This window comes from Paramormyrops kingsleyae, chromosome 5, assembly GCF_048594095.1.
Source record: "Paramormyrops kingsleyae isolate MSU_618 chromosome 5, PKINGS_0.4, whole genome shotgun sequence".
NCBI classification, from domain to species: Eukaryota; Metazoa; Chordata; class Actinopteri; order Osteoglossiformes; family Mormyridae; genus Paramormyrops; species Paramormyrops kingsleyae.
In genome coordinates, this window is record NC_132801.1 from 2422025 (window position 1) to 2494113 (window position 72089).

Here is a 72089-nt window from a genome sequence, read left to right on the forward strand (position 1 = left end):
TGGTATTGAAAAAAGTATTGTTCAGGAACCGGTATCGAAATCAAGGTATCTGGTACTGGTATTGAAAAATGCCCAGCCCTAATCACAAGTGTGCGTGTGAGAGTGCGAGAGGTTCGAGGAATGCCCCCTCCCCCCACTGCTGCCAGCCCTCCATTCTCCACTTAAGCCCTTGGCTCAGAGACCCATTTTTCGGGTCTGAATCAGAGAAACATGCGACTGGGGCAACATTTGACAGTGATGCCAGGAGCTCAGGATGGAACCGTAGAAGTCAGGTTGCCCTTATATACTCAAACTGTCACTGAAAATACATCTTTTGGCAGCTGAATCCTGCTCACAGGCAGCATGATGCATCATCAGAAGGCCACGGTTTCAAGGCCAGCTGGTTTGCATATAGAATTTGTTCGTAAGCAGCTTAATTCACAACATGGTGAATGTTACAGACACCTCATCCTGGGAATTTGAAAAGGTCTCTGCTTGACCCATAGTGTGTGGGAATGTTTGTCCTGCCATGGATCTGGATCCTAGTCATAGTCTCCCCTTACTGTGATAGGCTCCTGGATGGATGGATGGATGGATGGATAGTTGGATGAATGGATGAAGAAGTCTAATTCCCCACATGGGTATTCATCAATCCCAAGGCCCTGGATTGTAACAGACTGACAAAGGCTTGTAGCTTTTTATGATAAGTACCTAGAACCAGAACAATGAGCCAGAATCAAATGGAGGACACAGACCCATGTTAACCCTAACTCACAGAGACAGTGAGCATGCGTGTATGTTGATCTGTCACACACCCCGGAAGGTCCTCACAGAAATCGATGGTACACAACAACAAGACTGTAGGCAGTATCACAGTTTATGGATCAATGCCTGTCTCTGGATGGTCGTGGGTTTGAATCCTGTGGCCAGAAAGGTAATCACCTCACCACTGGGCCCTCGAGTAAAGCCCTTAACCTTAATTGCTACAAGACTGCTGGATGCTGGCTAACCATGTGAATTGATCCCCAGCTTTGACCGAAAGTCAGAAATTAGCTATCGATAGATAGATAGATAGATAACTTTATTGATCCTGAAGGAAGTTTAGGCATCCAGTACCTCAAACACGCAAATTACACATTACTAAAATAAACCAATGCACATTCACAGCTTTGCACATCATAGCGTTAATGAACTTGTGCTCCCAGCATCCTGTGGGCCATGACTGGAGAGCACACACTGAAGATGTGGCACACAAACAATTAAAGTCACAGGATTGCTTCTGGGTCAAGAATGCCTTACTGGAGACCTGTCAACTGGACTGTCAGTCCAAACCAGTCTCCTCCAGAGCACTGTGGCAAGAAACTCTCAATAGCTGTCCCGTCAAGGTAAATACACTAGAGCTGCAATCAATCATTTATCTTCCATTTGAGTGATTATTAATCTGTGATTTACTCTTTAACATCACCAGCTGCTTTCACACAATAAAGAACTGGGACAAGGCTCCCTTCGATCAACCTCCCTGCAATTCAAGATAGTAATTCAGAAAACTATTCCAGTTTTCTCGAAAAGATGTTAAAAGACGCTAGACGGCCACCACGTTTGCAGTGAGAGGCTTCAGAAGAGGCCGGGCACGGAGCGCGGCCCCGCTGCCCCTCTTCCCCATTAGCTCGCGTCACGTTACGGTAGTAACTCATTATTTAACGCTCCGTCTGCGCTGAATCAATCCTACCGTATGATCAAGGAAGTAAAAACTCAGCTGCCGGAAAAATGGTGTCCTTTATAGTTCTATCTGCAAGGATTTAGTTATGATGACCTGGCGTCTCTGAATAAAAAAAAAATCACCGAAATGTGTGTGGTTGTGGCGTTTGTACTTACAGACACGTTAAATCTAATTAAGAGTTATGCCTGTTAGACACACACGTCACTTAAAACAATGATGCACTTAGGGACAGTTCTTAGTAATCTTTGTTATTTGTTAAAATTAAACGTTCTTAAAGAAAAAAGTCAACTCAAACCCAGACGAAATGAAGGCATCAAAAGAACCAAGTTATGTTTGTCAAAAGGATTCGGGAGAGTGAAACTAGATGAAGATCGGCTTATTGTAAAGAAACGGTCCCATCACCATGTTTTTAATGAGCACTTTATATAATGAAACGGGAGCGGGGCCGGGCCGGTGGCACCGCGGCGGGGACACGGCGGCGGGTAGGCAGCTCGGCCCCGGCTCCGCTTTCTCACTCTTTGGGGAGATAATTAGACAGGACGGCCTCAAATAAAAAAGTGGGACTTAAAGACTTTTTTATAATAAAAAAAATCATTATGGCAATAAATTCTATTCATTGTATCGCCGTGCGTAATTATTATTATTTGTTCTATTTTCTAAATAATCTATAAATAAGTAAAACAGCGATTTATTCTTCTGATTATTATTATTGTTATTGATCGTCATGTTATTATTATGTACTCTTCTTGCGCAGTTTATCTGTGATTTGGTTACAAAGACACCAGTTTTCTATTGAATGTATCTTTTATCTCTTTAGTAACAGTTCAGGTGAAAAGTGGTACCGTTACAAGTAATAGCGGCCGCCTCCATCTTTCGGACGGCGCTGATCACTTTCACCAGAGTAACGGCTTTATGGGGACAAATTGGGCACGAGACGTCCGGTTCCAGCCCTTTTACAATGTCAGACTGGGAAGACGTTTTAAAGCAGACGAGAGAGACTTTTTTTCGCCCGACTCGGGCTGCCGATCTCAGGTACTTACAGGGTTTTTGTCCCAGGCGGGAGGTCCGCTGCTTCGGGTACCCGGTCCAGTCCGATGCTGGAACAATTAACCAGGCAGGAGTCCGGGGGTCCGAGGAGCGGACATGTACAGTTGGTGGGACAGGGGCTGCAGCTCGGGCCACCGCCGGAGAGCCCCGCGGCTCCGATGCTGCACAGCGCACACAGCAGGCTGCAGGCGAGTCCAAACTGGGAGAAACAGACGCCATGTTCTCGCTTGGATACAGTCTGTCCATTTCCACAAGGCATAGCTCACTCGCATCGCATCGCCCTTGCTTTTGTAATTCGTCTCGGACCGGGGGGAAAAAGCTGCCTCTCCTCTGAAAGGTTTGCATAAAATTAGGAAAAGGTGGCGAAGAAAATAAAGTCTCGATATTAGTTCTCCCGTTTTTTTTGTTTTTGCGTTTAACGGAACTAGCTGAAGTTCTTGGGAAAAAAAGTTGCAGGCTCCACAGCTTAAAGGTTGCGAATAACTTCCTTCCCCCCTTGCCTTCCCCCGGTGCAATGCCCCGCGTCTACACTAGGGCCGCCAGGAGCGCTTTCCTACGCCTGACGTCCGCCGGCTTCTTTCGGAGATGCTGTGCAGGACAGCAGGCACAATGCGCCCGGCTACTCGGCACCTCACACCTGGGCAAAACAGGGTCGCTTTAGTATGGTCAGGGACCCAGATTTCAGACAGACCCTTTAGCGTAACGCATATAGTACTTGATAATTAGGTGAGAGTCCAGGATGACTTGAAACTAATGTAGGTCATCTGAGTATTGGAAACTGCAGCTTGAGTTAAAAATTTAAGAAGAAAAAAAATTATATATGCACAAAAATACACACATAGATAGATAGATAGATAGATAGATAGATAGATATAGGGCAGTAGTATTCAGGTTATGTCCTGAACGAAATGAAGATTATGAAATTATGCTTGATTTGCAACTGGTAAAAATTTGGTATTCCAATTACATTAATTTTCAGTACATTATTCAGTAAATTACATGAGATATGCAACACTTCATTATAAAACAGGCTTCGTGATGATGATTTTGCTCAATTGTAGGTGAATGTATGTGTTCTAGGCTAGGCCACGCTGTGATATTAGATTAGGTGTACTGTATCAGAATGCATTTTTGCCTTACGATATTTTCGCCTTATGATAGGTTTATCGGAACGTAACCCCATTGTGACCTGGGGAGCGTCTGTATTTTGATTCTGAGGTACATTGCTGTTTATGTGTTAATGTGGCTATTCCGGCAAGCGCGGGATTCGGGAGGTTAGGGCCCGACGGAAATGTGGCTATTCCGCCAAGCGCGGGATTCGAGTCCCTCTGCACACCTCCCAGGTCACACGAGTGCACCAGCAAAGTACCTCAATCAAACATCAGTTTATAATGTTACTTTAGCATCAGTGTAATTTTACCAAGTAAACTGCCAGCTGCAGTGGTCTTCCAAACGTCCAGTTTAGCTTCTAATTCCCACAGATGGCTTCAGCAACAGCCACAGAATCACACTGCTCTCTCTGGACATGCGATGTGTGAACCAGAAAAACACTAAGAGCAGAATGCAGGACATTTCCTGTCACCCACCACACAGGGGACATGTTAATGAGGATGGAATGGAAGTACCCTGTACAGTCCACATTCATGCCAGTAGGAGCTGTTGAGAAATATGCACATATGCTTATTTGACACTAGAGGGAGCACCAATCTTGGCATGCATACAACGGGAGCCTGTGCCTGCAGTAGCTGGTCCTGGGGCTTTTAAAATCAGTTCGCGGTTGCTATAGTCACACATGGATGTCATTATACTGGAAAATCACCATATTTGAGAAGCTGCATTTCGTTGTTTTTAACGCCACCTCTTCCTGTCACATGAATCCATTCTTCCTCCAGGCTTTCATTTTCCTCTTTAAGCATTGTTTGCACATCCACCGCTACGTGTTGTGTTCTGCTGGCCCCAGGCGGCCCTCCTTACGACGCCCCTGAACCCCCCCCCCCCCCCGCCCAATTCTGCGTCACAAACCCAAAGTCCCTTTCTGTTTCTGTTTCCTGTTCTCCAGCTGGGCCACGCGAGAGAGCCACTCCTACTGTGCTTGTGTTGGCGCCGGTCCACTCCGCAGACTCGCGGGCTGCCTTGGCTGTTCGGCTGACTTCCACGGCTTCTGGGCCTCGGAGCGGGATCGCTCTGCTCTGTACCGAGGCAGGCGCGCTGCCGCGTTTCTGTTCGTTTGGCTGTTTGTTTGTCCTTTGGCTTGTTTGTTTATTGTTTTTAATGAAATAACTATGCCGAACTGGTCCATCATTGGAAGCTCTGTGGCCGTAATGCGTCCCTCCTGTTTGACATTATTGCATGTACCCCCCCCCCCATCAGAGTGGATAACGAGGAATGTGCACCAAGCTAATTGTGCTGTTGCACATCACAGGATCACTGTACAGTTTAAGCTCATGCTGGCAGTGTGCCCCCACTCCCCCGACACACACCTTTCGATATATGTGACGGTCTGCAAGATGACCTCAGTCTCCAAGCATCCGTCAGCAGGTGGTTACCCTGGTCAGCAGGTGGTTACCCTGGTCAGCAGGTGGTTACCCTGGTCAGCAGGTGGTTACCCTGGTCAGCAGGTGGTTACCCTGGTCAGCAGGTGGTTACCCTGGCCAGCTGATGCACACTGTCTGTGTCCGCCATCTCCCTCCATAAAAGCGCGTTCTTCATCTTTGGATTCTGAAGGCAGAGGCATCCCTCCGGTGCGGACCTGCTGCATCCGTGCACCGTGTCACTTGAGAATTTTTGCATTGTGTTGTTACTTCATGAAAGCATTGGTTAAATTATCTCGAAATGGGGACCACAACACACATGTGATGACTTGCTGGGAATCTGCTGCCATCAGCAGCCTGAAGACATGCCAGTGGGACATGGCTGCTGACTGATGATTGGCTCAACCTCTTCAAGGTAATCATCAACAATCACCTTGATTAAAGAGATCACCCACCAGCAAGTGAATACTGGAGGATAGGATGACTGCCCTACAGGGACCACCTACTTACGAGGGAAAACTGGATGATGACTGCCTACAGGGACCACCTACCAGCAAGTGAATACTGGAGGATGCCTGTCTCAGCCTGAATCTCTCATGACTTCCACGGCTGCAAAGTGCTGCAATGTGTTTCTTTATGAAAGAGTGGACATGTCTCGCAGATGCTGAGATGTTCTTGCAATCCTTGCATTTTGAAATATCTATCCACCCAACTTGTGGAAGCAACCGGACTGTGGTCAGCGTGTCCGGCTCCATTTGGGGGAAATGGAATTCTGGGTAATGAAGAAGAAGCCGTCAGACAAAGGTGAAATGCTTGAAGTGCTCCTCAACGAGAGCTGGGATATCACGAAACACGAGAGCATTATCACGGCTGACAGTACTGGTAACGGACAAGATGTGCAAAAATCAATAGCAGGCCTCAGTGATAACTTATAAACTAATTATCATTTTGCAGGAGCGATGACAGAGGCTAAAGTGTAGCCATGTCCTTGGGGCAGCACCAGGCTCTGGAGACTCATTTTTATGAACATTTCCCTCCCCTCTGTCATGTGTCCCTCCTTCCGGGTCGCCCATGCGCACGTGTCACACGAGCACAGCTGTAAACGCAGGGTCCTGCTCCAGGAGACAAGGAAGCCTGGCAGCCCTGGGGGTGGGGGGTTCCCCTTTCATATGGGCTTATAAACAGGCAAATCAGGGAGCCAGCAATGAGAGCAGGGCGGGACAGTGAAGAGAAGCGGAGCAGTGATTGGTTGGTGTAGGAGGACGGTAGTTTCACGGTTGAGGTAATCATTAACTGCCCTGTAGCAGGTTCAGATTGATCAAGTTGCCCTGACGGCCCCCAGGAAGCACTACAAAACAGCAGTTGCCCAGGCAACGAGGAATGCCACCCCTGCAGCAGCCTGGAAGGCATTTATCATGTGACATTATGTTTTCCACGAGGGAGGTCTCTCCATAATGGTGCCCACATAATCCCCCCACCCCTCCCCACCCCCAGTCTCATTCATATTTGCACCTACAAAATGCTTTCAGGGGCAGCATGCTGGTGCAGTGGTTAGTACTGTTGCCTCACACCTCTGGGACCAGGGTTCGAGTCTCTGCCTGGGTTCCATGTGTGTGGAGTTTGCATGTTCTCCCCGTGTCGTTGTATGGCTTCCTCTGGGTACTCCAGTTTCCCCCCCATAGCCCAAAGACATGCTGAGGCTAATTGGAGTTGCTAAATTGCCCATAGGTGTGTGTGTGTGTGAGTGACTGGTGTGTGAATGTGCCCTGCGATGGGCTGGCCCCCCATCCTGGGTTGTTCCCCGCCTCGTTCCCATAGCTTCCAGGATAGGCTCTGGGCCCCCCGCAACCCAGAAGGATAAGCGGTTTGGAAAATGGATGGATGGAAAACACTTTCAAAACTGATTCCCACAATGCCCCTCCCCCAGGTGCTGCCATCATTGAGATGATGGGATGGAGCTTGAAGCCTGTGCTGCTTGTGGTTGTAGCCTTGGGCTATGCTGTGGCAGGTCATGATTCAGCGACTGGTACAAGCACTTTACCGCTGACATTCCCCTCTGTAAAATCTATGACCTCAGGCGACACACTATGCTAGTTTATATCTGATCAATGGTTTGATTAGCTGTGCCCTGACATGATGGACAAGAATCTGGGTGGTCTGTCATCCCTCGCTGCCTGGCTCTAAGTCAGACCAGCAGACACGGAATCAGTCGATCCGTGTCGTTACCAGAGTCTGATGCAAATCATGGCAGGGCTGGGGGGGGGGCGCCCCTGAGAGACCCTCAAGGTGAGACACACGTTTGGCTGCTGAGTGGCAGGACCAAGGGCATACCTAGGAATTCTGGGCTGTCTGGAAGGTCAGGAGGAGTGATCGTGTATTTTCAGAAAATCAGAAGATGGTGAATTCAAGCGCCTCTGTAAAGTGCTGGGCCCCCTTCAATCTGCCAAGGTCTTCATGCCCCTGCCGTACCCCAAGGCAGCACCACGCGAAGTGGAAAGGAAGGCAAGGAGCAGCTTCCAGAACCTTCTTGTCTGGCCGGCTCTGTGTGCTCAGTGCATTTGCCTTTTTGGGTCTTACGGTCCTTAATCACGGTTGGCAGAAGAGGAGGATTAAACCTCTGCTGATATGAGGAGTCCCTTCCATAAAGTGGCTGTTACTTCCTTCAGTTTCCGGGGGCTGCGGTTCCTCGCTTCCCGTGCAAGCCAATGAAATGTAGATCATTTAAAATCTAAGATGGACTGTAATACTGTCACTATTGCTACTAATTCTACTACTACTACTACTAACAACAACAATTAATAACAATTATTATTAATAATAATAATAATAATAATATAAATGAATGAATGTTTACATTTGTATATTAGGTGTGCTTTGTCGTGTCTTTGGGCAGGACCCCTGTGTGGAACACTCACCTGTGCGGTGGCCATTTGGAGTCCCACACACTCGCTGATGTCAGCTCTGTGGATGATGAAGTACAGACTCGTTTTGCCTGTTTGCTCAGGATGATGACATAGCCTCAGTTTTTCCACAAGGTCTGAGTCAGATTTTGGCTGGTAGACCACGGCTCGCACTCCTACTCAAACAATGCCCCGTATGGGTGACCTCTGTCCTCTTAGAAGACGAGCACCCTCTACAGTACACTGCCCCATTCCCAACATTACATTATCAGCACTCTTCACTTTCACAGAGAATGGTGCCCCCTACTGGCAAGTATTATTATAGTGTTACACCTTGTCTCACTTTGTCACACCTTGGTGTGCTTTATTTAAAGAGAGTATATACAGAGAGTTTGTATGTGTGAGAAATGGAGGTGTGGCCAATTCCCGAGGAGGTGGGGTCAGGTGATCAGGTGACCTGTGTCCTGTTTGATTGCATTGTTAATGACTGGTTTCTTTTTTCTCATGCCCAGTCATGAATTATATTTACAAATGTACTATGAGTCAAGCCAAAAGGTTTATTGGGAAAGGATAATTAAATCATAACAATGAAAAGGACTCAATGATGATGTGGCGGCTCTCTGCTGTTCACTCCGCTTTGTGATATTTATGGGCATGACATCAAGGCACTGGAGAGGTGTCCACTAGGGGGCACTAGAGGTAACATATCCTGCTACTGACAGATACTCCCCTCTTGGCCTTTTCTGACCTTATCTTGAGAGGCTGGGTTGTGATGCGTGGGGTGGGGTGGGGGGGGGGGGCAGCCAGCATCTCCAAAATTGGTGCCCATGGTGTTCTCTGGGGAAGAGAGCGGGGGGTGGGGGGGGGGGTCAGAGTCTGCTGTCAGGGTTTAGGAACCTGGAGTCTCGCTTATGCTTGGAGGGGTGGGACGGCTCAGCAGCCCAGGTCCGTGGTGGGAAGCAGTGTTCAGTGTCATTTGTAAAAAGTGACATGAATAAAGAATCACCTTTCCTTTGGATCTGGAGGAGCCAGTGAGGGTGGTCAGGGCATTTCATAAGGGATCCACCTGGCTGGCTCCCAAGGAAGACATTCTGGGCAGGTTCCACAGGGGCGGAGGCCATGGAACCTGAACGTACTTCAACAGTGGTACCTCAGTTCTCAAACTCATTAGAACTCAAATTTCTTAAAAGTCGAACCAACCAGTTTGAAATAAAATAACCTAGAACTCGATCTGAATCTCAGAGTTGAACCGAGAACGCCGACCTAAGATAACTTGTATGCGGGGGTAAATGAGTCACGCGGCACATCTCTCAGCGGAAACAAAGGGTAACGCTTCAGTCTCAGCCTCGCATTCGCTGTGATAGCATCGTGCATGTTTACACTAGCTGAATACATATATTTAAACAGTAAAAATACATTTAAACGATGATAGACAGTACCAGTAACTATTATTATATAATAAAATACATTTCAAAATAAAGATTCCTTATTAATTCATTTAATATTAATAATGAACCATTAATACATTTAATTATAATAATATTGTTGTGCCTAGCGGGGACGGAACGGAGACAAAGGCGCAGACGTCAGGGTATCGGGGAATACGGGGTTTAATTACAGGTAAGGCAGGCAAAACGCAGACGGACAATACAATGATTGGACTGGGGAAACAAACTGAAACGCGGACGAAATACAGAGGACTAATGACAACAACCAGAAACAGCTGATCACACGGGGATTCCACACGGGGTTAACGAGGGGCCGGGGCACACGGAAGGAGCGGACGATCGGGGCAGGACACGTTGGTTTTTTTTTAACTTTACACATTTATTTTCTCACTTTAGAAATTACTGTTTTGATAAATGTGCTTAGATGTGTTTAGTACAGTATATGCTCTTCTTGTTTTATCCTATTCATTTTGTGTTTTAATGCTAAAAAAAAACAAAACATATTTAGGTGTAATTTTTTGGGGCCGGGAACCAATTAATTGGTTTTCCATTATTTCTTATGGGGAAAATTGTTGGTGTTCTTAACGGATTAAGTTCGAGTTCTGAGGTACCACTGTATTCTCTTAGAGCTCTCCCAGGCAAACCTTGAATTTAATTAATCTAATTAAATAAATTCAGTGGGAGATTTTAAAAACCTAGCCACTCTTAATCTTCCATTTGCCTATGATGAATGGATTACCCTGATGCCAGGTCTAACCAATCACAGGCAGTGTCCTATCTGCCTCTCAGTGGGAACTGCAGAGTTTTAGAAGTGAAGGAAAATTCCACACAAGAGAAGAACAGGAAAATGTCTAACAACAAACAACAGGAGTTTTAATGCTGGGGTGATGCAAGGTTGCCTTTTAGTGGGGGAACGACTCAGAACAGTCAAAAACTGCACAGTAGTGCATTGATAAAAATAAAAAAAAAATAAAAAGTCCTTTAGTGGTCCAGGGGAAGTCCTGGCAGAAACTATATAGATAATCTGTGGAAAAATCTCATGACTGCTCTCTACAACCAACTCCTTATCTGCCAAGAAAAACTGGCAAAAATTACCATGAGCTGGTGTGGAAAGTTGGTGTGGAAAGTTGGTGTGGGCCTGTCCAGCTGGACTGCTCTGGCTGTAATTGCTACCAGAGTGCCTTCCCAGAGTGCTGAGCATGTGTGCCACTGGTATGTATCTGGGAAGAGTAAAAATTTCTAAAGCGTGCTGTGTGATTTCACAGATCACATGACTGCTGCCACCAGCTTCTAAAGTCATGTGACTTGAAGTCCGGCTTGCTGCAGCTAGCATTAACCGCTAACCTTTCTTTTGCAGCTCTTCCTGATGGTGGCCTTTGAAATGGCTGCTCACAGCATCCTTTTTTTGAGTATAGTAGCACCACACGCATCCTCTTATCGTACATGTCCTCGCATGACATGTGTCCCTGCACATGTCCCTGCACTGCATGCAGCCCTACACTGCACATGTTCTAGCACCACACATGTCCCTGTACCACACATGTCCACGCACCGCATGCATCCCTGCACGGCACACATCCCTGTACTGCACGCATAATCACACAGCACACGTCCTCACATTGCATATATCCCTGCACTGCATGCATCCCCACTGCACACATGTCCCTGCACCAAACACGTTCCTGCACTGTACACATCCTGCACAGCACATGTCCTTGCAATGAAAATGTCCCTGCACGGCACACATCCCTGCACCGCACATCTTCCCGCACCGCACACATTCTTGCGTCGTACATATCCTTGAACCGTACATGTCCCTGCACTGCACTAGCCTGGTGTAGGTGGCCCAGCTGGGACTGTGAGATCAGGCCACATTTCTGCATCTCTCTCCCTGCGCCCCCCAGCGCTCCTCCCTTGGACTGCCCTTATTTACGACCTGCTGGCCCTTCTCTGGTGACAGTGCCCTTCTGCTGTCCCCCAGTTGGTTTCCATGGGTGACCAATCTTAAATGCAGTGTGCCCAAGGCTCTCGCAGGCTCCCTCTTAATCTACGCTCCTGTGTGTCTCGAACAGCGCTTGAGGCTCCACTCAGAACTCATTTTTTTCTCATTAGCTCTTTCTTAAACACTCATCCATCTGCTCCTGGGCTGATCTTCCACCTTCATTTGTACCGTATTCGGCTTTTTCCACATTATCTCATATCTGTTATTCTGCTTTATTATATTCAGTGCCCTGAAGTGTCTTGAAGGGTGAACATAAATAAATAAGGTTCATTACATAAATATAAATATGCCTCTTTGTGAGCATAGAGCCTTCACACAGGCAGGACAGCACACTGCCACAGAGCCTTCGCACAGGGAGGACAGCACATGCCACAGAGCCTTCGCACAGGGAGGACAGCACATGCCACAGAGCCTTCGCACAGGGAGGACAGCACACTTCCACAGAGCCTTCGCACAGGGAAGACAGCACACTGCCACAGAGCCTTCGCACAGGGAGGACAGCACATGCCACAGAGCCTTCGCACAGGGAGGACAGCACATGCCACAGAGCCTTCGCACAGGGAGGACAGCACATGCCACAGAGTCTTCGCACAGGGAGGACAGCACACTGTCACAGAGCCTTCTCACAGGCAGGACAGCACACTGCCACAGAGCCTTCGCACAGGGAGGACAGCACACTGCCACAGAGCCTTCACACAGGCAGGACAGCACACTGCCACAGAGCCTTCGCACAGGGAGGACAGCACACTACCACAGAGCCTTCACACAGGGAGGACAGCACATGCCACAGAGCCTTCGCACAGGGAGGACAGCACACTGCCACAGAGCCTTCACACAGGGAGGACAGCACACTGCCACAGAGCCTTCGCACAGGGAGGACAGCACACTGCCACAGAGCCTTCGCACAGGCAGGACAGCACACTGCCACAGAGCCTTCGCACAGGGAGGACAGCACACTGCCACAGAGCCTTCGCACAGGGAGGACAGCACACTGCCACAGAGCCTTCGCACAGGGAGGACAGCACACTGCCACGGAGCCTTTGCACAGGCAGGACAGCACATGCCACAGAGCCTTTGCACAGGCAGGACAGCACATGCCACAGAGCCTTCGCACAGGGAGGACAGCACATGCCACAGAGCCTTCGCACAGGGAGGACAGCACACTGCCACAGAGCCTTCGCACAGGGAGGACAGCACGCTGCCACAGAGCCTTCGCACAGGGAGGACAGCACACTGCCACAGAGCCTTCGCACAGGGAGGACAGCACATGCCACAGAGCCTTCGCACAGGGAGGACAGCACATGCCACAGAGCCTTCGCACAGGGAGGACAGCACGCTGCCACAGAGCCTTCGCACAGGGAGGACAGCACACTGGCAGAGAGCCTTCGCACAGGGAGGACAGCACACTGCCACAGAGCCTTCACACAGGGAGGACAGCACACTGCCACAGAGCCTTCGCACAGGGAAGACAGCACACTGCCACAGAGCCTTCGCACAGGGAGGACAGCACACTGCCACAGAGCCTTCGCACAGGGAGGACAGCACACTGCCACAGAGCCTTCGCACAGGGAGGACAGCACACTTCCACAGAGCCTTCGCACAGGGAAGACAGCACACTGCCACAGAGCCTTCGCACAGGGAGGACAGCACACTGGCAGAGAGCCTTCGCACAGGGAGGACAGCACACTGGCAGAGAGCCTTCACACACAGAGGACAACACACTTCCACAAAATGCCTATGTTCACACATGGATAGATGCTATCACTACTGAGTGATTCCATCGAGGAGTCAAACATTCCCTCCATCCTTGGCTTCCCATGGAGCACTGAGGCTGAGAGGCCACCATGCGGGAAATGGCTTGGGCAGAAGGAAATGGACATCAGCAGCAAGTTCGGGGCACTAAATATATCAGAATGACCAGAGTAAGATCTGTAGGGAAAAACCTTCAGGCTTCTGTCACTATAAAGGAGCATCTGGCTAGTAGGGGCTGGCTGATTTGAAACTGAAACCCTTAAGAGTATAGAAAAGTGAGGCATCAGCTGCTCTTACCTTTGGCTGTATCAGCTAGGGAAAGCATTTATGAGGCCCGTAAGTGTGCTGCATTCAGGCGTGCAGTGAATGCTCCAATGGACTGGCATCCGGTCCAGCTGCATTCAGGCGTGCAGTGAATGCTCCAATGGACTGGCATCCGGTCCAGCTGCATTCAGGCGTGCAGTGAATGCTCCAATGGACTGGCATCCGGTCCAGCTGGATTCTGACGTGCAGTGAATGCTCCAATGGACTGGCATCCGGTCCAGCTGCATTCAGGCGTGCAGTGAATGCTCCAATGGACTGGCATCCGGTCCAGCTGGATTCTGACGTGCAGTGAATGCTCCAATGGACTGGCATCCGGTCCAGCTGCATTCAGGCGTGCAGTGAATGCTCCAATGGACTGGCATCCCGCCCAGCTGCATTCAGGCTTGCATTATGTGGCAGTGAATACTCCAATGGACTGGCATCCCATCCAGCTGCATTCAGGTATGCAGTCAATGCTCCAATGGACTGGCAAGCTCCATTCAGGCGTGCAGTGAATGCTACAATGGACTGGCATCCCACCCAGCTACATTCAGGCGTGCAATGAATGCTCCAATGGACTGGCATCCGGTCCAGCTGCATTCAGGCTTGCAGTGAATGCTCCAATGGACTGGCATCCCATCCAGCTGCATTCAGGTATGCAGTCAATGCTCCAATGGACTGGCAAGCTCCATTCAGGCGTGCAGTGAATGCTACAATGGACTGGCATCCCACCCAGCTACATTCAGGCATGCAATGAATGCTCCAATGGACTGGCATCCGGTCCAGCTGAATTCAGGCATGCAGTGAATGCTCCAATGGACTGGCATCCTGCCCAGCTGCATTCAGGTATGCAGTCAATGCTCCAATGGACTGGCAAGCTCCATTCAGGCGTGCAGTGAATGCTACAATGGACTGGCATCCCACCCAGCTACATTCAGGCATGCAATGAATGCTCCAATGGACTGGCATCCGGTCCAGCTGCATTCAGGCATGCAGTGAATGCTCCAATGGACTGGCATCCTGCCCAGCTGCATTCAGGCATGCAGTGAATGCTCCAATGTACTGGCATCCAGTCCAAATTCCTCCTTCTCATTCAGATTTAGTCTTTGATACATTATTTCAGATGTAAAATTTTGAATTACATTGGACACTCAAGAAAATTACACCTCAGCAAAAATCTCATTAATACTAAAATGAAAAAAGCAGTGAAGGTCCTTAATTTAAAATTCCATTTTAATGTAGTCCTTTTCTTGTGCCTATATTTAGGTCCATCCCTGACTGGCCCTTACATGTGACTGTTTGGGGCCTTAATGCTGACTGTCAGGGACCGCAGTGCCCTTTGGGAGTCTCATATTGTGCCCCCTGCTGGACCCTTACAGTCACAGATCCCTGTTAGCCAGCATCTCACTAAGTGACTCATGGCTCCTGCGGTATTGGGTGTTTCAGTGGGTTAGGATGCTGTGCCTATGATCGGAAGATCACCGGTTCAATTTCCCTGGTTGGTTATTTTACTGTTGGGCCCTGAGCGAGGCCCTTAACCCCAACAGCTCTGCTTTTTCAAAAATGTATGTCACTTTAGAGAAAAGTTAAACAAATAAAATGCAAATGTAAATGGACCATGTTCAGACAGAGTTTGTGTTCACTTCAGTTTTCTTGGATTCTCTGGCCATGACTCCTTGGCAACAAGAGAGCACAGGGACGCGACCCGCAGCTGAGCTGGATCCCCCAGACTGGGGGTTGCATGTTCAGAGCTCTCCAAGGTCACATCCCATAAGCCATGATGGAGCGCAACACTGACACTCTCCCAACTGCCTGCTGGCTGCTATTAGCTTATGCGCCTGGTCACACAGGTCACCTGACTGGTCTCAGTTCATTGCGTGTGTGATGGCGGCGATTATGCACCCGCCCTCTTGTCTCGCATGTGCTCAGTCCTGTCGATGATGTCAGTCCATGCTGGTGCATTCTGTCTCTCGCTCCATTGTGATATACTCTTACATTACTGAATGAATCACCATATATCTGTAAAAATCCTGTAGTGTCCAGCAGTTTCCACTGAAACCCTTAAATGACAGTGAAGTGCCCCAAAAAAGCATTGATTGGGAGACAAAAGTCCAAAGGAGTGACCATAATGCAGCCTGATCTTCAGGCACAGTCACAGCCTGGATATGGAATGGAGACATCTCCTAATTGTATTAGTGCCAGCATGAAATTGTACCTGGATCTATTTGTGGTATGAATGTTATTTAGATAAAATGGAGTGGAAGCAGACGCAGGATACACAATCTCATCTGTTCCCAAGACCCAGCTCTAAATCATCCGATCCTGCCCAGTTGATGAAGAGGATAATGGAAGATGGGTTTCCATACAGCAAGCGGACACACACACACACACACACAACAGTCAGAAGATCGTAGCTAGCTGATTTTAGTGGAACGTGATGCTTCAGCATCTTCTACATAAGGAACTCTCTGATTTCTCCTCCGGACACCAGCCGTAACCTTGGGGTATTCATCGACAGTCACCTCTCCTTTTCCTCTCACATTGCTAATCTTTCCCGCTCATGTCGATTTCTCCTCTTCAACATCAGAAGTGTTTGTCCATTTCTTTCCACACAGATCACTCAGGTACTTGTTCAGTCTCTCATCATCCTGAGACTAGACTGCTGTAACTCACTCCTAGCAGGTCTGCCTCTGAGCGCCAATTGTCCTCTGCAACTCGTCTGGAATGCAGCTGTCACCTCGTTTTCAACCTTCCCCAATTCTCCCGCACCACACCATTGCTACGGTCCCTCAACTGGCTTCCTGTAGCTGCCCGCACCAGATTCAAAACACTGATGTTTGCCTGCATAGCCGAAATTGGACCAGCACGCTCCTACCCAAAAGAACTTCCAGGATTATACTCTTAAAAAAACTGGGTTTTTAGAGTGATAATATTTTTTAGTTGGGTTCTATTGAACGAGTATCAGAATGTATTCACTGAGACTTCCAAGCACTTATTAAGTTGCTCTGGCTAAGGGCGTCTTCCAAATTCTGTAAATGTAAACTAAATTATCTCATATTGAGTGCAGTAACTTCTGTGGCCAGCAGGGGGCCACACATAAATGCACGTGTTTCAGATAGCAGGATATGCCTGTTAATATGATTATCGCTTCTCCCGGAACGAGACCTGATCCCATTGTTCAATTAAAGTAAATTTAATTAACTTTATTTTTATATCTTTCCCAGCATAGTAGCCCCAAAAGCAAATTTACAAGAAAAACTGCATACAAGCAGCTAAAATTAGACATGATTAAAAGTCTAATGGGAAACGATTATGGAAATAACAAAGAGAAACAAAACGTCTGCAGTGTTTATAGGGGGAGAGCAGCTCGGGAGACGCTCAGCCCTGGGGGAGAGCAGCTCGGTCGACGCTCAGCCCTGGGGGAGAGCAGCTCGGGAGACGCTCAGCCCTGGGGGAGAGCAGCTCGGGAGACGCTCAGCCCTGGGGGAGAGCAGCTTGGGAGACGCTCAGGAGACGCTCAGCCCTGGGGGAGAGCAGCTCGGGAGACGCTCAGCCCTGGGGGAGAGCAGCTCGGGAGACGCTCAGGAGACGCTCAGCCCTGGGGGAGAGCAGCTCAGGAGACGCTCAGCCCTGGGGAGAGCAGCTTGGGAGACGCTCAGCCCTGGGGGAGAGCAGCTCGGGAGACGCTCAGCCCTGGGGGAGAGCAGCTCGGGAGACGCTCAGCCCTGGGGGAGAGCAGCTCGGGAGACGCTCGGGAGACGCTCAGCCCTGGGGGAGAGCAGCTCGGGAGACGTTCAGCCCTGGGGGAGAGCAGCTCGGGAGACGCTCAGCCCTGGGGGAGAGCAGCTCGGGAGACACTCAGCACTGGGGGAGAGTAGCTCGGGAGACGCTCAGCCCTGGGGGAGAGCAGCTCGGGAGACGCTCAGCCCTGGGGGAGAGCAGCTCGGGAGACGCTCAGCCCTGGGGGAGAGCAGCTCGGGAGACGCTCAGCCCTGGGGGAGAGCAGCTCGGGAGACGCTCAGCCCTGGAAAACAGGCCTTGCACTGGTACTTCACATCTATTTACCAGATACATTTCTCTGAAATTATGTAACATTGGGTGAGGTGCAGTAGTGCAGTAGTGCAGTGGTTAGTACTATTGCCTCTCAGCTGATCCTGGCCCCCTGCTCCTGATAACGTTGTGCTCCTGCTCTCCTGCTGTGAGGCCCTGGCCCCCTGCTCCTGGTGACATTGTGCTCCTGCTCTCCTGCTGTGAGGCCTCGCTCCCTTCTGGGCTCCCTGGCAGTTGGGCTTCTCTCTTCTTATAGGCCACACCACTTCCTCAGAATTCTACTACTGTCTTACGTCTTTGCGGAATTCCGCTATATTTATTTTGTGATTTTCCACTACCTGTTGAATGCCTGTCGTTCATCGGCCCTCAGAGCTGCTTATCTTCTCTTATCCTATCACCTGTCCGCAGAACCACTCTCTTCATCTCCTGCACTATCTCTCATTTCCAGGCCCATCAGATCTCACGCTTTTTTAAAAGTCCTCTCAGGGATACTGCCCTAATCTGACATAGGCTCTTTAATGGCTATTATAGACAGGGCAAATCTGACAAGCAGGCCCAAGATATTCATGGGGGGGCACCGGTGCTTGAACTTTGTGTTTTGATGGGTAAGGGTTGGGGGTTGCCAAAGGTAAAAGTTGTTGACTGAGGGGGGGGGGGGGGGAAGTCAATCATTGGCTGATCAGACACGGGTTTGAGGGGGCCCACTTAACTGAAGGGGACCACCTGACTCCCATGATACTGATACTGTCCCAGTCCCACTCTAACCCACTGGGTAACTTGGGCACTGCTGCCTTTCAGTCTGGCTGACTCTCTGCTGCCTTTCAGTCTGGCTGACTCTCTGCTGCCTTTCAGTCTGGCTGACTCTCTGCTGCCTTTCAGTCTGGCTGACTCTCTGCCTCCTTTCAGTCTGGCTGACTCTCTGCCGCCTTTCAGTCTGTCTGTCTCTCTGCTGCCTTTCAGTCTGGCTGACTCTCTGCCTCCTTTCAGTCTGGCTGACTCTCTGCTGCCTTTCAGTCTGGCTGACTCTCTGCTGCCTTTCAGTCTGGCTGTCTCTCTGTTGCCTTTCAGTCTGGCTGACTCTCTGCCTCCTTTCAGTCTGGCTGACTCTCTGCCGCCTTTCAGTCTGTCTGTCTCTCTGCTGCCTTTCAGTCTGGCTGACTCTCTGCCTCCTTTCAGTCTGGCTGACTCTCTGCTGCCTTTCAGTCTGGCTGACTCTCTGCTGCCTTTCAGTCTGGCTGTCTCTCTGCTGCCTTTCAGTCTGGCTGACTCTCTGCCGCCTTTCAGTCTGGCTGTCTCTCTGCTGCCTTTCAGTCTGGCTGACTCTCTGCCGCCTTTCAGTCTGTCTGTCTCTCTGCTGCCTTTCAGTCTGGCTGTCTCTCTGCTGCCTTTCAGTCTGGCTGACTCTCTGCTGCCTTTCAGTCTGGCTGTCTCTCTGCTGCCTTTCAGTCTGGCTGTCTCTCTGCGGCCTTTCAGTCTGGGTGACTCTCTGCTGCCTTTCAGTCTGGCTGTCTCTCTGCTGCCTTTCAGTCTGGCTGACTCTCTGCTGCCTTTCAGTCTGGCTGTCTCTCTGCTGCCTTTCAGTCTGGCTGTCTCTCTGCGGCCTTTCAGTCTGGCTGACTCTCTGCTGCCTTTCAGTCTGGCTGACTCTCTGCTGCCTTTCAGTCTGGCTGTCTCTCTGCTGCCTTTCAGTCTGGCTGACTCTCTGCTGCCTTTCAGTCTGGCTGTCTCTCTGCTGCCTTTCAGTCTGGCTGACTCTCTGCTGCCTTTCAGTCTGGCTGACTCTCTGCTGCCTTTCAGTCTGGCTGTCTCTCTGCTGCCTTTCAGTCTGGCTGTCTCTCTGCTGCCTTTCAGTCTGGCTGTCTCTCTGCTGCCTTTCAGTCTGGCTGACTCTGCTGCCTTTCAGTCTGGCTGACTCTCTGCTGCCTTTCAGTCTGGCTGACTCTCTGCTGCCTTTCAGTCTGGCTGTCTCTCTGCTGCCTTTCAGTCTGGCTGACTCTCTGCTGCCTTTCAGTCTGGCTGTCTCTGTCCCATCTTCACTCTGTGAGCCTGTGTGCCTGTGTGAAACTGCACCACTGCTCGGTGACCAGTATCCGCGCCGTTCGCTGTGGAGGATAAAAAGGGGGGAAGCTGGGGTGGCCCGACCTTCTGCAGAATAACTACGTCATCCCAGCTTTTTTCTGCAACAATATATAGCCCAACCTTTTCCCACCAACATGCTAACGCAGTTACTAAACCAGACCCGGGCTTCTGTCTGTGTCTGTGGATCAGAATGCCCAGCCTTTGTCATCACAGGGCTTCAGCTAAACGAGTTACCGCAATATTAATCTAATCTGTTTTTGACTGGTGCACACGGGATCACATAAACAGAAAGGGTAATATTCCTCCTCAACGTAGTTTATATGCTTGAAACAACTTAATGAAAAAGACGAAAAAGGCAAAGGCACGTGATAAAAACGGAGCCATATACCATTTTCACCGCCAGGGGGGAGTAACAGAATAGCTCGGCACGGCGTTCTGGTACCTATGAAAGTTTTCCCCTGGTGGATGGGTTTTTATTTAATTGCTCCCTCGTCATTTTAAAAACCATTTTAGCTCAGTACCCACCGAACATACTCAAATGCTTCAACGAAATTAGACTCTCAAAAGCACATAACAGATAATTTGCGGATGAATCTAGGCCTACAGTACATAGGTAACACAATAATAAAACAAATATTGCATATAAAGGTGTTAGGTGCAGAATCTATATGCAAAATAGATTTTATTTTTACCTACGTTGCTGAGAAATGAAATGATCATCAGTATTTTTGTTAGGGTGGCTTCCCAAATAATGCTCTGCCTACGTCCCCAGAAAAGGTAGAAGCCGCCATTAATAGGAAACCAGGGCAGTATTCATCTGCTATTTACACACAATTTAGTACTGTAATCTGTAATTTGCACATCTGTTTTCGTTGGAAGATCGCGGTCGTCAGGTGACTTCAGCATAGTTCGAGACCATTTTAAGTTAAATTATGAAATAAGACAGTTTTCGGGCGACGATGTCGCGTCAGTTGAACGGAAAGGTCCAAAGCACCGCCAGACACCTGAGATCCAGACCGCTACCTAGCGCCTCCTGTGGAGCGGTGTCATCTCAGCCTCCACGCCGCCTTTTCTTGGAACCTCGAGAAGCGCTGATCCCTCTTTACGGAACGGGGAAAGGTGCGGGGGTCCCTCCGCTCGTTAATGCGACCTGACCGTCGTGTCAAGGTGAATCAAATCACATGCACCCCGTCCACCTCGGAGGCGCACACCTCGGGGCAGTGTCGGGGACTAGTCTGAACTAGACTCGGGACACTGGTCTGCATGGCGAAACTTCGGCTGAAAAGTCGGGTTACTGACAGCTGCATTTTCCGGAGAGCGCGGGCGGATCTTTCGGCTACGGCTCCAAGCGGAATGCATAGCAGCAGCATCGCGGGGACAGACGCCGGGTAGCCGTAGAGGGAACCGTGGCAGCGTGACGCTGGCGGTTTAAAGTCACGTTTCTTGTCCCAGTAATAAATACTGGCGCTACGCCACCCCCCTTCTCAAAAAAACAGCACCCCTCAGTATGTGTTACCCAGACAAGTCTTATCAACCAAAGCATCTTCACATGCAAGTAAGATCCCCTTTAAAATATGAGTCTACAGCGCAACATTACGCGCCCTTCTCCAAGGCATCACACTTACTATGTCCTGCGCAGTCCGTCATTCATTTCATACATGACTGTGCATGACTGACTGAAAGGCGCTTTCGGGGATCGCGCACCGAACCGCTGCTCGCCCCCAAACGGACCCCACGAGCAAACTGATGTGACTGAGGAGAAGCCGAAGGGAAAGTTGGGAGCGATAAGAGCTCGGCTGCGGAGGACACCTACGGACAAAATGCGGAATTCCGCACCCTGAGCGCCGCAAACAGGTTCGTCATTTCCAATTAAAATATAACGGACCTCACATAAAGACAAGCAAAGAATTTTTGAGTAACCGTTCCCATTGATTTAAGGGAGATAACAGAATTCATTTTAATTGGTCCTTGGCAGATGTCGTTGTGTTAAGAAATTGTGCATTATACAATACAGGAAAAAAATCTGTCCTTTTTAAGGAAACAAAATAGTAACCTCGGAGACTTAATGCTTGTTTGGTTAACCGTTTCGCTGATTAAAACAATGACCAACTAAGATTTTTATAGAACCACTATGTACATTTTCATGGCAATTTGTTATTTTACGGATTCAAAACGAGTGCTTTAAACATGCGGTTTATCTGGCTCTGCTCATACCCAAATCTGATGCTTCGTACGGGTATATGCTTGCTTTAGTTAACGTGGCGTGAATACGCATGCATGTCCAGCAGGTGAAGGGTCTGGTGCTTCTTTGGTCACGCTGTGTAGATCGAGGCGACACTGCGGTCTAGTAGGTAACATGAGCCAAACCTGGTCGCCAAGTTCCCGCGCCGAAGGAGGAGCGCAGTTAAGCCGAGTCTCCGTGCGTAAAAAATCCGTGTTCCCATTTATTACAGCAACTACAAACCATCTCCTGTTAGGCCTATGTGTGTTATTTACAGGCACTATAATAAACTTTTTTATAATTGTTATTATTTATTTGGAAACTGAATAGCATCAGAATCAATCAGACCTTCGTAAAATTGCCACGGAATACGTACTCATCTGGATTCTCCGCATAATGTGCACTTTCCGAATTCTGTTTCTTCAATCTATAGTAATATATAATAAAATAATACAATTATTTACTATATACAGCCGTGGAAATAATTGAGACCACACTATATTTTTAAACAAATCAGCATTTTTAAATCCTGGTTTAATCTTGGTTTTGCTGGCAGAGGCTACGCTGAGCAGCAGGTTGCTTCCAGGTTCAAAATTTCTAAGACAGCAGGACGCAAGAGTAAGGTGACGCAGGCGACACTGGGAATGACCAGAAACCAGCCAGGTAAAGGGCGGTAGAGACTTTCTAATGGCAGAGATGACCGTTAACTTATCCGATAGTTTCTCATGAATCGGAGGATGACATCAAGTGACCTTCAAAAGGAATGGGAAACATTAAGTGCAGGTGTGAAGTGCACTGCCAGGACTGTGTGTATCAGGCTGCTAGAAGCAGGACTTTAGTCCCATAAAGCAAGAAGAAGCCCTTTATTAATGAGAAACAGGGAAGGACAAGGCTGCAGTTTGCAGAAAAATACACATTATTCACAGCCATAAATTGAGAAATAAGTGAAACAAAACATTGTGCTGTGGTCTCTTCATTTTTCCCGCGGCTGTATGTGCGTGTGTACACCTCCATATACATTCACATTTATGATTATATTTATTTACCTAAGTGTTTGTCATATGTCTTGTTACCTTGTGTTGAATTACCCAGTTTTCAATAAACACGCAATTGTCTCATTGGACTCAGTCCTTGTACTCGCACAAATGACAACAACGACTTTGAATCTTTTAAATCCATCTATTTGCAAAAAAGGTGAATTGTCGTTTAATACTGGCGAGTAAATAACAATAAAACAACTGGGTCCTTATATAAATTTTGCAGTGTCCAGAATTTGTCGGTGTTACTCAAGTATATGGAGGTTTTCGAAAGAGTAAAATAGTATAACAAAGTCAAAATAATTAACCTCATAAACACCCCAGTAGCTACCTGCGCCTATCGGGGGTGTCCAAAACAGCGGCAGATCAGAATAGGTTTTTATTATAACACTTGAATTGAGCGCAACTGTGTTTTTTTTCAGCTGTTTTTAAGCATGCCCTTTGTTTTTCTAGTAAGTGTGTTTCGAGATTTGTCCGATATATTTAATCTATTTCACGAATGATTCATGCCGTGTTTGCAAGCACCAGCTGGTACTGTTGCAGTGTTCACCACCATGGGGACGTGTTTCAGAAACTTTGTCGTAACGTTAATCCCCGAAGATAAAATGTTACTCCAGACGAAGGAGTTATTCTCTGAAAAGTTTGGTAACGTCTGGAAATTCAAAACAGGTATATGTGTCGGGACGAATGAAATACATTCATTTTAAATGAGAAAACTGGTCCTATTGGTGATGCCTGATATCCTCGCATCTCTGACATCACGCGCATTTCAGGATTATACCCTGACGGCGACAGCTGCTTGTTAGAATGAAAATATATGTCGAATGCAACTATTCAATTTGATGAAATGTTTACTGTACGTGTATCGTGAATATTCGTATCTGCGCACACATAGTTTGACGCCCGTGTCCGCCTCACCGCTATAATTTGCTTTATTTTGGTTCCCGACGTCGAGGCAAAAATGTAGGGATCAATTTTTTATTAAACGGAGAGTGAAACTGCAGTCTTCATAATGTGGATACAACGCATTGATTAGCCTGTCTAGCTTAGGACAGGACACCTACTGCGTGACTACTGCTTCGTGCTGCTTGACAGTGCATGCTGACAGTGCTGTTGAGAATTCCTGTTGTTAGTAATAATCGTCATCATCATCATCAGCATCATTATAAGGACATGCTGAGTAACGTCAGATATATGACAGCTGGGATGGGAGATCATTCTCAGAGAAAGCCTTCACAGCTACAACTGAACTACCCATAATCCCTATGAATTACCAAGTATTAGCCAACTCTCATATTTTATGACATAACATTTGTCAAAATAACACAAAGAACAAACAAGATTAGGGAGCATTCTCGTTTTACGGATTCACAGCAAGCCGCGTATCCAGCAGCGTTACCAGTACGCCTGGGGTCAGCACCTGAGCTTCAATCATGCCAGAGGTCTTGGGGTCCCCTGGTGGGTACCAGCCGTTGAGCGGGCTGGGGAGTCCTGGGACAATTTTAGTAAATCACCAATGAATAGTTACATTTAGTCTGTCTCTGCTGGGTGAGAGAGAACACCAGCTCTGCAGTCACACTTCACCTCAATGTCATAAAGAGGTCAACCAGGGAGGGGAGAGGCTGACCAGTGCACTACATGGGCTTCAGCTGTTACTAGGTCTAGATGCGGTGCACTACATGGGCTTCAGCCGTTACTAGGTCTAGGTGTGGTGCACTACATGGGCTTCAGCCGTTACTAGGTCTAGATGCGGTGCACTACATGGGCTTCAGCCGTTACTATGTCTAGATGCAGTGCACTACATGGGCTTCAGCCGTTACTAAGTCTAGGTGTGGTGCACTACATGGGATTCAGCCGTTACTATGTCTAGATGCAGTGCACTACATGGGCTTCAGCCGTTACTAAGTCTAGGTGTGGTGCACTACATGGGATTCAGCCGTTATTAGGTTTCGGTGCAGTGCACTACATGGGCTTCAGCCGTTACTATGTCTAGATGCAGTGCACTACATGGGCTTCAGCCGTTACTAGGTCTAGCTGTGACTGCAAAGCTGATGTTCTCTCTCTTCTGGTTTACTTTTAATTCCCAAAGGAGTGGTAAGTGACTCCCCTTAGGGGACACTTTTACCCATCTAGTATCGTGGGCACCCTGCCCAGAAGATGCCATCCTGGGCAACTGCTTTTCTTGCCCTTGCCAGGGTCCACCACTGCCTGGACCCCAGCCTGCTTCATGGTGGCCATTCTAACATAGTCAGAGTATTTCCTCTCTCCCTTTTATGTACGTAGGTTTGTCGCCTCCAGCCACTGAGAAGTTCCCCCTCACGCCTCCCATTTGCCCCGTGACAGACTCAATACAGTGCAGAGATGGAGCCTCCAGACCGGACCAACTGGGATTCTGGGCACCACAACCATTCCACAGTTGCCGTGGGTAACAGCTCTGTAAATGTGTCTGGACAGAGTATGCCATTTCAGGGCGGGAGCACCATGGTGACAGCAGTCATCTCGCTGACGGTGTTTGTCATTGGTCTGATGGGCAACACGCTGGCCATCTACGTGGTACTGCGCTATGCCAAGATGAAGACTGTCACCAACATCTACATCCTCAACCTGGCTGTGGCTGATGAATTGTACATCCTAGGCCTGCCCTTGCTCACCACTCAGAACGTTCTCTCCTACTGGCCCTTTGGCTCTTTCTTGTGTCGTGTGGTGATGACTGCGGACTCCATCAACCAGTTCACCAGCATCTTCTGTCTGACAGCCATGAGTATCGACCGCTACCTGGCTGTGGTCCACCCAATAAAGAGCACAAAGTGGCGACGGCCAAGGGTCGCTAAGGTCATCAATGCTGCAATCTGGGCTCTCTCCTTTGTGGTGGTTCTGCCAGTCGTCATCTTCTCTGATGTACAGGACATGTTCAACACCTGTAACATGAACTGGCCAGAGCCCAAGGCTGCCTGGTCCACAGCTTTCATCCTGTACACGGCCATCCTGGGCTTCTTTGGTCCTCTGCTGGTCATCTGCTTGTGCTACCTGCTCATCGTCATCAAAGTGAAGTCGTCCGGGGCGCGGGCAGGCTTCACCAAGCGGCGCAAGTCCGAGCGCAAGGTGACACGCATGGTGGTCATCATCGTGGTGGTGTTCGTAATCTGCTGGTTGCCCTTCTTCCTTAGCAACATGGTCAACCTGGTCGTCATTCTGCCCGAGAACAATGTCATGGCCGGCATCTACTTCTTCACCGTCATCCTGTCCTACGTCAACAGCTGCGCCAACCCAGTGCTTTACGGTTTCTTGTCTGACAACTTCAAGCAGAGCTTTCGCAAAACCCTATGTATTCACAAGGCTAACGGGGTGGAAGACGGCGACCCCAGCCTGCCTCGCACAGAGAAGACCACCGTCAACGACACTTTCCTTACTCCGAGGAGCCATGACTTCAATGGGCACATGCAGAACAGCCAGGTACAAGCATCCCTGACGTATCAACTTGCCTCCCATCCAGAATCCCTGAACCAAAGCTGACATATATAGAGCTCCTTGAATAGATATGAGCTCAAGATATCACGTTTAACTCAAGGACGTACAGTTTAAATGGGAATAAAGAATCAGTGGCAGGTAGGCGAGAGTGACGCATCCAGCCGATCCATGTCATGTGTTTTTCAGCCACAGTGAGCTCATAATAGTCACCAGCTAGCAATTAGCTGCCCCCATCCTGGCTGTAAACGGCCCTCATTGATGCTGGGGAATTGTTGTTTGTTAGGAGGCTGCTGGCAGGTGGTGCCAAGGTCCGGTCCATGGGTACCAGGCTCCAGTCCATAGACTCACTAGCCTCTGTCGGCCCAGAGTTGGGTTTCTACTGTCTGTGGCCACGTTGTGTGATGAGGAGGGACAAAGACAGAGAAAATTGGTCGGATCAGACTGAGATGACCTTTTTCTGGAAAAAAAAACAGAAGGATCTGAAAATTTTATTGGTGTAAAGGAGGGGCTGGAGACTTGGAGGAGGGGGGGTGTTCAGGAGGGGGAAGGGCAAAGAGGAGCTACACGTGAGACCGTAGGGGCCGGTGGCACTGGAGGGACATTTGCGTCTGCTGATATTAGTATTCATTTTCCCTAGAGGCTTTCTTTGTTTATCTGAGTAAATGTGCTAAAATAGTACAAATATCACAGCAAGAGCAGGCCAGGCAAAGTTAAAGAAGACTTGTGGGCGTGCGTGGACGGGCCCTTTTGCTCATCCCCGTAAACGGAGACTTTGCGCTGGAAATGAAAAGCAAAGCCACAGATCTTTTAGTTAGTAACACAATGCTGGCTGGATTGGAAAAGGGCCGGCAGGCTGCTATCTGTGCTCCGTGGTCAGGCTCTCTTCATCTTTATTTAGCTTCATGGATGTTGAGCTGCACATGCATAAATGCACGTTTCGCCTTATGAACCTGCAGAACTGCAAAAACACACATGCATTCAGAGACCCGTTGGCTGAAAACACTACAACACTCTCTCCAAAAATCAGTGCTTATACGATGTCATTGCATATGTAGTCCTCACAAGTTACTTATATTACTGGGATTATACATTAGGAATCTTTCATTTTTAATCTGTTTATCATGTATCCTTCACCAAATTCAACTAACTGACCCATAAGACAAAATGGAAAATCTCAGGAAGAACAATATGACACCTGATCGTAGTGCATTCAGATCTAGAACTCAAACCCCTTTCACTTACCTGTGCAAGTGCAGCAACAGACAAAAACCTGTTCATAGTCAGAATGAAGATAAAACAGCACGTTCTCCTGTGCTGGGGTAAAATCTGGCAGGACCTTGCTTCCACAGTAAAATCAGAAGAGTTTATATGATCCAGGTTGTTCCTCCTATGAGGCCCAAGGGTATAGATTAGGGTATGGACAGTAGGGACATGTCGCTACCAATAGTGTGAGACTGTGTGTGAGGGGGGGGCGGGGGTTTCACAGCTGATTTGGTATTTGGTCAAACCAAACCTACGCCCTTGATGAGACCTCTTAACTGCACCTACTTTTCATTCATCTCTGTTAAGAATCTTTAAAGATTCTTGCTAATTTAAGGTCACCAGATAATCCATGTCACGGAGGACACTGAGCCAGGACTTGTCGGATTTCTAAAATGCTATTTCAATTTAAAGGATATAGATTTTACGTAAGCACTGAGTTCCTGCTGTGTGCTGACTGGTCAGTGTCCTATAATCATACATATGTCACTAATGTTAACGTGAAACAGCTGTATGAGACTTTCAATCAGGGAAACAAAACAGTCAAAGCATACGGACTGTTTAGCCAAACACAGGAACCTTTCAGTTTTAAAGTGATTTGTAAAACCTGAGATACTTCATAGACTTCTCCCTCACATGGATTATCTAGTCACCCTATGCTAATTGTGCACATATTGACTTGAAACTTTTTCCCTGTGTTCCCTGTGGTGTGGCACTAACGAGCCACACCGATTCCTCGTTTAACCCAGCCTCTCATTTCAGCCCTCGTGTGGATGATCCCAGGTGCCTCTCGTCTGCTCCCTCATCTGTGGTGTATATAGTGCCTCCTCGTCCTGAACTCCCCAGTCTGGTCGTTGTATTGTTGTGTGTGATCCTGCTGACTGCCTCTGCTCTCCCCTCTGCTCTCCCCTCTGCTCTCCCCTCTGCTCTCCCCTCTGCTCTCCCCTTGGTTGGAATAAAGCCCCTTCCGTTTTCCCCGACGCCTGCCTTCACCTCCCTCCTTTCTGAGTCATGACAGCTTGCCACACTTGGATATGTTCAGGTGTGCTTCAAGGCCCAGGTCTAAGACCAGGTTGTGTTATGTCTCAGATAGTGGTGGCTCATATTCAATCAGCCATCATTAAGGGTCACTACTTGAATCAGGGCATGTAAACATTTGGGGAGGGTCATCTCAGAGTCAACTCCTGTAGACAGGGCTGGAGAGCAACATGTTCCAGAAGTTCTTCTGTGTAATTAGTTTGTCCATTTCAATCCCCCCCCCCACCTCTGTTTTTGGTCTTATCTGTCAGTCCTTTTATGTCTGTTTGTGGTTGTTTTTGTATCTGTGTCCCTCTACTGCTGTTTCAGGTTGTCTTGTATCTCTGTGTCCCTCTACTGCTGTTTCAGGTTGTCTTGTAGTACAAGAGACAGCGCTGGTTCTACCCTTTCTTTTTGATGAATTGTGACAGTAGTTGTATTGATTTATGTAAATGCACAATCTTGACTACCTTGTGGGTCTAAAAATACAAAGATCTAGACAAAACATAGGTGTAACCAAGTTGATAGGACTTACTAGTGTACATTTTATGTTGCGAGCTTCCATTTGTGATGGTTTTAAATGTTGTTGTCTTTGCAGGGCATCAAGTTGAAGCCTTGTGGTAACTCAGAGGTGGAGCCCAACCCCACGGGGCCCAGGGTGATTGGCCAGTCCACTCTATAAACTCTACAATCTTTTTCTCCCTCCCTCAATCTCTCTCCCTTCTATCTTCACTCCCCAACCTCTTACCACACGCCTAAGGTCTCCCCACACACCCAAGCAGTACAGCCTCCTCTGGGCGACCTCCGCCCACATCAGCAGCTCCCCTCAGCAGCATCATCTGTCCCGTTGCTGTTAGCACGCGACCTCTGATCTCCCTTTGAACCAGGGGCCATCAGACCACTTCTGCAGGTAAAAAGGGACTTAGGAACAATGTTCAGCATTGTTGAATGGCTGGAAAAGAGGGAAGCTGGTAAAATACACCCAAAGGCATCGAAGCACACAGACAGGCATGTCCGTATGCTCATGCACATGCCTGGTCTAGTGTGCAGAGATAAGCGTGAAGCTGAGGAACCTGACTTAGCATTGGTGCATCTGGCAGCTGGGGTGTGTTATCCGACATCACGTGATCTGGGTCACGCCAGCCACACGTAACACAGCCACATCACCATCCTGCAACCTGGACCCCGCATGAAGACTGTAACACATCCGGTAAAAGCAAACGCAGCCTGCTGTCTGTCACATCCAGCCCCATCCCCTTCGACCGACCTCTGTCCAGAAGTACAGCATTCTGCTGTGACCTCACATCACCAGGTTGGCATTCTGGGTAAAAATCCCACATGCGATGCCAGACTGCCGCGCGGCACTCATATGAGGCTGTATAACTTATGTAAGCAGTGCTGTTTCAGCCTTATCGCTTCGTACAACTGCACTTGATGCACGTCTGCACTCTGTCGTCTGTGTGCGGCCAGCTTTCTCCACTTCCTGGTTGTCCTGTAAACGTTTAGCAAATTATGGATGGAAGCGGGGTGAGGCCCAGTCTCCACTCCGCCTTCAGTGTGCTGTCTTTTTTGTGATTTTGTGACATACAGCCAATTCCTGTGTGCTTGTCATGTGACCACGGTGGCTCCACCCCGCTCCATGCCCTCGTCCTGTGTAGTTGGGTAAGCTGCTAAACACCCCCAGTTTAACATGCCTTCGACTCTCCATGCGTCCTTGTGCACATGGTGAATGTGAGCACCAAATGTCAGCAGCATCAAAAAAGCGTCTTTGTGCACCTCTTTGGTGGAACTGTAGCACTGTCCCTATTGGTTAATAAAAATGTAATGGAAAATTATCAAGGCTGTTATCGGCAATGTTTCACTCATGATGCCTGAATGTGAAGGGAGGGGGGTATAGTCATCGTGAGACTTATTTAATCATTTCTTCCACAGGTTTATTAACTATAAATTTTTCACACTGGGCTTGCAGAGGCAATATAACAGGGGAAACTGGAATTGGACTTTTTATTGGGGTACCTTAGACAATCACTGTTTATTCAGTATAGTCCAACACGCAAGCAAAGCCATGGTCCATATCCCTTCCATCCCGCCTGTCTGTTTGAAGATGGCCACTTAATGAATATCTGTTTGGACCAACCAGGGACACATCAACAGGTCACCTGATCGGGGCATATGGCAGCCACCTGGATGGAGACCCTTATAGCCACAGACACACGACAGCTGACTGTTAAAATGCGCAGACACTCATGTCATCTGACCTGGGTCTCGTCTCCCATCACTGTTTGCCTGTATGACACTAAGGGTGACGATATACAGGACAACTTTATGTTTCTGGGCAATGATGCCGACCAGTGTTGTTTCCCATTTACACTGGGCCACAAATCTCTATTGGAAAATTTTGATCTGCAGTGGGCAACTTTTCACAATCATGTAGATCCAGATGAGTTGCCCTTTGTCTCACCTGGCTGGCAGTTGCCAGGCAACATTGCTCAAAAAGTTGCCCTGAGTATCATCACCTTAACACATGATAACAAACACAGAGGCTGTGTTAATCACCCAGCCCCTCCTTCGTCTCTTTATATCTCTTGTACTCCCTCCTTCACCTTTCCCTCCATTAAGCCGCTCGTCTTCCTGGCCAGGCTCCGGTTCCACAGGCTCATGCCTCATTAGGCTTATGAGCAAACCCGACACCTATCCGTTGCCAGTCAACCAGCTGAAATCCAGTCATTTCCAGAAGGGAACCCGCTGTTGTACCTTTGGTCAAGGTGCCCAGTGCTGGGACCGAGTTGAACAAATAAACTTAAGTTGTGCTGAGTGTAAAATTGACATTCGATTCAATGAATGTCACTTGTAGGTAACGCTAATACATATCATGTCAGTGTTGAGTGAGTCAGACATGGATGGCACTGCATGCACACATGTGCTGATCAGCCTGATCAAGGAAACGTGTATGAATGCATCACTAGCTGGTGCTGCTGTCATGAATCTGGGCGGCTCAAACACGAGGACATCGCATCAGGCACAAAAAATGGTGGACGACCCACTAAAAAAGGGGTTTATTAAACAAAACAGAAAAAAACTACAAAGCCAAAAAGGACCACAAGGGGTCAAAAACTGAAGGAGATTAAACAAAGACTAAATAACAAAGACTAAATAACAAAGACTAAATAACAAAGACTAAATAACAAAGACTAAATAACAAAGACTAAATAACAAAGACTAAATAACAAAGACTAAATAACAAAGACTAAATAACAAAGACTAAATAACAAAACCGAATACACGCAGAACACTGAAAATATCTAAACCATCAAACATCCATGAAATAACCACAACACATCACACAACACAACAACACACAGACAACAATGAACCGCTGGGGAACTGAACAGAAGCAGGAACTAAAATACTAAGGGGTAACGAGACTAACACAGGACAGGTGAGACTAATTAACAAAGACCAGGGAAACAGGGCACAGGTGAAACTAATACTCAAAGGAACTAAAAACAGGGAAACTAAGAACTAACCAAGGAAACAGAAACCAACACTAGAGAATTAAACAGGTAAAGACACAAGCAGGGGCACAGGGAACAAAACCAAATACAAAAACCACCAGATACAATAACTAGAAACACTAAGGAGCAACATACAAAAACAGGAGGCGGGATTCAAACACAGGACAAAAGGGTACTCAGGACAGAAGGGCACACAGACAACCACATGCTAAACACATTGAGCCACATGACCAGACAGGTAACAGGGGAGAACAAAGACTAACATGAAGGACGGGATGACCAGCGACACCCGCTGGTCAAACGGGGAAGGGACACGGTAGGACCACAGCAGGGGCTGACCCTGACAGCTGAAGGAAGATGCCTGGTAAAAAGAATGTCTGTGTATTTTAGAGGAAATTGCATAAAATTGTCTTTTAATATATCCACACTTCAGTGATGCTAGAAACAATTAAATAGGAGTAACAAAAAGGCCTAATTTTTATGTCATTAAGAAAGTAATAATTAGCATATAAAACGTCCTCTGACAGATCAGCCCAAGTCACGAGAGGATGGAGAAATTGCGGCCCTTGTTGTACAATGGGAAACAGCGCCGGGAACTCAGCATCCGCTGCAGGCCTCAAATGAACTTCAGAAAGCAATACAAGCACAAATCATGCGATGCATATTAATGCAGAACAATCTTTTGTATTATTGTTTTTTCTTAATCTGTGAAAAAACGCCGATAAAACACGAGTTATAAGGGGCTGTACTGCCGCGGGGCTGCATCTCCTTTAAAGGCTGCGGCTCTCCGTACTGATACAGAATTACCAGAGTAACAGGCCTCCTGCCCTCCTGCCCTCCTGCTGGTTCTGAGGAAAGTGCACACATGACAGGTCTATTAAGAATAACAACCCAAGGAATAGCCTCGTTAAGCTATTTTTATGCAGAGCAAGAAAGCTAATTGTCGCTGTTAGCAAATCCCCTGCTCTACAACACAAGCATTGACATTAATTTGATGGTTCTGCACTATGTTTTGAAAGTTGCTGGTCCAAATTGCTTCATTGGAAGAATGATTTCAAGGCCATTAATCCACAATTGATTCAGGGACTGGCTGTTTCTTAATTGTGTGTTTTATAAATAAATAAATATAATTTATATACAGAAAAATAAGTGTACTTAGACTGCCACCTCCAGTTCACATGCTCTCCCTGTGCTCAAGTAGCTGATCCAAGGACAAGGCATGGAGCTGATGGGCTGTCCAAGGTACTGCATGGATGAGAATCAGAAGGACTGAGACAGAGATGGCATCCGCCTTGGGGGGGGGGGGGGGCAGACTGGCTGTATTGGGGGCCCATTCAGTGGAAGAATATGCTGCTCGGTCTGGGAGGTGAAGGAGATGCAGCTACGGACAGAACAAGGCCTTTTAAATCCAGGTACCGAATGGCAACTTCGCTGGCATGCAGCTCACAAGCAACTGGATAATCGCCTAAATGAGGAGAATGAGAGTGTTGGAGTGTGTCCTCCTCTTGAAGCTGCTACATTAATATGAGGTGGTGGCTGGTGGGGTTATTTACTGTATCAGACAGACAGACCTATATGTATGCAGAAACTCCCACTCCGCCATCTCCCTCCACCAAAGGGATCTTACACCAAATTGAGAACCTTCTACACTGTCCTCCTCCAAGCTGTCACCATGTGGTTCCCCTGTTACCTCTGTTCTTGTTTTTCTTCCCTTTACCTTCTCATGAGAGTTTCCACCGTTTAACTTCTTGTCTTTCCATCGACGCCTTGAGTCACCAGACCTTTTTTTGACCGAAGCTTGTCACCAGTACATTATTTACTTTAGAGAGAACACTCGTGATTGAAGTACGCCTGGAGAGATGGAGCTGTTTGCCACCTCATACGCCCACGTGGGGAACTGCAGGAGGTTCCTGTGAAACCCCACCAGCTATTTAGTGGCTTATCCAGAAACTTTAGATGGACCTGATACAAGTAGAGTCTCACTCAGCTTTAATATCATTCCTGAGATCTGTGTCACACTTCCATTGTTTTGGAAAAACACTCCCCAAGCAACTTGCAAATCTGAAGTAACAGGCCAGTTAAAGCTGGTTCTCTCACCTGCATGGAGATTGTGAAAACTCAATCTGTTACAGTTAAATCACTGTGGCGGTGTCTGTGATGCTAGGAAAGGCGGGGCTTTGCCCCAAGGGCGTAGATTTGCTCTGGACATTGGTGGGGACCTATGACTCCACCCCCCCCCCCCCCCCATCCCCTGCCCCACCCACCAACCCCGCCACCCCAACTCCGTCCACGGAATGCATGTTTTTTTAATATGCTGCAAAATGCAAAATCACTTTACATTAATACTAGCAATGCTTCGATTGATATTAATCCACTCGAAATGCAATTCATTAAGTTAAATTAAGGAATAGTGTAATGTCTAAAACCCCACTAGCATTAACGTTAACTGTCGTCGTTACTTTGATGGACTTTGATGGATTCACTAGCGAACTTGAAGTGACTTACACTTTTCTTTGAAAAAAAGCTCCTTATGTCCAGCTTCTTTTTTTTTTGCTGCCGCCATCCTCACGTGTCACCCAACACACCTTCTTGCACGGGGAAAAAAATCCACTGCATTTGGCGCTGCTTGTATCTGAACGCAGCCACAGCCTCTCACATGATAGCAGGGAAATGCACAGCCAATCAAAATGTTCATATGTGTTTTGGGGGCGGGAGGACTCAAGGAGAGAACGTGATTTATCCCTTTCTGCGTGTCTAGGTTAATGTTGACAGCACGATTGTTTTTTTTTTAAATTTTTTAATTTTTTTTTAAGTGGATTAAATTATTGGTGGGGACATTTCAATGGTCGGAGGATATTGGTGGGGACACATCCCCTCCGTCCACCCTAAATCTACGCCCCTGCTTTGCCCAGTGACAAGCAGCATGGGGGTGGGGCTTGGGTAGGTGTCTGTGGGCTGGCTGGATTCAACGGTCACTAGATCACTTTGGAGAACGATGTGTGTGGATTGGAGGAACATCTCTGCTGAGGCCTATAGGTTTGTCTAAAAAACAAAGCGATAGATCAGAGTTAAACTCCCCCAAAGGGGGGTGGAGGGTTGCTTTATTCAGCGAGTCTGTCCGGAGCACATCTTGGATTATTTCTGACCTCTTCATCAAGGTGGTTTTGATCTTTGTCTGATTGATGCCCCCTAAACCTCACTGCTCATTACCATACATTTCACCACATGGGATGTTACAGTAGTTGTCCTCCTGAAGCTGGGAAGACCTGCAACAGAGGATTCTGGGGGGTTGATGCTTTCTGGTGTTCTTAGAATATCATCAAATCTGGTTTTACCTTTAACAACCAAAACTGTGGTGGTCAAGGAAAATATAATGAAGGGCCATTGAGCGTGTATGGAAACCAACTCAGCAATCAAAGCCACTGCTGGATCTGCAACTAAACCCCAGGCCTGCACTGGAATCTGGCTAGGTGGAATTCCCAAAATCCCTGATCCGATGAAGGGGTTATTTGGGGGAAAATAGTCCTAGACCATTTGCATAACCTAAGCAGGGAATGGAGAGATGACCACCCCAGAGAGTGAGGAGAAGAGGCAGCCACCTGCTGAGACTCTGAGAATCTCAGCACACCCAATTCACGGGAGACCTCCTGCGCGCCCCTGTCCCAGGAACACAGGAGAGAGCCTCAGTGAGACAACAGCACACGACCCCATTGATCTGCGATTCATGCAAGGGAGCCTGCTAACCACCCCCCTCCCATTGAACATGTGAAGAAACAACAACAGACATTCTGTTCATGGGATTGGACTGCCCTAAGCTGGGACAGGGCTTCTCAAAAGCAGGATGAGGAACCTACCTCTCTCTCCGCATTTCTGTACACTTCCACCCTCTTCATTCATTAACCATCAATTGTTATTGAAGTAAGATTTATTGTAACACGTTTGATTATCACAATGTTTTTGCCATAATTGCTTTTGCAATGTCGATGCAAATTCAAAAAATTACTTCCATAAATATTGTACTATATAATATTCAACTTCATTATGTCATTATAACTTCCTGCCTTGTTCCGCCTGTTGTTCCCCTGTTTGGCGAGTACATGTCACTGACCACCCAATTCCTAATGTTCCTAATGTTTGTTTGTCTCTCAGAAAAAATAATCTCACTCCAAATCTGCTAGAATATAAAGCAACAACACACAGCAGCGTGTTCATGGAGGCAGCCATGTTTGTTCCGAGATGTGGTAGCTTGAACGGGAGATTGTCGGACGTGATGTCACTCAACTCGGAATTTCTGAGTTCTGAGAGAAAAACGAACGCACCATTAGATAACCGCCTCGACAAACATTCACATACACGTCTGAATCCTTGCTGAAGCGTGTTGTCGTGTTCTCTCTTTCACGCTTGTCACAGTATGAATAGCTTAGATCTATCTGATTTGATTTTGTGTTAAATGGACTTTTTCGTTTCAATTAAAAATTCATGTAGGCCTAACGCTTGTCACGTTGAGAGGTGCATAGAAAAATAATTGTGCGTAATTTATTACGGGTACGGGTAATGGGCGGAATGTTAACGGGCCCGGGCGGGTGCGGATTTAACTTTGAAATAATCATGGGTGCACGGGCGGGTGTGGTGCTGTACTGTGCGGGTGCGGGCGGGTGTGGTGCTGTACTGTGTGGGTGCGGGTGGGTGTGGTGCTGTACTGTGCGGGTGCGGGCGGGTGTGGTGCTGTACTGTGTGGGTGCGGGCGGGTGTGGTGCTGTACTGTGCGGGTGCGGGAGGATGCACGTCTCCAAAAGTGGACCCGTGCAGGACTCTGTCCTCGTCTAACCTACCTGCCTTTGCTTTGACCCCTCGTGGTCCCTTTTGTTTCGTGTGTCTACATTCAGTTTAAATGAAAATCCTGATTGTTTGCTAGCTGCACCAAGGATCCTTCCGTCATGCTGTGACACATTAAACAAAGTACTAATTTATCACTGAATTTTATCAGGTGTTCAAAAATGTATAATTTATCTAATTCAGTAATTACTGATGAAAAACAGAACAGAAATGTACTATTAAGCAGACATATAAACAGACTAAACTGATTTTAATATAGCTGTGCTTAACTTTCACAAGATTTCTCAAATGTTGTGTGAAACTGCAGTCAGAATTCAGTAGTTTCTCCCAAAGTTAATTAATGAAAGGTTTTGATGGGGGCAAATGGGTCAAAGCAATGAATGGCCACCATAGGGCTTCTGACCCTATAAAACTGTGAGATTCAGGGGCCGATCTGAGTCCAATCAGAGCGTAAAGGTCAAAGTGAAATGAGTCAGACAGGCAGAGCATGGGGGGGGGGGTCCACATTAGTTCTTTGTTACTGAAGAACTCAGCCTTAACCACAAGGAGGAAAATGCTCAGCACAGATCAGCCTGCATTTCTGCCAGACTGCTGTCGTAGGTGTCCTTTGCCCACCAAAACCCAAGGAGGTTGATCCCTTATGTTGAAACACCATGGAATGTTGTTTCACTTGACGTTTAAGAAACATTCAGCTGACAGACTGACTTTATAACGCTGAAAACCAGGGCAGTGTGCACTCACCTTAAATGCTAAAAGATGTGAAGAAGAATTCAGGAAAGAGTTGGTCTAAGATTTAAAACCTGCTCTCTTCATCAAGAGCTTAACTTAAAAAAGTCAAGCAGCAAATATGTCAATTTCACGACCTTACTGTTACACGCTTGATGTGATCCAAGGACCAGAGCGTAAATAATGGGTGGATAATGCAGGCAAGGTCAGCCTGAGAAGTACAGAAGCGCTGAATGCTGGCCATCAGTGGGGAAGCTGCTCCGTCGACCAGTGTTTTTAGCCTAACATATATGAGTGCGGGGCCAGTTTTACAGGGGTGGGGGCATTGGGCTAAACTCATTGTTGGGGCCCTACATGCAGCATAACAGGCTGCTGTAACAACCAGAAAAATATATTGTGGCCCCCTACAACCCAGGTTAGTCCATGCATAAGTCTGGCCTTATATGAGCGAGTAAACCAAGGCTTTAAGACAGCCTGAATAAAATAACAGCAGCCATAAATGGCAAGGAAAGCGAGGAGCACATGTTTATGATGAGAGCTGTGCCTGTCCCAGGGCAAATGTGCTGTACAATATCCAGAGGTGTGTCATAGATCAACCCCGGGGATCCCGACTGACGTCAGGAAGACCACGCCTCCGGGGATCCCCGACTGACGCCAAGAAGACCACGCCTCCGGGGATCCCCGACTGACGTCAGGAAGACCACGCCTCCGGGGATCCCTGACTGACGTCAGGAAGACCACGCCTCCAGGGATTCCTTGATCTGCCTTTCTCAGTTTAAACGAGCTGTCAGATTCACGCTGCTATGCCGGTTGTCCAGTTTCAGGGCAGCCACCTACCGCAAGCTGTTGCAGGTTATTTCCAATTAAAGGAGACTAATTTAGCCATCGGATCTTGCACTCTGATGCGAGATCTTCTAGAGTTTTTTCTGAGTTCGAGTGTTTTCCGATTTCTGCCTCTGACCTGTGTTCTGCCTTATAGACTCAGAGTTTCTGTTCAGTCCCCCTGATGCCCGACGTGAATCGCCTGACCCCCACCTGTACCCTGACCACGAGATTTGCCAAGCCCCAAGATCGACTCCGCACATCGCCCGACCCCAGCCTGCCCCACGACAACGATCCTGTCAGCTTCTTGGGTTTTTGGTGTTCTACGTTCACAGAGGGTTATAAATTGAAGCTGTGCCAACACAAGGGAAAAGAAATAGTTGGCAGTTAAATGGAAATGTTGACAGAAGTGTAAGTTGATTAAATGCCTATTTATATTCTAAATGAGTCACTGCAATTAGTGCTCAGGTTTAAAGCTTTGTGTGCAGTTGCCTCAGTCTATTGCTCTGGGTTACCAAAGACATGAAGCAGGAGCGCTTCGTAATTTTGCCTCCTAGACTCTTTTCCGCTCCACAGCCAAATTGCAGATTTTCATACAGGTGTGCATTCATTGAATAATTCTGCTGTAATCACAAAGGCGTCTCTAAACAAAGCCGCGAAAGACCAAGAGCTTGATGTGAGTGAGGAAATGGATACATCAGCGGCGGGAATCATTGGGCCAGATTTGGCCAACTTTCATGTTGCCATGGAAAATGACAGAAAGTTAAAAGCCAACAGATAATCGAATCTGACCAGGTAATTCCTCTGAGCACCTTACATTACTCAGGGTAATTACCGTGACTGAAATGGGCTCAACTGGTTGCATGCAGAGGACAAGGGATGAGGAGTGGCGCTCCCTGGTGGTCAGGTATGGGCATGTGTTTGGGAGAGCGGGGCCTTGCGTGGTTTTCTGGGTTGGGGTGGGGGGATGTTTCTGTGCTGGGTGCTGTTAAGGAGGCTGTCGTGCTGTGTTAACCAAGCTGCAGACCTCAGTCCCACAACCTGCAGCTTTACTGTGACCCTCTGTCACTGCAGCTGTACTGTGACTCTACGTCCCTGCAGCCTCACTGCAACCCTCTGTCCCTGCAGCAGTACTGTGACCCTCTGTCTCTGTAGCCTCACTGTGACCCTCTGTCCCTGCAGCTGTACTGTGACCCTCTGTCTCTGTAGCCTCACTGCAACCCTCTGTCCCTGCAGCTGTACTGTGACCCTCTGTCTCTGTAGCCTCACTGTGACCCTCTGTCCCTGCAGCTGTACTGTGACCCTCTGTCTCTGTAGCCTCACTGCAACCCTCTGTCCCTGCAGCTGTACTGTGACCCTCTGTCTCTGTAGCCTCACTGTGACCCTCCATCCCTGCAGCTGTACTGTGACCCTCTGTCTCTATAGCCTCACTGTGACCCTCCGTCCCTGCAGCTGTACTGTGACCCTCTGTCTCTGTAGCCTCACTGTGACCCTCCGTCCCTGCAGCTGTACTGTGACCCTCTGTCTCTGTAGCCTCACTGTGACTCTCTGTCACTGCCATCGAACTGTGACCCTCCGTCCATGCAGCTGTACTGTGACCCTCTGTCTCTGTAGCCTCACTGTGACCCTCCATCCCTGCAGCTGTACTGTGACCCTCTGTCTCTATAGCCTCACTGTGACCCTCCGTCCCTGCAGCTGTACTGTGACCCTCTGTCTCTGTAGCCTCACTGTGACCCTCAATCCCTGCAGCTGTACCGTGACCCTCTGTCCCTGCAGCCGTACTGTGACCCTCCATCCCTGCAGCTGTACTGTGACCCTCTGTCTCTGTAGCCTCACTGTGACCCTCCATCCCTGCAGCCGTACTGTGAGCAGAAGCAGAACACATCTTACCTTGAGATAACCTTGACCAGGCATCATAGCATAAGCAAGCCCACAGCTTCTGATACATATCACCTAAATCTCTGATCTGTTCTGCACACATTTTCTATCACAGAGTTTATGGTTTTGCTATTAGCCCCAAGCCCCAAAAGAGTTTGAGACAGAATTGGTGATGATCATCCCATCTAGGGTGTCCTTTGATGTGTAACCTGTGTAGGATCTAAGCTCACTCTGACACTGAAGAAGATAAATGCCATGGAAGAGGGATAGATGATGGTCTAGCAGATGTTTTATTTTTGTTAACCATTTGTTTCACGGTCACTGTCACTTTTCCAAACTCTGACGTAGACGGTTCATGCCACATGTTAGGTGACAGCTCTCAAACCGCAAAATGGCCGTGGTAATCGTCCCCAAGCAAATATTATGAATTTACTTTTACAAGTGTGCAAATATGTATAGCAGACATTAGCTGTACGCACAGCAGCTGGCCTTGATTAAGTTGCCTTTGTCTCCACGCTGTCATCCAGACAGCTGCGCACCGCGACATGTTTACTCTGCAAATGCTCTCATCCACGGCTCGGCTCGGCTCGGCTCGGTGGGACAGTGGAAACGCTCGTGTCCTGCCACGGTGGACACCATCTGGACTTCAAGGCACTGGCGAATTTCACAAGGTGTGTTCGGTCCACAAAGCAAATGCACAGTGTTTTGAATATATCACAAGACCTCTTAGGGTGGGGTGGGGGCTCAGTGGGCAGCACTACTGCTTCACACTGGCAAGGCTGCACCCACCCCCCACTCTGTACTGTTGGCTTGTTGTCCTTGTGCTGTCTGGGTTTCCTTAGCTTGGGGTTCTCTGTGTGCTTATGCCAGTTCAAAGTTGTATAGTTAGGTGAACTGCATCAGGTGGCTGAGTATACAATACTATAGTAAATCAGAGTACAGTGAATCACTATACAGTGGTACCTCAGTTCTCGAACTCATTATAACTCTAATTTCTTAAAAGTCGAACCAACCAGTTCGAAAAAAAAATTACCTAGGACTCAATCTGAATCTCAGAAGTCAAACCGTGAACGCCGACCTAAGATGAGTTGTACGCGCGGGGAAATGAGTCAAGAGGCGAAAACAAAGAGTAAAGCTTCAGTCTCAGCCTTGCATTCGCTGTGATAGCATCGTGCATGTTTACACTAACTGAATACATGTATTTAGACAGTAAAAATACATTTAAACAATGATAGACAGTAACAGTAATTATTATTATATAATAAAATACATTTAAAAATAAAGATTTCTTATTAATTATTTTAATATTAATAATAATAAACCATTAATATGTTTAATTATAATAATATTGTTGTGCCGAGCGGGGACGGAACAGAGACAAAGGCGCAGATGTCAGGGAATCGGGGAATACAGGGTTTAATTACAGGTAAGGCAGGCAAAACGCAGCACTATAGGGTCAGCACTATAATGGTGGCATGAAGAATGGTGAGGAATGATGTAGACTTGCGAGGAATGGTGCAGACTGGTGAGCAATGGTGAAGACTAGCAAGGACTGGATAGCAATGGAGAAGGAATGGGAAGGACTGGTGAGGAATGGTAAAGGACTGGTGAGGAATGGTGAAAGAGCAGTGAGGACTGGAGAACAACGATGAAGCAATGGTGGGGACTGGTGAGAACTGGAGGGCAATGGTGAGGAACAGTAAAGACTGGTGAGGAATGGTGAAAGAGCAGTGAGGACTGGAGAACAAAGATGAAGCAATGGTGGGGACTGGTGAGAACTGGAGAGCAATGGTGAGGAACAGTAAGGACTGGTGAGGAATGGTAAAGGAATTGTGAGGAATGGTGGGGACTGGAGAGCAATGGTGAGGAACAGTAAGGACTGGTGAGGAATGGTAAAGGAATGGTGAGGAATGGTGGGGACTGGAGAGCAATGGTGAGGAACAGTAAGGACTGGTGAGGAATGGTGAAAGAGCAGTGAGGACTGGAGAACAACGATGAAGCAATGGTGGGGACTGGTGAGAACTGGAGGGCAATGGTGACGAACAGTTAGGACTGGTGAGCAATGGTGAAACAATGGTGAGGAATGGTGAAGGAACGAGGAGGACTGATGAGAAATTGTGAGGAAAGGTGAGTACTGGTGAAGCCTGATGAGGAATGGAGAGCAATGGTGAAGGAATGGTGATGAATAGTGAGGACTGCTTTTGAGGACGGTGAGGACTGGTGATGAATAGTGAGGACTGCTTTTGAGGACGGTGAGGACTGGTGATGAATAGTGAGGACTGCTTTTGAGGACGGTGAGGACTGGTGATGAATGGTGAGGAACGGTAAGGACTTATGAGCTTCTGGGATGTTTTATTGATCATCTGGTTATGGGTCTAAAGGCCAGACAAAAACTGTTAATGCAGGAAAACAAGGTAAACGAGGAACCGCAAAACACAGCAGAAGTATAACAAGAGATAGCAAGCTTTCCATCCAGCTCATGCTTTCTCCCCTTCCCCAATTCAGTCACTTCCTGTAAATATAACCTTACCAGGTGTAGGAAAAAGGAATGAGCGCCCCCAGGCTTATCGGAAGGCACATTACACCATAGGGCTTAGGGGGAATCTCTCTGCATTCCTGTGTGTGTCATCACAGTACATCGGGACACTGGAGGAGCCCAGTGTAAATCAAAGTGACATCTGATTTTGCACAGTGCATTTCCGCCAGTCGTGTCACAACGCTTTATGAAGACAGAAATTCATCCATCCATCCATCCATCCATCCATCCATCCATCCATCCAAGACAGAAATCACAAACAATAAAACTCATGATGAAGTTACTTCACCAAAAAGATGTCCCTGTCCTTATCTGAGTAGTTATTAATGTACTCCTCAAAATTAACCTACTTATCCAAGGAAGTTGCCAGTATTCCATGAAGAAAATACCTTTCTACAGTAAAGATGTACAGATAACAAATGGAGTAAAAAACATCTGTGATTTTCACATGCCCCCCCCCCCCCATGATTTTGATGACTCAGAGTGATTGCCGCGGTTCGCCAATGCCCACTTGACATTTTGCTCTGAAGATTTAAATTGCATCCTGTACTCTTCCATTAAGTCCTGTCACCATCCTTACAAACGTCCAGTAAAGCCTGGGGGGAGAGACGTGATGCAGTAACATGCATGCAACTATGCAAGGCTGCACACATAATTCATATGAAGACATGCATCCACTGTGAATAGATTATCATAAAAGTATCTCCACCCCCCCACCGCCCTTCAAGAATGAGCAGCTAGCCTCTGTGCCCTCTATAATCATAATTAACCACTAATTTGAGTTTACTCTATGGTGGGGGTCCGCCCCCTTCACCAAAGGGCTCTGAGACGTGAGGCAGTTTATGAGGGAGTGCCTTAACTGCTCATCACCAATGGTGGACAGGATTACCAGGGGCTGTCAGTTATAAACTCTAACCCCCGACCAAGTGGCTAATCTATTTGTTCTGGGCAGTGATTGGCAGATGGAAGTCCCACCCACAATTCTTAAAAAGCCTTGAGTGCCCCATTGCTTGGGTGAGAGAGGTGGCTGTGGCGGCAAATTCTGTTGTGCCAATTTAAAAACTGAATAAAAACAAATAACAGTGACCTTTTTACAAGTCTATCAATCCCTCAATTTTCAGTAACCAGTTGTCCTTTTCAGGGTTGCTGGTTTATAACAGATCAATATTGAAAATGTTATAAGATTTCGTGTTGATGACAGGTCTGAACATGCCCCGTATTTTCCCATAACTGTGGTGTTGATGTTGCTTTTGTGTGCGATGTGTGTGTGTGTATGTGTGTCTGCACACCTGTACATAAATCCCAGCCATAGCTATGGAAGGATCTGTTGTGCTATTGACAGTGTGACGCAAGAATGGGAGCTAAAGTGATGGAGTGGAGATAAATGGGATCATGAGAGCCAAATTTTGGAGGTAAAGCCGGCAAGCGGCAGGGGCGGGTCAACTGGAGAGCGGGACCAATCAGGGCAGGGCAGAGAGACCAGTCAGGGCAGGGCAGAGAGACCAGTCAGGGTAGGGCAGAGAGACCAATCAGGGCAGGGCAGAGAGACCAATCAGGCAAGGGCAGAGAGACCAGTCAGGGCAGGGCAGTGAGACGAGTCAGGGCAGGGCAGAGAGACCAATCAGGGCAGGGCAGAGAGACCAATCAGGGCAGGGCAGAGAGACCAATCAGGGCAGGGCAGAGAGACCAGTCAGGGCAGGGCAGCAGGCAGGACGTGGTGCTTCCCCACAGTGCTGTCAATCACTCAAGGGGACGTGCTGGGGGGTGGCAGTCCTGGCAGAGGTGGGGCTTCTGGTTTCGGCACACAGTATTCCCGGTCAGCCTTCCTCCTCGCTGCCCCCCCCAGATCCAGAGCTGCAGTGGCAGTTTTGGCATGATATCCCCTTTCCTCCGTCTTTTTCAGTCCTTCAAGGTTCATAGAACATTTTCTGAGTACAGCACTACTGAATGCACACAGACATTAACAATGAACAACAAATGCATCTTCACGCTTCCGCTGGCTTTGTTGTGGACGGAGATACAGTGAAACGCTATTATGTTTCCCTGTTGGCTGAGCCCCACCCCCACCTCAGCCTCATCTTCACCCCAGAGTCAAACCCCTCTGTCCTAACTAGCAGCACTACTTACAGTAACACTCTCACAGGTTCATTGGTCATTAAGGACACAAAACTGTAACCTTGAGGTTGTTGGTTTGAGTCTCGAAAGCATCCTACTTCACAAATGGTGAAAAACTGTAAGTCACATGGGATAAATGCAACTTAAAGCACAGTGAGATGTGTGGATTACACAGCCAGGGTCTCTATGTGATAAATTATATTAAGGATAAAAAATGAAATCTTGGAACGTTAATAAAAATATTAAAAACTGAGATCAGTCTGACTGTCCTGCTTGAGTGACCAAGAAAAACCAAGCCGTTTGGATGTTAGACTGCGGGGGTCGTGGGCGACGGTAACTGTACCATGCTGGGCACGTATCCCCCAAAACTGTTGCAGCAGCACTGGACATACAGTATGGCCTCACCCAGCAGCGTCCTGAAGGTCAGATCAAACCATAACAGTCGGTTACATACTAACATACTAAACACATGTAATCGGACGGGAAGTCATTTGCAGTCCCATCACTTCTCACTGAAAGCTGGCAAAGCACATATATTCCATTTAGGATGGGTGGGTAATTATGTTTGAGCCATCTAAGGGCTAGCTGCGCTGAAAACACTCAGGAAATGGGCCCAATCAGCACAGATACATTTTATATGAGGGGGGGAGGGTCTGGTGTTTACTGTCCATGTTGCCTAATTATAGGTTGTATGGTGGTTTGAAATAGCATACCTTTGGTTTATGGTGTTCGGCTGGCGGTGTGTACACAACTGTTAGGTCACTGCTGTTGTGGAGTCTATTTGTGGACATGCAAAGGGTCATATCATACTTAACACGTGCAAAGGGTCGCCCCTACAATGTCATACTTAACACATGCAAAGGGTGCCCCCTGTAATGTCAAACTTAACACTTGCAAAGGGTCGCCCCTACAATGTCATACTTAACACATGCAAAGGGTGCCCCCTGTAATGTCAAACTTAACACTTGCAAAGGGTCGCCCCTACAATATCATACTTAACACGTGCAAAGGGTCGCCCCTACAATGTCATACTTAACACGTGCAAAGGGTGCCCCCTGTAATGTCCATACTTGGCACGTGCAAAGGGTCACCCCTACAATGTCATACTGAACACGTGCAAAGGGTCACCCCTACAATGTCGTACTTAACACGTGCAAAGGGTGCCCCCTGTAATGTCCATACTTGGCACGTGCAAAGGGTCACCCCTACAATGTCATACTGAACACGTGCAAAAGGTCACCCCTACAATGTCATACTTAACACGTGCAAAGGGTGCCCCCTGTAATGTCCATACTTGGCACGTGCAAAGGGTCACCCCTACAATGTCATACTTAACACGTGCAAAGGGTCACCCCTACAATGTCGTACTTAACACGTGCAAAGGGTGCCCCCTGTAATGTCATACTTAACATGTGCAAATGGTCGCCCCTACAATGTCATACTGAACACGTGCAAAGGGTCGCCCCTACAATGTCACACTTAACACGTGCAAAGGGTCACCCCTACAATGTGGTACTTAACACGTGCAAAGGGTGCCCCCTGTAATGTCATACTTAACATGTGCAAATGGTCGCCCCTACAATGTCATACTGAACACGTGCAAAGGGTCGCCCCTACAATGTCATACTTAACACGTGCAAAGGTGCCTCCTGTAATGTCCCCATGTAACAGGTGCAAGGGGTGCGCCGTTGTGTGTTTCTGAGGTCACGCCCAGCTCAGGAAGTATTTCATCCAGACCTTCATTCTTGTCTACACTAGTTTTTTTGTCTGGATTCACCTCGTCAAGTTCTGTCTCCTCCCTGCTTGCATCGGTTCTTCTCAGACTCACTTTTTAAATGGAATAATGTTTGGTGCCTTCAGTGTCTCGGACAAAAACCAGGCTTGGAAGGATGCGGTTTAAATATAAGCCAGAATGAATGGTGCTGGAGTTTGTAGGAGTTACTTTATTTTACTGGGTTTATTTTCTGGTCTTATTACGTTGTTTGTCCTTGTTTCATTGTGAGAGCAAAAGCAGCTCATTCTCTTTTCTTTTCTCTCTTTCTTTTTTCGCTGTTGCATGTACCACTGGGAACAGTCATTCTGTTCAGTTTTAAAACTAACATTTAAGTTGTCATTTTCTGATCTTTTCCCCATTTTTTGGCATTTTAAGACGGTGTGCTTCTAAGAGCAGGGACAAGATCCAGGGCACTAATGGCCTCCTGTCATTAAGTCGCTATGTAAGTCTCCCTTACTAGTGAATTCATGTACTGCTGTTTCTGTAAGTCGTTTTGAATGCTGAAAATTACCCTTGTTCCACTGATAAATGGGTCACAGTATATTTCTTTCATTTGTTTGTTTATTTACTACAGCCTCATTACAGCCATCGGTCTTATTCATGACGGATCAGTGTCTTTTTTCACACTTGGCCTTCTTAAGAAATTACAGGGACCATGAGAATACAAGTATGGCTTATGGAAGCACTTGGAGCCGTTTTTCCCCATTTCTTTCTGTTCTTCATACCGGCAAAGGCCGTTATGGATATGCCGTTGTTAAACTTGTTGGCCTTGGTGTGTTATGCTGCAGAGAGGACGCACGCATCTCTGCATTTAAACGTTTTTAACGGAAACTATAATGGCCATCATGTTGACTTAAATAGAAAAGGAAAATACTCACGGTAATCAGCTGAAATATGTAAAAAAAAGAGAGAAAAATACTCCACAGCCATTGGGCTGTTTCTTCCCAGCACTGAATGGAAATGGGTGCAGAGCTCAATAGGGCTCAATAGGGCTCAATAGGGCTCAATCCGACTCCTTCTGTCACTTTAGATTTGTTTGCTATAATTTGATACCTCATCTAAATGAAACACAAATCATCGCATCACACACGCATATAAAGAATATAATGAGATATTATTAAAAAATAATTAATTATTTAACTAAATGTTTAAATGTTCACAGCTTAGTAAATGTCAGAGTGTTTCAAAAAGTAGCGTAAAAAGTAGGGAAACATCACCTCCAAAACGTCCTGGTGGTATATTATCATTCAGGGCCCCCCTCCCCTTACAGGCCAAATTCACCATGGGGCACCTGTACTTCCAGTGACCCCCTCCTCTTTTGGTGACTGTGATGAATCCAGTGAAAAGGCAGGAGAAGAGGTGAGCAATGTTCACAATGTGCCGGGGTGGGGGGGAGGGGGGTGCTGAAAGGTGTTCTTTCAGGCAGGGAGGTGCTGTCCATTTGGATGGGGTCACGACGCAGTGACATTGTTCTCATTATTGCAGTCTCACAGCGATGATGCTGTTGATAGGTTGCTGTGAGTCACAGAAGTTCAGCTAAGATGATAGGAGGTGGGGGGGGGGCTGCATCAGGTGGCCCATGCTCCTTGGGATGTGGCCAGCAGTGGCGACACCCCCTGGATGAGTCTCACTGGCTTCCTGGGCCTCCTCCCTGTATGATCCTCATGTACCTCCTCCCTATATGATCCTCATGTGCCTCCTCCCCAAATTCCTCTTCTTCTGAAATGTCACTGGATACAAGACACGTAGACGCAAGTGTGCATGGCATGCTCGATACACGTGATGGCAAAGGCACAAACGCAGATAAACACACACACTGGGACAATCTCTGCCACGGGTTTTGGGACCTCTGAACCACAGGACCAAATCTCAGAAAGAGTAACTGCTGTTGAACCATCTGTGTTGGTACCTGTGCTCCTAATCACGAATTCGGACCGTGTGTGTTCACGTCGGCCTTTTCGAGGGGGGGCCACTGCTCATTTTCCCTGCCCCTTTCATTTGCCTCCATATTTTCAGACTGCGATTCTGTGCTGATTATCTTAACACACAAAGGACTTTTCCTGGAGCTCCTCAAATGACATGCCGCGTGACTTATTCTGATGGCATGGGGCTTGTTGTTGAGGATTTATATCAGATAACCCTGTGAAATTAAGCGCCCCCAAATCCTACTGCATCGCCATCTTCTGTGGCAGATTAATGGCAGGGATTACCAACCACCGCCTGCATCTGGTCCCCACCACTTCACTGCTGCCATTAATGCCGGATGGAGTCTGTCTGGATTTAGTGATAATAAACTTGATTTTGAAAGTCGAAAGTGCCTCATTGCACAGAAACACATATCAGTGGCCAAATCACTGGTCTAAATGTTATGGGTGGTGAGCTGGAGAAGGTGTTGGTCTGATCACTAGCAGCTTTGCGTTGTTGTTCATTTTAGTCTGATGCTTGAATTGCTCTACAGAAATATTTCTCTTTAACAGTAGGTGAAATTGGGGAGGTAAAAAGGTGTCTTAGTGGTTGAGGCGGTTCCCTCCCCCCAAGCACCAATGACCCTTCCTGACAAGCACCATCTAAGACAAAGTGAAACTGGGCGATGAAGTTTGCCCAGTATTGCTGGTCCGAGCCCCATCAGAAGAGGACACCCTAGGACTGAACATTCACTGAGGCAGGGTGTTAGGGAGGTGCGTATGGGAGAAGGAGGTAGGGGAGCTCTGCATAGGAGGTCAGAGAGCACGGGTGGAGGGCAAGCTGGGTGCAGCTGGAAGTTGATTCTGGAGGAGGAGCAGCGAAGACCCGGTTTTCCTGGTCAGGAGTGACACATCCTCTCTACATCTGGGAGCTCCAGGTCGAGTCACTGGTACCGGAAGCCCTCAGGCCTCCCACCTGTTGAGCAGGAAACCCATCAGACTGGATTAATCCCGTACTCTCCACCTGCTCTACCCGGCCGTCCTGCATTCTTGAATACTATGTTTCTGACATGTGCCTTTTTTCCAATTTCATGCCGTATCCCTGAAAGAGGAATCAGTGGCTGTCCGACAGCGCGCACTCATCCCGGCGAGATGCAGCCCCTCCAGCAAGGGGGTGGAAGGCCCCAATATCTCTCATCCTCTTGTACAAACAGTGGTTGGGGTGTAAAAGTATTTGGCGACAAGAAAATTTATCTAGCACATAGGGTAGGGAGGGGGGTGATTGTGTGGTTTGGAATTGTGTTTTGGTCTGGTCTCCCAATTGAGTACCCCAATACAGTCCGTAGATGTGCCTTTACGTAAATGACAATCACACAGAATAATTTAGACAGGTGGTGGGGTGGATGGGTGGTATATTTTCAAAGTAGATAGTTTTTGTCATTTTTTTCCCCCCTTGGGGGGGCATCCACATGCATCTCACTACCACTTGAGGCTTGTGTGTAAACAAACAAATGCTTGATGACCAGGCAAACTGGCCACTGTGTAGTTGATCCTATCCAGCTGCCCATTGGTGGCAAAAGCCCCCGCCTCACCCCAGTGCCCTGCCTCGCCCCAGTGCCCCTGCCTCACCCCAGTGCCCCGCCTCGCCCCAGTGCCCCTGCCTCGCCCCAGTGCCCCGCCTCGCCCCAGTGCCCCACCTCGCCCCAGTGCCCCCGCCTCACCCCAGTGCCCCGCCTCGCCCCAGTGCCCCTGCCTCGCCCCAGTGCCCCACCTCGCCCCAGTGCCCCGCCTCGCCCCAGTGCCCCCGCCTCGCCCCAGTGCCCCTGCCTCGCCCCAGTGCCCCCACCTCACCCCAGTGTCCCCACCTTGCCCCAGTGCCCCGCCACACGGGACAGATGTTCTTTCCTCTTTCATCCGCCATACTTCTTCTGAAATGTCACTTCATTTTGCTGGTACATTCAACATTCAGTCGTGCTGTGATAAGATGTGAGGTGGTCGATCTCAGCATGTGAGATGTAAGTGCTGTCGGAGGAGTGATGTCATCCCGCAGAGCACAATTTGGTTTGTGCTGGGGGCGGCACTGGGGCGAGGCGGGGGCACTGGGGCGAGGCGGGGGCACTGGGGCGAGGCGGGGGCACTGGGGTGGGAGGATTGGGAGATCTGAGTGGTGTATTATTCTATATATATACTGCTGTTATCCAAAGCAGCAACATGGCATTTTTTAAGACACCCAAATGGATTTACAGAACCAATGGGGAGCCACTGCAACCGCCACCACTGGAAAGCAGCCACCTGGATGATGTGACGGCAGCCATTCTGCTCACCACACAGTAGCTAAGGGGGTGAAGGGGCAGGGGGGAATTCAGCAGTTACATATAGGGGACGATTAGGAAGTCAGGTCAGGTTGGGGAGCATGAGGCTGATGTAGTGTGTTGCTACACCCACCACACAGTGAAACTCCTCGGGATCCCGGCTGGCGACCCCCCCCAGGCGACCCCCCCCCCAGGCAGACACACGGTCCAGTACATCCATCCATCTGCCGCAGCCAGGTGTTATATGGGCGTCTCCTTGGCCTGGTCCAGCCACTTGGGTCCTCAGCAATGATATCGGGATCCCGCATAGTCTCAGGATGTCCCAGAGGGTAACTCGATCAACTGAGTCAAACGCTTTATGAAAATCGACCACAGCTGCAAAGAACCTCTACCGATATTCGCGCTTGTGCTCGATGAGAACCCTCAGTGCAAGGATACGGTTGATGGTAGACTTCCATCCATCCATACATTTTCCAAACCGCTTATCTTGGAAGCTACGGGCACGAGGTGGGGAACAACCTAGGACGGTGGGCCAGCCGATGGTAGACATCTTAGGTATAAGACCGGAGTGCTCCGGTCGCTGACAGGCAAGCAAGTGATCACAGATCCTGTTAAGGATGACCCTAGCAAGGACCTTACAGGGCACTGAAAGCAGTGTTATCCCCCTGTAGCTGCTGCAATTCGGACGATCACCCTTCCCTTTCCAGGTAGGGACCACAAGTCCTGTTTTCCAGTCAGTTGGGATGACGCCTGACTCCCAAATGGAAGCAAAGATTGCCTGCAATGCCAGGAGGACAGCCTTACCAGCAGCCTGGAGAAGTTCACCCCAGATACCACAGATCCCTGCAGCCTTCCCTGCCCCCAGCTGATTCACCACCCGTGCAATCTCAGTGAGATTGGGTGGTTCACATCTGATCAGAGCTTCAAGAACCATAGACCCAGAGATGTCCAACATCCTAGCTGGAGGGTCAGCTTTAAACTCCTGCCCAAAGTAGCCAGCCCAGCAGGTCACAGTGTCGTTCGTAAGGACTGTCCCATCACCCGCTGTGACTGCATGTCTCCGAGGAACAGATTCAGATGTTTGTAATACTTTGATTCCTCTGTAAGCAGGACTCGGGTCACTTGACCATAGATGGTGTGTCTACAAATTTGTCTAACAAATGCCTCCTTATCTGCCCTCAGAGCCCTCTCAGCCATTCTTCTCAGTTCCCGGTACAGACTGGAGTTGCCACCAAGTTATGCGCTGTGACTTGCAGAAGAGTGTCCAACTTGTTCTAAGTGAGAAGTTGTGAGTTGTTTTACAGTGGCTGGAGAGCTAATCCTGCCACCAATCCCCTAAAATTGTTCCCTTGGAAGTTGGAGGACTGCTTGCAGGGCCAGATACAGTTTAATTATTAAGAAGTGAGACTTGAGACAGCCACAATGGGTCCTTTTAGCCAGGACATCGGGGTACCACCCCTACTCTTTCAAAAGATGCCTTGGGATTGGGATACTGTTTGACTTCAGAGAGTCAGGACATTGGTTGTACATCTCATGCAAAGGGCAGCATCATTTTTACAGGACAGTGTCCCTGTCACATTGGGATCCACACAGACCACAGGTTGGGCTACCTTGTCACTGCACTGGGGCATTGGGATCCACACAAACCACAAGATAGGCTACCCTGTTGGCCACACTAAGACCACTTCTAACAACACCTCAGCTCTCCTTGTTGGTTTCCCATCCAAGGGCTGCCCAGAGCCAAGCTTGCTGAGCTTCCGATGGATTACCTGGTGCAAGCTGCAGGTGGTGCGGCTGAAAAGTGCACAAATAAACTGTGCATAAATTGGAGCAAGAGTGACACATCTTCTAAAAAGCAAGAACCTAATAAAACTACAATTTTATGTTGCTTTAGATTAAAGTTCTGCTAAATAAAGTAAATGCAAAAGTAAACATCACTGACTTCACAGGAAGCCATTGGGTATGGCTGGGGGGGATTTTCTCTGTTACCTCATGTTGGATTGAGGAGAGCTGCAGTGAGGATGAGGAGGAGAAGAATGCGAAGGGGGAGCAACTTGTTCCAAGCTCCCTCTCGAGGTCGGCGTTCTTGCACGGTCCAGACGAGCACACGAGCTTCTTGATCTTGAGTGCTTCTGAATCAAAAGATTATAAAAAGAGCTCTCTCTCTTAGCTGAGGCTTTGTTCCCACAAGATATATGATGAGCTCAGATCTCGGTCTGTGCGATTTCTCTTTGACCAGAGAATAGAGGCAAGAGAGTGAGGAGATGAGCGACTCGGGGAACAGAACCCAGCAACTCGACAGATCAAAGGCCGAGCGGCTGATTTTCATTTTAATTACTGACCCCCTCATTTGGTCCGAGGCCACGGGGCTGCCAGGCAATGGGAGATGGATAGATTGCCTTTGGCATGATGGAAAGAAAGGAAGAAAATGAGTGTGGCTGACAGGTAGTCAGACTTTTCCATTATTAACTTTTCTATTATCATCATCTGCATTATCGATCATGTTAGTGCTGACATTGCAATTAACGGGGCACCAGCATAATAATTGCTGTAATCTGTTTGTCAAAGTGAGTTTTGTTCATGAATAACATGCTGTGCTCTGAGCAGAAACCCAAATGTGTTTGGAGCTGCGAGTAGCACGTTCACTGTGCCTAGGTGAGCTTGTGGATGCATATGTGTTATGGCCATGTGTTTGTGTGTCTGTGTGTATCTATGAGTTCGTCTGTGTACGTCTGACTCAGCGATTTTTTGCACCAAACCACCGACTTGTTTATAGTGACTTTGCTCGGTTCTCCATCTGCTTGGTGCCACGTGGTTCAGCAGGAAAGTCACCATTTTCCCTGCACAGATTAAACCCTTTACTACTGGAATTAACTAATGAAACAGGGGGACTCGTGTCAGTCTGTAAGACTGAGAAAAAAACCCATAAGGATTACTGGTGTTTAGAAGAATGACCAGATCCAGCTCACTGCTGTCTGTCACAGATGCCTTTTTGATGGCTTTGAACTTAGATGACATGCAAAAGTCTTTTCTTTTCATCTCCTTGCTCTCTCTTTCACAACATGTTGGTAAGTTGGGGTGACATTTTTAGCCGGAATACGAGACAAATGTGACTTAAATGTGACGACGCAGGGCTGAGCCACTGTCTAAACTACTGTAGCATGAAGTACCCAGATCAGCTCTGTCTGTTTTGTTTCCCTGAAATTAGACAGAGAGCATAACACAAAGATGAAACTGACCGCTTATATTCAGTCATTAAAAAATGAAGCCTGATAGAAGTTCAGCTGGAGCTAAATAATAGATCTTTGCAGGCACTTTGCCTAATCATCCCGACCTTCTTTCATCACAACAGTTATTCCTTCATATAACTTACTGATTTAAGAATCATACTGACTTCATATAACTTACTGATTTAAGAATCATACTGACTTCATATAACTTACTGATTTAAGAATCATACTGACTTCATATAACTTATAACTTATTGCTTTTGTTATGCTGATTATTGCTCATATAATAAGATTAACTTGAGAAGTCAAACTAAATGCAAAGATGCTTCAGGGCTAAAAGTATGGTGTTACACTTGCCTCCAGTGAAATTAAATGACTTTTTGTCATAGAAAGTACAGGAACTTCACCAGATCAGTGTCTCATGAAACATCTTCCAGTGCTCCAGCTCCCATGCAGATAGTGAGATAAGATCATTAATATCTAAAAATCACTGCCAACAAACAAACGACCCAGGTACTGACCAGGAAACCTCCGGCTCAGAAGTCAAGACAGTGGTGCGGCTCCAGTGGGCCTGACTGTCCTAAGCTGACCAGAGAGGTTCTGTTTGATTCGCAGTTTATTTGTTGTAACACATGTAGGACCGTGAGTGAGCCACTGTGCAACTAACACACCTAATAGTAGTGAATGAGTAAAATGTCTCTGCCTGACTGTCCAATCAGGTTACTGCTCTCATCTCTTCTAAGTGTGAGCTGCTGTCCTCTCGGTGCCCAACTCGGGGTGTACTCACACTTGGCCTGGTTGCCCTGTACTGTGCCCGAGCATGATTGCCCCCCCCCAACTCCCCTGCTGGTCTGTGCTCTCAGTGCACTTAATGATCCTGGTCCGATCATCGTGTGACTTTTTTGTTTTCAGGAAAACATCGGAAGGAAAGCGCTATCGCACAGCACAATGGAGTTCATGATTAATGCCCTTATCTTGTGGCTTATCTGGAGTCGTTTTGGGTGTGATGACACATAGATTTACGTAGTATGTGACACAGCGATTTTCATTTAATCGTGCTGCATTTATTTCACCAAATATTGTGTGTTGAATACAGTTGTTCCTGGATACTCTTGTCAGCCAGATTACCAGCTAACACTGGGATAGAGTGGTGGCTCTAAGGTTGTTGGTCTACAGTATGCCAACAACTGGAAGGTTGTTGGTTCAAATCCTGTGCATGCCCAAAGTGATTCTACTCTGTTGGGCCCTTGAGCAAGGCCGCTAACCTGCAATTGCTTCATCCTGGGAATGACGTTAACCTACATTAAGCCCTATAAGGAGGTCCTACAACTTACATGGAAAAATTTGGGGGTTGGTGGCAGGATTGGCACTGCAGCTATTGGAAAAAAACCTCACACTGGTCTATTCGGACTAGTGTGGTGCTGAGGTACCACCTGCCACATGGCTGCACTCAGGCTCTCATCCCTGAGGTAGTTTGTCCTGTGTTGGGTGTGGCAACACACTATAGTGAGTACATACTCCTTACCTCTACTGCGTCTCTGCACTGGACCAGTTATCCTTTGGCATCATGTTTGTTAATCTGACCTGTATGTGTAATTCTTTTTTCGCAACGCAGTTTTGGGGAAAAAAATTATGCAATCTATACAGCTGACCTGATCTGTTCCTTTCAGGTTTGGTTCAGGTGTAGTGTACACGTGTGCATGTACGTGTTATTTCAGGTTTGGTTCAGGTGTAGTGTACACGTGTGCATGTACCTGTTATTTCAGGTTTGGTTCAGTTGTAGTGTACACGTGTGCATGTACGTGTTATTTCAGGTTTGGTTCAGGTGTAGTGTACACGTGTGCATGTACCTGTTATTTCAGGTTTGGTTCAGGTGTAGTGTACACGTGTGCATGTACCTGTTATTTCAGGTTTGGTTCAGGTGTAGTGTACACGTGTGCATGTACCTGTTATTTCAGGTTTGGTTCAGGTGTAGTGTACACGTGTGCATGTACCTGTTATTTCAGGTTTGGTTCAGGTGTAGTGTACACGTGTGCATGTACCTGTTATTTCAGGTTTGGTTCAGTTGTAGTGTACACGTGTGCATGTACGTGTTATTTCAGGTTTGGTTCAGGTGTAGTGTACACGTGTGCATGTACCTGTTATTTCAGGTTTGGTTCAGGTGTAGTGTACACGTGTGCATGTCCGTGTTATTTGCATCACTGGTGTCATGTTTTGGTTTGTGCCCCCCCGTGTTCGAATCTGACTGTGCTCTGGCCCCCCTACTCATGGGGGCCAGGGTAAGGTTTTGTGTACTGTGCCCCGGCTCGGTATGAAGTGATCGCACTAGTCAAACGAACCGGACTTTGGGGGTCAAGCGTGCTCAGGCGGGCTGCAGACTGCTGGGGTGAGAAAACCCCAAAACTCCCTCTGATTAAACATAATTGCCTTTTTGTGCCTACAAAGGGTAGATTGATATCTAGTAAGCAATTATGTTAGCATTAGCCTGAAAAAGATTTAATGGTCTCATGTGAACAATTTACAGATTGCCCTCAGTTTTACTCAGCAATGTGACTTGATAAGCACAGCGGCATTCTTTAGGATGATGTGTGATGTCATCACAAATGTCACAGGTTTTTACACAGCAGGCTTCCCACCTCTGTCACTCTGCTATTCAGCAAATAGCTTTACTGTCACAACCCCAGCTAGCACCAGGCTTGGGTGCAGTCTAATTGTTACCATCCTACCTATGGTGTTATGGTACATTAAAAAGCAACACTATTCCAGCATTTCCCAGCCCACACTTGTCCTTCGTCTTACCCTAGTTACCTCTGTATATATGCCTGCCTTTACCCTTGTTCCTCATTTAGTCACTATGTGTCTGTAGCTGTTGTGGTTCCTGTGTTTGCTGCTGTTCTGCTATGGTTGTTCCTGTGTTGCTCCCTGCCTTAGTTTTGTCATTTATCTACTTTGTGTTTGACCTCTCGTGGTCCATTTGTTTCTTGTGTTCTATTTGTGTTTTTGTGAGCCCCAGCGTGGATTGTCCATGACCGTCGGTAACACACCTCATTCTTTGAGGGGGCACAGTTTGGCATTCAGTGTATAATTGCCAGTGGAAAAAAGTTTGCAAACTGAGCAAACAGAAACACAGAATTTATGTAAACACTGTGAACACAGAAAAAAAAATCAATAGCTAGTGATGATAATCAGATGCATTGTGCAGTAGTGGCTAAAACACCTCTGAGCTGAAACAGTTTAGATGAGAAGATACCAAAGAAGAGTGATGAACATTATACAGGGTGATGCAAGGTCAGTGCACCAGCAGATGGCAGAAGAGGCAGTTTGGGGTGGTATGATGGCTCACTGGGTAGCACTGTTGTTACTCCAGGGTTGGGGGTTCTAATTCTTCCCCCCACTGTGTGCGTGGAGTTTGCCCTATCTAGCTGATCTAGTTTCCTCTCTCAGTCCAAAGTGGCTTCTCTGAATGGTGTGTGTCCTATGTCAGCCAGGCATGCCACCCAGGGAGGACTTCAGCCTTGTATCTAATGCTGCCTGGGATAGGTTCCCGGCCCCCCATCACCCTGACCAGGACAAATGGTGCAGGAGTCAAAAAGCATTTTGGGGTTATTGAATCCCTAACTCCCACTGTTGTGCCGGCCACATGTCAGAAATAAGCTAGACAGGAAGCTGGATGGGAGCCAGACCCTGAAGCTAAACAGGCAGCCGAACCCTGAAGCTGGATGGGAAGCCATACCCTGAAGATAAATGGGGAGCTGGACACTGAAGCTAAATGGGAGCTGGAGCCTAAAGCTGGATGGGAGGTCATCCCCTGAAGGTAAATGGGGAGTTGGACTCTGAAGCTAAATGGGAGCTGGACACTGAAGCTGGATGGGGAGCCAGACCTTGAAACTACATGGGAGCCAGACACTGAAGCTGGATGGGAGCTGGACCCTGAAGATAAACAGGCAGCCGAACCCTGAAGCTGGATGGGAAGCCAAACCCTGAAGGTAAACGGGGAGCAGGACTAAAGCTAAATGATAGGTCTTGGAGGAATGGCTTTGCTTTCTATGGCACCTCAGGGTCTCTCCTCTGCTGCTCTGGGGGACCTCAGGACAGTGGTTGCCAGTGGCTGACAGTGCTGGGTTTGGCCTTGCCTGCATGGTTCACAGCCTCCCACGCCCAGAAGTCCAGTGTGAGGCTACAATCCAGTTTGGGCCTTTCCTACAAAGATCAGCTTCATTTGTGCGGATTGTGGCAGGACAGTAATGCTCTTATTATAATGCTCTTCACATCTTTACAGAAACAGGCTCTTTATTACATTATACCTCATATTTACATGATTATTGATTAATGATCATTCTTGATTAAGAAATGCTGCTTTGCTTGTGAAGCAGAAAATGAAATTTGAAGATAATTTGAATCAAGATGAGAATTTGTACTAGCTTGGACACTGGAAGAGCCTGCCTTCCGGGCACCTTCCCCACGGGTGCGGCCACTGACACCCGATCAAAGCCGCTGGCCACCCGGCCATACCGGTGCCCCGATGGTCTATAAAGCTGCTTTCCTAAAGCACCCCGGCACTGTACTCTGGAGCACTGGAAACGTGTTCAGTGGCGTGACAAATCACACTCCTCTGTCTGGCAGTCTGATGGATGAGTCTGGGTTTGGTGGATCCCAGGAGAATGTTACCTGCCTAAATGCATTGTGCCAACTGTAAAGTTTGGTGGAGGAGGGATAATGGTATGGGGTTGTTTGTCAGCAGTTCCAGTAAAGGGAACTCTTAATGCTCCAGCATACCACGATAACGAGCCATACTATGAAAACTTTTTTTTCGGTTTGGCAGCATAGAAAAATTTATAATCTGAAACAGATCAAAATAGATTTTAAAATCGAAACACGGGCAGGTTCTCAAAAGGCACCAAGGGAGAACCAGCCCAGCACCAACTCTGTTTTGGTGGAAACGAGGCACAAATGGATTCCTATGCATTTAGAATGAGGTATCATAAAAGTTCCTGTGGATGTAATGGCCAGGTGTCCCAGTACTTTTGTACGTTTAGTGTATATTTATTATGTGTCCTCTGAGAATTCCTTCATTGCAGCTTTAATATTTGCAGAATATTTATATATTTTTCACACATCACTTGATGCATAAAAATATCCTATTTCCTGTTTCATCCCTAATTTTTGATCTGTATTTCCATACATACACATACTCTACACCTCTGCAATCTTAGTTCCCCCTTAGACAGAAGAGAGGCCCTCCTGCCGTTAACATGCAGTCCTACACATTAGTGTTGTAGTTCTCGAGACCAATTTTTTGTGGTCTCGGTCTTGTCTTGGTCTCGACTCTATTTGGTCTCGGTCTTGTCTTGGTCTCGGACATAGCGGTCTCGATGGGATGGGGAAAAAAAGAGAAAACTGCACATCCTCACAGAACAGAATCATTATTTATTACGCGCCTCAATTCAAATGCAACCAGTCAGATGCATCCATTTCAAAAACGTTACATTTTATACATTTTCTCCACGGACACTGCCAGTGTTTCACAGTCCACAAACATCATACACATCGTATCATACATCGGCAAAAAAATGTCTATAGACTTCGCGAAAATGTCCGCGAAGTCTATAGCATAGTTATAATTCAAATAAATTAGGTATTTTACATTGATTAGAAAGCATGGTCTTGGAGGTGCAAGTCAATCTGGAGGCTCATTCTCTTCAATTCAAAGCAAAGGATCATTACATAGCTGTATTCATAGCTTACCCGAGGCCTCTGTCCCAGGTATAAGAGACTTAATATGAACATCTTTCTGGTACATCCCATCTCTTTCCCTTGACGAGGTCTGATAAAATGGTTATAGGAGAGGATTGCTGAGAATATTATTTTCCATCAGGCCTCGTAACTATGACAAATCTGGGAGATTTTAAATGAGAGACATATGGACATACGGACAATATAATTGAAAAGATAACATGAATTTGATTTAACGAGTAATGACACTTTACAGCAATGCCTTTTTTCTCTACAGTTGATCTGGGTAATGTGATGTCGATTCTAGCCCTAGTCTGTTTTCGGTCTTGGTCTCGGTCTTGGTCTCGACCAGTTTTGGTCTTGGTCTCGCCTTAGTGTGTCTTGGTCTTGGTCTTGGACTTGGTCTTGGTCTTGGTACCCTCAAGTCTCGGCAGTGTCTTGGTCTTGATACCCTCCGGTCTCGGCAATGTCTTGGTCTCGGTTTAGGCGGTCTTGACTACAACACTACTACACATACACATGAAGTTAAAAGACAACCCGACACCAGCGGCTCCCTTTATCAACCTGCTGAGGGCAAAAGAGCAAGAGAATCAATCGCTCTTCCATCAGGTTACATTTATACTGGACCTGGTCCGTTCTAATGTGAGGTAACCATGGAGGGCAGAGAGGCTGAAGTACAGGTACAGTCACCACAAAATGTGGGAAAAATGTTTTGAATATAGCTGCACCTGTGGAACACAACTTGTTTACACTGACGATGGCATTTACCAGCGTCTTTCTACGTTCCACTGACATCAGTCCTGACTGCATCACCAGCTGTTGCTATGTAACCAGTGTAAAAATGTCATTTTACAGACATTAGAAAAAAAAATCCTCTTTTTCAGGTTTGTAAATTTGAAACCTAAAGGAATGAATGCTCTGATCACCTTTGAGTGACTCGTATTTTTCTACCCACTTGTTGATAGTGAGTGGATCCCAAAGACGATAATAAACCCTTTTTGTCTGAAACATCCTGTGTGTGCTTTTTTATTAGTGAAGTTCTTCGTTTCTGCAACCGTGGCAACCAGCAGCCACTGGATATTGTCATCCCCTGCCACAGGACGGTTCAGCCTTCATCTTTCATGCAGACAAACAGTTGCAGTTGATCCAGTGGTTATAGTAGCTGGTGAACAGCCGTTGCCTTCAGCTACTCCTGCCAAATATCTACTCACAGAGGTTGGCTTTGCTAAATCCCCCAGGTGGGGGCTTGTAGACAGCACCTGCCCCCACTGTGGGCCCCCAATCCACTTACAGCTACTTTTTCCTTTAAGTTCACATGGCTTCTCTGGGTAAATAAACCTCCCTCTGATCTCCAGTACGAAAACTTGTCAGGGATTTTTTTGTTCTCTTTACCTAAATAGGCATCAGCATTAACCAGATAATGGTGCCCCCCCGCCGTCTGTAGTGTGACTGGCGTGATCACGCATTAATTTGGAGCAGACTGGCACTCAGCGCTCTCCTGCCTCACTGGCTCATGTGAGTCATGTGACCATGTATCAGAAATTCAGGCCATCTACTGAATTGTTTTTACTTATTTAATCCCATTTACATTTTTTTTAAACAGTGCATGGATGCTGGTGTGCTTTTCTAAGCTGTCTCCTGCTGAGGCATCAGCTTAGGCAATGCCAAGCACCTGAAACAGCTCATCAGGAAGGCCTGCTCTGTCACAGGACTGACCCGGGGCCCATTGCAGGCAGTAGCGGAGAAGAGGATGTTGGCAAATTTGGACAATATTATATGTAATGTAATTACCGTTAACAATTCTGCCCATCTGCTTCAGCAGGCACTATCATGGAGTCCGTTTAGCCGCTGGATCATTCCGACACGACGAGCTACAGTAAATAACATTACTGCAGATCATTCCTGCCTGTTACCATCAGACACCCCTTCCCCCCACCCCCAGCCTTAGAGCGTCAGCATGTAGGCCTACCCTATATTCTACAGTAAAAGTACAGTGCTATCAATTCATTAATTGCACATACATCACTAATTTATTATTATATCTTAATATTTCATTTCAGTAGCATTGCAATATTCTGTTTTATTTGTGTAAATCTGTTTGCACCACATTTACTTTGCACTATATGTGCTGTTTTTGCCCCTAGTCTGTTTGGCACCATATGCATGTCCATCTGTGTTTCATGTTCTTGCTGTTGTATGCACCAGAATGTCAGAGTCGCTGCCTGTCTGGCCCTGTCCCATTTCTCTGGTTCCCGCTTGGCCAGCAGCTGTTCCCTCTGTTCCTAGTCTCTCCTATCTTAATTAGCCTTTAGTGTTTGTTAATAATTCCTGTCCTCTGCTTGTCCTGATTGGTCAATCTGGTTATGTTGCACTCCTGCCCCTTGTTGTCTATATGTAATTAAGTGCCTATTCTTGTTCTGTTCCTTCTTGGTTCACTGTGGCTGTTGTCCCTGTATGGCTGTTCTGTGTGTTGTTCTGCTATTTCTCGGTTAAAAGTTTTCTCTGATAAACGTGTATGTATTGTAGTTTTCCTGTGTTCCTTCCCGCCATCAGGTGTTTCCTGGTGTTGCTCCCTGATTTAATTACTTTTTCATCAGTTTGGTTTTCACCCCTAGTGGTCCCTTATTTTCAGTATCTCGCTTTCTGTTTGTTTTCTTAATAAACCCCTGATTTATTTGAGCCACTGCTATACATGGATCGTCCCTCCTTTTGACATGCCCCTCCATAACCCCAGAATTTCCTGCTAGGATCACTGAAATTGTCACACCCCGCTCCGTCCGCTCCTAATGTGTGCCACGCCCACCTCGTTACCTCGTGTTCAGCCCTGATTGTGATCACCTGTGTCCTGTTATTTCTGGCTTGTCTCTTGTATTTAGTCCTAGTCTCAGTCAGTCTTGTCAGATCTGTCATTGTAGTGTCTCGTTGATGTCCAAGCGTGTCTCTCCTTGGATTATTAAAACCCCTGTTTACCCGACTTCCTGGCTGTTCTCGTCTGCTTCCCGGCTCGCCGTCTCCGAACGTGACAGAAATGCATCTGAATCTTAATCTTAATTTTAATCACAATCTAAAAAAACCCATAATCTCAAAGTCAAAGATTTCCAGATCAATCATCTGATTATGGCAGATTTATGCCTGAAATATCATGGAGTTTGATGCACTGCTAGAGTGCATCAAACTCCGTGCAGGGAGAATTGTGGGAAGATGGAGGACTCAGGTCTACAGCCCCTACATTATACTTATGATGCCTCCATTCCTGTGAAAAGTGCCGTAGAAGGTCCAGTCTGTTTGGATAAAATCCAAAACTATCGGAAGGTTATTAACTGTCAGTGCACAGACAGTGGGAACTAATTAAAATGCATTCTGTAAGCTGAGATAAATGATTGTGCTGACCGTAGTATGGAAAATAAAAAGGCCATCTTTTGCTGTTGAAGACTGATTTGTTTTACACCTATGAAATATCTCTTGAAAGGGATTTAATTAGTTTAGAAAGGGTAATTACTATTAATTTTCTGTGGTGGAGGGGGGCTGTCTTTCTGGTTTACCCCACAGTGTAACCCTGCATTAGTACCAGTAATTTAGTTGTTGCTCTGTCACTTTAAACCAGGTCCAGTAATGAATAGATGCATCAGTGGTAATTGGGATTTACTCCCTGGGTGGGTGGGGGGTGGGGGGTACCTATCACATGATTACAGCATCCCCTTGGTTAACACTGCCTGTCTGTATTCAGCCAGAACTGTACAAATCAAGCTGGTCCTCTGCTAATTTTCAGGCAAGCGGATCCTGCGAAAGGAGCCGGGTTCCGGACCTGCATTGTAATTCTGTTCACTGTGCATGTCTTTAGCCGACGCTATTATTCAAAGCAACAAGTGAGGATCAGAGGGTCAGTCTGCCTTCAGCAAAAGGCTCCCGGCAAGGGCAGTTATGGGATTTGAATCAGCCACCTACCGATCAAAAACAAAAGCATTCTAACCCACAGAGCCACACACTGCATAGACCAAATTGATGGGCTGTTTATAGGTCATTTGAAGGTTTTTTGAAAAAGATCAGTTACTGAGCCCCAAAGTGAACATTTTTTCGTATATTCAGTAACCATAAGACTAACTGGTGCTGGTGTGAAATATGTCAGCTGAACATGAATGTGGTATAATGAGCATCCCGTCATGCAGCAGCACATGATAATGAGCATCCCGTCATGCAGCAGCACATGATAATGAGCATCCCGTCATGCAGCAGCACATGATAATGAGCATCCCGTCATGCAGCAGCACATGATAATGAGCATCCCGTCATGCAGCAGCACATGCCACGGTTAATCTTCCTTGACCTTTGTAAATTGCTGAAATGGGGTGGGGGGGGGGGGGGGGGAATCGGATAAGTGGCTAATCTGTTTATTAACTTGCGGATACCCAGAGATGCCTGAGGGGGCTTATAGATAATCAATGTCACCTGACCGGCCCAGTCACAGGTCGCCGCAGGCTACTTTCAGACTCTCACGCTTTCAGACTCTCACGGATCTGGCGTGACACTCACGCTTTCAGACTCTCACGGATCTGGCGTGACACTCACGCTTTCAGACTCTCACGCTTTCAGACTCTCACGCTTTCAGACTCTCACGCTTTCAGACTCTCACGGATCTGGCGTGACACTCACGCTTTCAGACTCTCACGGATCTGGCGTGACACTCACGCTTTCAGACTCTCACGCTTTCAGACTCTCACGGATCTGGCGTGACACTCACGCTTTCAGACTCTCACGGATCTGGCGTGACACTCACGCTTTCAGACTCTCACGCTTTCAGACTCTCACGCTTTCAGACTCTCACGGATCTGGCGTGACACTCACGCTTTCAGACTCTCACGGATCTGGCGTGACACTCACGCTTTCAGACTCTCACGCTTTCAGACTCTCACGCTTTCAGACTCTCACGCTTTCAGACTCTCACGGATCTGGCGTGACACTCACGCTTTCAGACTCTCACGGATCTGGCGTGACACTCACGCTTTCAGACTCTCACGCTTTCAGACTCTCACGCTTTCAGACTCTCACGGATCTGGCGTGACACTCACGCTTTCAGACTCTCACGCTTTCAGACTCTCACGCTTTCAGACTCTCACGCTTTCAGACTCTCACGGATCTGGCGTGACACTCACACTTTCAGACTCTCACGCTTTCAGACTCTCACGGATCTGGCGTGACACTCACACTTTCAGACTCTCACGCTTTCAGACTCTCACGGATCTGGCGTGACACTCACGCTTTCAGACTCTCACGGATCTGGCGTGACACTCACGCTTTCAGACTCTCACGCTTTCAGACTCTCACGCTTTCAGACTCTCACGCTTTCAGACTCTCACGGATCTGGCGTGACACTCACGCTTTCAGACTCTCACGGATCTGGCGTGACACTCACGCTTTCAGACTCTCACGCTTTCAGACTCTCACGGATCTGGCGTGACACTCACGCTTTCAGACTCTCACGGATCTGGCGTGACACTCACGCTTTCAGACTCTCACGCTTTCAGACTCTCACGCTTTCAGACTCTCACGGATCTGGCGTGACACTCACGCTTTCAGACTCTCACGGATCTGGCGTGACACTCACGCTTTCAGACTCTCACGCTTTCAGACTCTCACGCTTTCAGACTCTCACGCTTTCAGACTCTCACGGATCTGGCGTGACACTCACGCTTTCAGACTCTCACGGATCTGGCGTGACACTCACGCTTTCAGACTCTCACGCTTTCAGACTCTCACGCTTTCAGACTCTCACGGATCTGGCGTGACACTCACGCTTTCAGACTCTCACGCTTTCAGACTCTCACGCTTTCAGACTCTCACGCTTTCAGACTCTCACGGATCTGGCGTGACACTCACACTTTCAGACTCTCACGCTTTCAGACTCTCACGGATCTGGCGTGACACTCACACTTTCAGACTCTCACGCTTTCAGACTCTCACGGATCTGGCGTGACACTCACGCTTTCAGACTCTCACGCTTTCAGACTCTCACGCTTTCAGACTCTCACGGATCTGGCGTGACACTCACGCTTTCAGACTCTCACGCTTTCAGACTCTCACGCTTTCAGACTCTCACGGATCTGGTGTGACACTCACACTTTCAGACTCTCACACTTTCAGACTCTCACGGATCTGGCGTGACACTCACACTTTCAGACTCTCACGCTTTCAGACTCTCACGGATCTGGCGTGACACTCACACTTTCAGACTCTCACGCTTTCAGACTCTCACGGATCTGGCGTGACACTCACACTTTCAGACACTCACACTTTCAGACTCTCACGCTTTCAGACTCTCACGGATCTGGTGTGACACTCACGCTTTCAGACTCTCACGCTTTCAGACTCTCACGGATCTGGCGTGACACTCACACTTTCAGACTCTCACGCTTTCAGACTCTCACGGATCTGGTGTGACACTCACGCTTTCAGACTCTCACACTTTCAGACTCTCACGCTTTCAGACTCTCACGGATCTGGCGTGACACTCACGCTTTCAGACTCTCACGCTTTCAGACTCTCACGCTTTCAGACTCTCACGCTTTCAGACTCTCACGGATCTGGCGTGACACTCACGCTTTCAGACTCTCACGCTTTCAGACTCTCACGCTTTCAGACTCTCACGCTTTCAGACTCTCACGGATCTGGTGTGACACTCACACTTTCAGACTCTCACGCTTTCAGACTCTCACGGATCTGGCGTGACACTCACACTTTCAGACTCTCACGCTTTCAGACTCTCACGGATCTGGCGTGACACTCACACTTTCAGACTCTCACGCTTTCAGACTCTCACGGATCTGGCGTGACACTCACGCTTTCAGACTCTCACGCTTTCAGACTCTCACGCTTTCAGACTCTCACGCTTTCAGACTCTCACGGATCTGGCGTGACACTCACGCTTTCAGACTCTCACGCTTTCAGACTCTCACGCTTTCAGACTCTCACGCTTTCAGACTCTCACGGATCTGGTGTGACACTCACACTTTCAGACTCTCACGCTTTCAGACTCTCACGGATCTGGCGTGACACTCACACTTTCAGACTCTCACGCTTTCAGACTCTCACGGATCTGGCGTGACACTCACGCTTTCAGACTCTCACGGATCTGGCGTGACACTCACGCTTTCAGACTCTCACGCTTTCAGACTCTCACGCTTTCAGACTCTCACGCTTTCAGACTCTCACGGATCTGGCGTGACACTCACGCTTTCAGACTCTCACGGATCTGGCGTGACACTCACGCTTTCAGACTCTCACGCTTTCAGACTCTCACGCTTTCAGACTCTCACGGATCTGGCGTGACACTCACGCTTTCAGACTCTCACGCTTTCAGACTCTCACGCTTTCAGACTCTCACGCTTTCAGACTCTCACGGATCTGGCGTGACACTCACACTTTCAGACTCTCACGCTTTCAGACTCTCACGGATCTGGCGTGACACTCACACTTTCAGACTCTCACGCTTTCAGACTCTCACGGATCTGGCGTGACACTCACGCTTTCAGACTCTCACGCTTTCAGACTCTCACGCTTTCAGACTCTCACGGATCTGGCGTGACACTCACGCTTTCAGACTCTCACGCTTTCAGACTCTCACGCTTTCAGACTCTCACGCTTTCAGACTCTCACGGATCTGGTGTGACACTCACACTTTCAGACTCTCACGCTTTCAGACTCTCACGGATCTGGCGTGACACTCACACTTTCAGACTCTCACGCTTTCAGACTCTCACGGATCTGGCGTGACACTCACACTTTCAGACTCTCACGCTTTCAGACTCTCACGGATCTGGCGTGACACTCACACTTTCAGACACTCACACTTTCAGACTCTCACGCTTTCAGACTCTCACGGATCTGGTGTGACACTCACGCTTTCAGACTCTCACGCTTTCAGACTCTCACGGATCTGGCGTGACACTCACACTTTCAGACTCTCACGCTTTCAGACTCTCACGGATCTGGTGTGACACTCACGCTTTCAGACTCTCACACTTTCAGACTCTCACGCTTTCAGACTCTCACGGATCTGGCGTGACACTCACGCTTTCAGACTCTCACGCTTTCAGACTCTCACGCTTTCAGACTCTCACGCTTTCAGACTCTCACGGATCTGGCGTGACACTCACGCTTTCAGACTCTCACGCTTTCAGACTCTCACGCTTTCAGACTCTCACGCTTTCAGACTCTCACGGATCTGGTGTGACACTCACACTTTCAGACTCTCACGCTTTCAGACTCTCACGGATCTGGCGTGACACTCACACTTTCAGACTCTCACGCTTTCAGACTCTCACGGATCTGGCGTGACACTCACACTTTCAGACTCTCACGCTTTCAGACTCTCACGGATCTGGCGTGACACTCACGCTTTCAGACTCTCACGCTTTCAGACTCTCACGCTTTCAGACTCTCACGCTTTCAGACTCTCACGGATCTGGCGTGACACTCACGCTTTCAGACTCTCACGCTTTCAGACTCTCACGCTTTCAGACTCTCACGCTTTCAGACTCTCACGGATCTGGTGTGACACTCACACTTTCAGACTCTCACGCTTTCAGACTCTCACGGATCTGGCGTGACACTCACACTTTCAGACTCTCACGCTTTCAGACTCTCACGGATCTGGCGTGACACTCACGCTTTCAGACTCTCACGGATCTGGCGTGACACTCACGCTTTCAGACTCTCACGCTTTCAGACTCTCACGCTTTCAGACTCTCACGCTTTCAGACTCTCACGGATCTGGCGTGACACTCACGCTTTCAGACTCTCACGGATCTGGCGTGACACTCACGCTTTCAGACTCTCACGCTTTCAGACTCTCACGCTTTCAGACTCTCACGCTTTCAGACTCTCACGGATCTGGCGTGACACTCACGCTTTCAGACTCTCACGCTTTCAGACTCTCACGCTTTCAGACTCTCACGCTTTCAGACTCTCACGGATCTGGCGTGACACTCACACTTTCAGACTCTCACGCTTTCAGACTCTCACGGATCTGGCGTGACACTCACACTTTCAGACTCTCACGCTTTCAGACTCTCACGGATCTGGCGTGACACTCACGCTTTCAGACTCTCACGCTTTCAGACTCTCACGCTTTCAGACTCTCACGGATCTGGCGTGACACTCACGCTTTCAGACTCTCACGCTTTCAGACTCTCACGCTTTCAGACTCTCACGCTTTCAGACTCTCACGGATCTGGTGTGACACTCACACTTTCAGACTCTCACGCTTTCAGACTCTCACGGATCTGGCGTGACACTCACACTTTCAGACTCTCACGCTTTCAGACTCTCACGGATCTGGCGTGACACTCACACTTTCAGACTCTCACGCTTTCAGACTCTCACGGATCTGGCGTGACACTCACACTTTCAGACACTCACACTTTCAGACTCTCACGCTTTCAGACTCTCACGGATCTGGTGTGACACTCACGCTTTCAGACTCTCACGCTTTCAGACTCTCACGCTTTCAGACTCTCACGCTTTCAGACTCTCACGCTTTCAGACTCTCACGGATCTGGTGTGACACTCACACTTTCAGACTCTCACGCTTTCAGACTCTCACGGATCTGGCGTGACACTCACACTTTCAGACTCTCACGCTTTCAGACTCTCACGGATCTGGCGTGACACTCACACTTTCAGACTCTCACGCTTTCAGACTCTCACGGATCTGGCGTGACACTCACGCTTTCAGACTCTCACGCTTTCAGACTCTCACGCTTTCAGACTCTCACGCTTTCAGACTCTCACGGATCTGGCGTGACACTCACGCTTTCAGACTCTCACGCTTTCAGACTCTCACGCTTTCAGACTCTCACGCTTTCAGACTCTCACGGATCTGGTGTGACACTCACACTTTCAGACTCTCACGCTTTCAGACTCTCACGGATCTGGCGTGACACTCACACTTTCAGACTCTCACGCTTTCAGACTCTCACGGATCTGGCGTGACACTCACGCTTTCAGACTCTCACGCTTTCAGACTCTCACGCTTTCAGACTCTCACGGATCTGGCGTGACACTCACGCTTTCAGACTCTCACGCTTTCAGACTCTCACGCTTTCAGACTCTCACGCTTTCAGACTCTCACGGATCTGGTGTGACACTCACACTTTCAGACTCTCACGCTTTCAGACTCTCACGGATCTGGCGTGACACTCACACTTTCAGACTCTCACGCTTTCAGACTCTCACGGATCTGGCGTGACACTCACACTTTCAGACTCTCACGCTTTCAGACTCTCACGGATCTGGCGTGACACTCACACTTTCAGACACTCACACTTTCAGACTCTCACGCTTTCAGACTCTCACGGATCTGGTGTGACACTCACGCTTTCAGACTCTCACGCTTTCAGACTCTCACGGATCTGGCGTGACACTCACACTTTCAGACTCTCACGCTTTCAGACTCTCACGGATCTGGTGTGACACTCACGCTTTCAGACTCTCACACTTTCAGACTCTCACGCTTTCAGACTCTCACGGATCTGGCGTGACACTCACACTTTCAGACACTCACACTTTCAGACTCTCACGCTTTCAGACTCTCACGGATCTGGTGTGACACTCACGCTTTCAGACTCTCACGCTTTCAGACTCTCACGGATCTGGCGTGACACTCACACTTTCAGACTCTCACGCTTTCAGACTCTCACGGATCTGGTGTGACACTCACGCTTTCAGACTCTCACACTTTCAGACTCTCACGCTTTCAGACTCTCACGGATCTGGCGTGACACTCACGCTTTCAGACTCTCACGCTTTCAGACTCTCACGCTTTCAGACTCTCACGGATCTGGCGTGACACTCACGCTTTCAGACTCTCACGCTTTCAGACTCTCACGCTTTCAGACTCTCACGCTTTCAGACTCTCACGGATCTGGTGTGACACTCACACTTTCAGACTCTCACGCTTTCAGACTCTCACGGATCTGGCGTGACACTCACACTTTCAGACTCTCACGCTTTCAGACTCTCACGGATCTGGCGTGACACTCACGCTTTCAGACTCTCACGCTTTCAGACTCTCACGCTTTCAGACTCTCACGGATCTGGCGTGACACTCACGCTTTCAGACTCTCACGCTTTCAGACTCTCACGCTTTCAGACTCTCACGCTTTCAGACTCTCACGGATCTGGTGTGACACTCACACTTTCAGACTCTCACGCTTTCAGACTCTCACGGATCTGGCGTGACACTCACACTTTCAGACTCTCACGCTTTCAGACTCTCACGGATCTGGCGTGACACTCACACTTTCAGACTCTCACGCTTTCAGACTCTCACGGATCTGGCGTGACACTCACACTTTCAGACACTCACACTTTCAGACTCTCACGCTTTCAGACTCTCACGGATCTGGTGTGACACTCACGCTTTCAGACTCTCACGCTTTCAGACTCTCACGGATCTGGCGTGACACTCACACTTTCAGACTCTCACGCTTTCAGACTCTCACGGATCTGGTGTGACACTCACGCTTTCAGACTCTCACACTTTCAGACTCTCACGCTTTCAGACTCTCACGGATCTGGCGTGACACTCACGCTTTCAGACTCTCACGCTTTCAGACTCTCACGCTTTCAGACTCTCACGGATCTGGCGTGACACTCACGCTTTCAGACTCTCACGCTTTCAGACTCTCACGCTTTCAGACTCTCACGCTTTCAGACTCTCACGGATCTGGTGTGACACTCACACTTTCAGACTCTCACGCTTTCAGACTCTCACGGATCTGGCGTGACACTCACACTTTCAGACTCTCACGCTTTCAGACTCTCACGGATCTGGCGTGACACTCACACTTTCAGACTCTCACGCTTTCAGACTCTCACGGATCTGGCGTGACACTCAC

The 72089-nt window shown here is 47.9% G+C and overlaps 2 protein-coding genes across 2 annotated transcripts in view; one reads left to right on the plus strand and one right to left on the minus strand.

The window, feature by feature from the left end:
* pkd1a (polycystic kidney disease 1a) overlaps positions 1-3268 on the minus strand; it is a 60630-nt gene extending 57362 nt beyond the window's left edge. The window contains exon 1 of the mRNA XM_023841003.2: positions 2740-3268. Within this exon, the coding sequence (XP_023696771.2) occupies positions 2740-3005 (266 nt within the window). The 5' untranslated portion in view covers positions 3006-3268. The remainder of the gene's footprint in view (positions 1-2739) is intronic.
* Positions 3269-21343: 18075 nt separating this feature from the next.
* LOC111858852 (somatostatin receptor type 5) lies at positions 21344-30649 on the plus strand. The gene is made up of 3 exons (XM_023840993.2): positions 21344-21665; positions 25353-26522; positions 29413-30649. The coding sequence occupies exons 2-3, from the start codon at positions 25431-25433 to the stop codon at positions 29494-29496; spliced, it is 1176 nt and encodes a 391-aa protein (XP_023696761.2). The 5' UTR covers positions 21344-21665; positions 25353-25430; the 3' UTR covers positions 29497-30649.
* Positions 30650-72089: the final 41440 nt, after the last annotated feature.

Coding starts and splice junctions, on each gene's coding strand:
- LOC111858852 (XM_023840993.2), top strand. CDS start 25,431: ATGGAGCCTCCAGACCGGACCAACTGGGATTCTGGGCACCACAACCAT. Junction 26,523..29,412: donor GGCACATGCAGAACAGCCAG/GTACAAGCATCC, acceptor TTGTCTTTGCAG/GGCATCAAGTTGAAGCCTTG.